The sequence below is a fragment of the Amblyomma maculatum genome, chromosome 9, assembly GCF_055883805.1.
Source record: "Amblyomma maculatum isolate TAMU_Amacu chromosome 9, ASM5588380v1, whole genome shotgun sequence".
In the NCBI taxonomy this organism is placed as follows: Eukaryota; Metazoa; Arthropoda; class Arachnida; order Ixodida; family Ixodidae; genus Amblyomma; species Amblyomma maculatum.
In genome coordinates this window covers 42,979,462-43,051,550 of record NC_139352.1, presented here as the reverse complement: position 1 = coordinate 43,051,550, position 72,089 = coordinate 42,979,462, and the positions used below count along the sequence as shown (strand labels likewise).

Genomic DNA, 72,089 nt, shown 5'->3' with positions numbered 1-72,089 from the left:
TCCTACAATAGTAAGGATTTGGTTGGATTGGTAAAACGTTTATTCGGGGCCTGCAGTAGAACGCGCGCTCGCGCGCGCGCGCTCCGGACGGGGCCTACGTTGTCCTCTGAGCACCGGCCGCGCGGCCTGGGTCCCCGCTAGCCGTGGCCGGCTCGCTGGTTCCCTGCCTGGCCAGCGCCTTGATGACCTGCTGGACGGCCCAGAGTTGTTCCTCTTGATTGTCGCTCCCTGCGGCTGCTTCCAGTCGCGGCGGGATCCTCCCAGACTTAGCTTCTTCCTGGTACTTGCTACAATTCCACAGCATGTGTGCGAAGCCGGCCGTCTCCGTTCGGCAGATTCTGCATTTGTCTGTTGGGTGCGTCTCGGGATACATTCTATGCATCAGCGACGGGCTGGGGAGTGAGCCCGTCTGTAGCTGTCTGAATAAAACGGCTTGCTCTCGACTGAGCCCCGAGCAAGGGGGTGGAAGAGTTCTGCAAGCTAGGCGGAACACCTTGGTTATTTCGTTGTAGTCGGTCTTTCGGTCATTGGTGCTGAACCACAGCGGCCAGTCGACCGAGGCGCGGTCCGTTAGCGCGCGCGCCTCGGCGTGTGCCATCTCGTTGTGGTTGGCGTTGTGGCCTGACGCCTCTCCCGCGTGCGCCGGGAACCACTTGATTCTCACTTGTCTGCTGTCATCGTCGTTCTTGGTTGCCTGCAGTATGCGCACAGCTTCTTTCGCTATCCTGCCTTGGCGTAATTTCTCACTGCCTGCCTCGAGTCGCATAGCACTGTGTGGCAGTCGCGGTCGGCGATGGCCCCCTCCTCCGCTTGCTCTGCCTTGGTGCATCTCGTGCTGACGGTCGTGCGAACGGTGCCGGTCGCGTCGACACGACCTTAGTGAACCCGTGCATCTTGGCGTACTCAGCCGCGTCAACGTAGCGTGCGTGTGTGTCGGCCGCGTGCTGGTCTATCAGCGACTTGGCTCTCGCTGCTCTCCTCCCATTGTTATACTCCGGGTGCATGTTCTTCGGTACCGAGTCCACTCTGATGTTGCGCCTGATCTCATCGGGGACGGGGAGCTGCGTCTGCTCCCGGCCTTGATAACCAATTCCCAGATTGTCCAGGATTTTCCGGCCGGCCTTGGTCGTAGATAGTCTTTCGAGCTGTGCGGCACGTTGGGCCTCCGCTATTTCCTCCAGCGTGTTGTGCACCCCTAGCTGCAGGAGGCGTTTGGTGCTCCTTGTTTCGAACAGTCCCAGTGCCGTCTTGTAGGCTCTGCGGATGAGTACATCTATCTTGTTTCTCTCGCTCTTCTTCCACTTGTGGTAGGCCGCCACGTACGCTACGTGACATATGACGAACGAGTGGATCAGTCTGATCAGGCTCTCTTCCCTCATTCCAGTTTTCCTGTTCGTGACTCGTTTGAGTAGTCTCGTGGCGTTCGCCGCTTTCGAAATGAGCCGGGTGACGGTCTCGCCGTTTCTGCCGTGCGTCTCGATCGTCATCCCCAACACCCTGATCTTGTTGACTCTTGGGATCGCGTTTCCCTCTCTGGTCTTGACTTTGATTGCCTCGTACTCTCTCGGGCTGCTCTTGGGTTTGCGGTGCTTTACGGGCTTGTAGACGAGGAGCTCCGACTTGCTCGGCGAGCATCTGAGCCCCGTTCCGTCGAGTTGGTCTTCGATCGCATCAACGGCCGCCTGTAGGGTGGATTCGATGTGGGCATCGCTGCCCCCTTCCACCCACAGCGTTATGTCGTCCGCGTATATCGTATGTCGGACATCCTTGATGTTCCTGAGCCTTTCAGCCACTCCTATCATCACGAGATTGAAAAGCACCGGCGAGGTGACCGATCCCTGAGGTGTGCCTGTGCTTCCCAGCTTCTTCTCCTGTGCTTGGAGGTCCCCCGCTCTGAGCTCGGCCGTTCTGTCCGTGAGGAAGTCTTTGACGTAATTGTATAATCTCTCTCCCATGTTGAGTTTCAAGACTTGGGATAGGATCGCTGAGTGCTTCACCTTGTCGAAGGCGCTCTGCAGGTCGAGTCCCAGTACTGCTTTGTTGTCGCCAGTGTTGCCGTCGATGATCTGGTGCTTGAGTTGTATCATGGCGTCTTGGGTACTTAGATCCTGCCTGAAGTCAATGATCGTTTCCGGGTAGAGATCTTCTTTTTCGAGGTATTCTTGCCACCTGTTGAGCAGGATGTGCTCTAACACCTTGCCCACGCAAGATGTGAGCGATATGGGTCGGAGGTTATCCGTGTCAGATGGCTTGCCCTGCTTGCGGATCAGGATGATCTTGGCCTTCTTCCACTGCGTCGGCAGCGTTCCCGTTTTCCAGCATTTGTTGTAATAGCTCGTGAGGCTTTCTATGGATTTGTCCTCGAGGTTCTTAAGCGCCTTATTGGTGATGCGGTCCAGCCCGGCCGCCGACCTGCTGTTGAGGTCCTGCAGTGCCGTGCGAACTTCTTCTACGTCTATATCTCTGTCGAGACGGGCGTTGGGCAGCCCCCCGTATGGCCCATGGCACTCCGTGGGTGTAGTCGGCAGGTATCTGTCGCTGATGCGTTTCGTCACCTTATCGGCGCCGTGTTTAGTGACTTCTCGATGGATGAGTTTCGCCAGTGACTTAGTGACTTAGTCTTGGTGTGACTTAGTCTTGGTTTCGTCGAGCAGATGCTTCAGCAAGTTCCGTGTTTTCCCGTTATGCATCTGGCCGTCGGCAGCGTTGCATATCTCGTTCCACTGTTGCGCACATAGCGTGCGACAGTGGTCCTCGATTGCTCTGTTGAGTTCTGCGACTTTCTTTCGTAGCCTACGATTAAGGCATTGTTGTTTCCATCTGTCTAGAATGAACTGCTTGGCCTCGATAAGGTGGGCCATTCGGCTATCCATTCTGTTCGTTTCGAGATCTGTTACTATGTCCTTGGTTGAGTTTCGAACATCTTGGAGGATCTTTTTGGTCCACGCGTTGATGTCGTCGATTTCGGTCTCTTCCGCTTCCTGTTTTCTGTTATCTCTGAAAGTAAGGAAATGTTTTTTTAAAGAGGCATCAGGGTTTTAGTTAAGCCTACAATAATTGGCATGCATTACATGCGAAATATTCGTGGGACGACTACGACACCCGCTAAGACAAAACTTTGCCGCCTCCTTCGAGGTATTTCAAGCTTAACCGGTCCCGCAAGGAACTCGGTGCTAGGCGATGGCGGCGTTTTGCTACTGCAAGCCTTTCATGTTTCGAAAGAAGAAAAACTCAAACAGAGCCGCGTAAAGTGCGTGTTTATCGCCCAGAACCTTTCCACTATCTTCTTTCTTCTTTCTCACTCGTTCCCGACCAGCCCCCACCTCAAACCCAACATAGCTGCACACCGTAATGGGATATATGTGTGGAAATGCAATTGTTGGAGTTTCCGCGCAAAGCGTGGCACCTCAAAACTCCACTTTCAAGCACTTTCGAATGCCAACACTCCCACCATAATCGCCAAACATCAAGAAGTTATATGCCAATGGTTTTTAACAGAACTGTGCCACAGATGCATCTGCGCTAAGAAAACGTGTTAAAACGAGACTAAGAACGGCGTAACTATTCATGCAGAGGAAAGCGATTGGCACACTACTACATGGCAGAAATAGAACAGGAATCTTCAGGGATCATACTTGAGGCAAAGACATCTTTTTAGAAATCAAGAAGATGGAATGGATGGGCAGTGTGCGTCGAACTCAAGATAACTGGTAGGTGATTCGGGCTACACAGTAGACTCAAAGAAACTAGTTGAAGTAAGTACAGACTGAAGGACAAGAAGGTGATTAGATAGGAAAGTTCATGGCCTTAGAGCGGCGGCAACTGGACGCAGGTTGAATGCTAATATATGGCTAAAGGTTGTTCTGCAGTCGATGTACATATGTGAATGATGATAGTTGTAATGAGACCAGTTGTTATAATTGCATGCATTAGTTCTTCGGTACGTTAGGCCCATTGCAAGATTAACGGTTAAATCAGATGATGCACCACCTAATGCAGATAATCATTTGTTATTTTCTAGGCACGTAACGGGGTGTACATATCTCGCTGTGTACATATTCAACCTTAAACACGTTGAATCTTCTTCCAGGTTGTCACGAGGGTTCACAAATGTCCTGTACCTTTAAACGGCGTCGCTTTATTGCAGACAAACCTCAAGATATCATATCTTCTAGTGGTGATGTGCTTTGTCATCGTCTACGAACGCTTGTAAGTTTTCCTACATACAGAGATATACAGTGCCCTGATACTAGTAATACTGCGCGTTTTAGCTTCACGTGTTACCAGTGGAGCAACGACGTCAACGAATACACTTCCAACTGAGTGGTTTCAATATATAAACATTCTAGAAAATGTCGCCCGGTTTGCGGCAATATGTGCATCTTTCAATGGCCAGCGATGTTTCTTTATTTTTATATCGATCACATTTTGCCCTCGCTAGTGAAACGATACATTCGGTCTTCCACTTTCACGTTGAAGGCGGCAGATCTTCAGTCGGAGATATGAAGACGCACCGCAAGATCGTACGAGCTGCAGCGACTGCTGCAGGCATAAAAGCGACGCGACGCGCATATATACTTGCTAGTGCACACTTAGACGGCTTGATATTTTCGAGATATTTGTGAAACAACGCATGCTCTTTATATACACAATAGTTTTATATGTTTATTTTCATGCGTATTTAGTGCGCTGGCGTATCTGGCATGGTCATTCTGATTGAGCTTCATCGATCGGCCCGGCTTCTGTTCAGAAGCGGAAATACTCTGCCCGGTATCAGTTCAAGAAAGGATGGGTTCGTTCGGTTTCTGGTTAACTGATACAGGCTGAACCGATCTGAAACCACGCGTAGCTCTGATTCTGGAAATTCCTGTATGGTCCGTGGCTCTCGTTTCAGAAAACGAAACTGGACGCCAGGCTGGAAAAAGCATGCAGATCTATAGAATAACATGACTACATTTGAAAAAGAAACCAAAACTCCTAAAAGCAATAAAATTAAAACTTTACAAACCGTGATGCGAACTTCGGTCTTCACGATCAACAAGCACAGAATCTAACCACTACACCTCAGGGCTTTTTTTTCTTTATTGCATGATAAAACTTGCGTGAAAAAGAAAAAAATCTCCACTTAAACTTCTTCATGTCTAAAGTTACCGGGCAGCTAATACGAGCCCGCCATATCCCTAACCCAAAAATGCACCATCATCAAAACATCAAAATTCTGGGAGGCAGACACGTGCATCTAGATACGGCATCCAGTTTGGAGGTTCTTCGCGTGCAGCCTATACACTCCTTACCAAAGCACACTGCTCGCGAAACAGATTTGGACGATCTTGGCGGCTCGGCATGCCTGTCCATCATACGGTTTTTCTAAAGACTGAACAGTCACATCAACACAAATAGATCGTAAGGCACGACAGAGTTTTTGTCAGGAGGTATAAAGCTAATACTATATGGTGAAAATTCTATGTGCTTTTTAAGAGTTCTTTGTAGTATGTCCCAAAAGAACATACCATCACGGCACAGAATATATAGCAATGATCAATTGTCTAAGGCACGTTACAGAGACGGCAATTCACCGTCCAGGACCCAAACATCTTCATATCATAAAGAAATGTCTTGACAGGCGACGTCGCTGTGTGTAGTTTGAAAAAAAAAAACGTTTTTGCAGCTGCCTGAAGGACCTAACGCGCTTTAAAACAGTGGTGTCTAAAAATCTCAGATGAGGCTGCTGATACAACGGTGCAAGCAACAAAGACTTAGTGAGAACCTAGGTTATCTGCTTTCTCGAGAAACTATACAGGTAATCTACAAAGAAACGCACAGTGAGAAAATTGAAAGAGTCAGCAGCCTCCTTAAGAAATCCCTATAAAGGCCCCTCACGAGCCTGCCCAGTCGGTGGGAATAAGTCAGGCAAATGAGGACTAAGAAACCTAATAAGCACAGCTACAAGAAACGGCTGGTTTTCCGATTTGAAAAAGAAAAACGGGAAGCAAGTTGATGCACAAACAAGTGAACAAGGTCCACGTCACCAAACTCTAAGGGAAGGAACAAGTTGTCACGCCGCATCGGCTCCCACTGAGAGCGCAGCACAAATGTTGCAAACATTCTGTGTATAACTTATACCTTCCTCCTCGCATAATGCAGGACTTGAAGGATATACGCAGGCTTTGCAAACAAAAATATGTTTGATTTGTGAATCCCACTAGGCGGCGCTTTTGCGAACTTGGTGCAGCGGAACCCATAGGTACTGCCGTGGACTACAGTAGCTTGGTCTTGTGCCCCAATGGCCCGACAAAAAGCCTTCGATTTATCTAAATTAAGAGTCGCGTCTGATACATCGCAGAACTGCTCAGTCAAGTGTAAAGCCTAACGTACACTCTTTTTGTCAGAACAAAAAAGGGCGATATCGCCCGCGTAGGCTAAAATCTTAACTTCACATTAAGCCAGAGAGAAAACACGGATAACTGCACTGTTAATTATACTGAGACAGAGGGGTTCTAGATAAAGGCAAACAACAGTGGAGACAGTGTACATCCTCGACGAACAGATGATTCCGGTGGTATTGGTTTTGTTAGCTCCTGGTTAACAATTAGTCTTGTATACGAGTTCATATAGCACAGCCTTATGACTTTAAGCAAAACCTCACCAATGTTTCCATGCTCCAAGACCGCAAACAAGAAATCGTGCTGAACTTTATCAAACGCCTTCGCCAGATCAATATTAATCTAAGCTACTTGTCCCGTCTCATCTGATACTGTCTCAATTACTGAACGTGTAATATGGATATGTGTTTAAATACAGCGCCCTTTGATACCACATACCCGATGCGAACCTATAAAGTCCATACTGACCAGCTGCAGACGACAACAAAGAACCTCGGCAAAACTTTTGTAATCAACAATACAGAGGAAAATTGGACGATATCATTCAACAGTTGTTAACCGATTGATAGCTTTGCTTTTTAGAATTAATATTGTGTGGCCTGAATAGAAAGTGGGAGGCAGGAAACCCACATCATAAGATGCTTCAAAAACTTCTATCAAAACTGGCGTTAGGCAAAGCGAAAATGTTTTATAGAATTAGCTAGTAACACCATCTGGGCCGGGGCATTTTTTGCTCTGAAGGCCTGAAACGGCTGATTTAATTTTGTACAAAGTGATGGGTCCCTCTACTACAGCACACTTCTCATCACCTATTCGAGGAACGTTCTTGAGTAAGGATATATAATCGGAACCCTGATTTCGATCTTCACAATTGCCGAACAACTTTCTATAATAGTCATAGAAAGCAGAAAGAATACTTGGAGCATCACTGTATGTGCGATCACCATACTGAATTTCCAATAATTTCTTCGTAAGAGCATCCTCTCTTTCATCACTCAAGGCCCGACGTGAAGGTTGCTCGCCAAGAAACTTTCGTGTCCTAGATCTTACCAGGGCCCCTTTGTATCTTTCCGTCGCAAATTGTTGAAGCTCTGCCTTTACGTTATTATTTTCTTCAACATAGGCACCCGGGCACCCATCGGCACGTTGTTTTTTCTTCTACTTTGGTTTAATTACCTTTCCCCTAAATAGATTACATTACTAATTTCTGTGATTATCCAAGTAAACATTAAAAAGAAGACATAAAGTACCATCCCCAACGCTTTCCTTGGCCTCGCCGACTGTAGGCTTCTTTCCTTCATGTATTATAACGAGCACCCTCATTTCCCATTAATTGATCTGCTTGTAGCTTACGGGGGTCTCGGTTCTGGCAGTCTTGAAGCCATAGGTAGCGTAAGAGGGTTCTAGCCCAGCTTTAGCCCTCGCTCTTGATCACGTTCTACGTGACGCTGGCGGTAACAGTGGACGTCCTGAGGGTGGCGCTGGTGAACACTCTCAAGGTTCGTATACAGACAACATAAATACCCAAGAAAGTAGCAGGGGGGACAACGGCCGATGTAGCTCAGTTGGAAGAGCACCGGACGCGTCATTCGGAGGTCGTGGGTTCGGTTCCCACCATCGGTACGTTGTTTTTTCTTCTACTTTCTGTTTAATTATCTTCCCCTAAATAGATTACATTACTAGTTTCTGTGATTATCCAAGCAAACTTTAAAAAAAAGACATAAAGTACCATCCCCAATGCTTTTCTTGGCCTCGCCGACTGTAGGCTTCTTTCCTTCCTCTCTAGCTCATGTAGGTCATGTAGAGTGCGTCCAAGTTCACGAAGGGGGTGTCTCTTCAGGAACGCGATTATTGCACAGGCTTTAATTGCCAAGTTTTTGGTGTCCTGTCCCATTCTTTGAAAAACAGACAGATCATGGCGTGACCATATGTCTTTCAAACAAGTAGGTACAGCACCCTTAAAGATTTCATCTAAGAGCAGACAGTTATTCATGTGCCGACTGTACCTCCCTACCTGAAGAGACACCATACAGTGGTCACTCAAGAAGATGGGTCGCATCCAGTAACCAAAGACATTTGCTAACGTGTCTGCAGAAACATAAATTCTTTCAAGGCGGGCATTAGAGGAAAACTGAAAATGAGTAAAATGAATAATGTCGCCTTTTTCTGCCCGACATCCACAAGATTATATTCACAAGCCAAATTGTTAAGTAATGCAGCACTAGGGTCGTATCTCTTACATAACACTGATCGGTCCTCATCCCTACAAACACAATTATAATCTCCCAACAATATAATTTTGCGATCTGTGCACAGATGGTTAACTAATGAGAAAAAAAGTCTTCTATCTCGCGCCTTTACGGGGGTGTAAACATAATTGATTCGCCACTGCACACCTGAAATTGTGAGGTCACAGCATTTAAGTCGCCCCTCCCCATCTATGCAATAAGACATTGCTGTAATCTCTAGCGTTTAGCCCAGGAATAGCATACACGCTCCGGACAAGCCTCTAGCGTGGATAACAATAATGTTTTATTCCGGCAAAAATGGCTCGAGAGCAGCTTCCATCTCTTCATTGGAGGACGACTTTGTTTCCTGAATTGCTGCTACAGACATGCTCCATTTCTTTAACAGATGCCCTAACTGCTGCTGCCTCCGACAGTTACGCATACCCCTGAGGTTAAGGGTGGTGACTACATATTTTTCGACACTAGCCATTTTGGGTACCAGTCCTACTAAACATGTAAACATCATCCCCTGGAATGTGGAGGGGGCCCTGCCTGAAAATTGGCCCCCTTTCAGGCAGACATCGCCCTCGTCTTTAAAATCACCCTTCCCGTGGCCTCTACGCAGTGTGCCTTCTGGCCAGCACCATCCATACACACCTCATCATCTGCGGGAAGCTTCAAAGGCGCTTTGTTATCCATGTCCTCCTCTGAGACACTCAAGGCTTCGGCAAACAAAAATGGAGCCCATCGCTCGCTGCCCCACTGACAGCCTGCAGAAAACCGGACGCGCCAGAGATCGGCGCCACACACGGCTCACTCTTACCCTCCAACCACGAAGGAGAATCAACGATGAAGGAAGATAGGCGAGCGTCGACTGGCCGTATCTTCTCCACTGGGTCTACAGGAGGCATATTCAAACGTGTTTCAGTGACAGGTATTTCTTGGGCAGCAAGCACAGCCCTCTGAGTGGCACTCACAGGCGGGCCCGGGTCCGGCGCTTTTGGCTCTGGAGAAGCTGTTTCTAGATGGCTAGTCGCTGCAGATTCTTCTGTGTTGATATAAGGTGCAGAAGGTTGCTGGTCCCCATCAATTTGGGATTCACGACGTAGCTCACCGGTCACATTGACGCAGCCTATCTGCATTACTCAAAACACAGTTCTCCACAGTATGGCCAAAGCGCCGGCACTGGGTGCACCAAGGCGTCCTGCACTGACGCCGTACATGTCCAACCCGGCTGCATCACAGTGGAGGTCTCTCTAGGAGAAGAACTAATGAACCCCATAAACATTAAGAGTGTGAGGAAATGTGCTTGCTGAGACTCCGTCCGTGAGTGTGAGGGAGATTTCACGGTTCGCCATTTCCATGTGCTCCATCCCTGGGCACCGCCTCGTTTCACGCTCCACAGATTAACAAATATTCAAGTAGTTTTCTTACCAAATAATAACTACACTGAGAACGAGGGGACCTTAACTATGCAAAGAAATTTTTCAACCGGTAAGGCCATAAAAAAGACCTCAGTAGGCCTTTAAATGCTATTCCTTACAGCGATTGCACTTGCCGGTTAAGTTCTTTCTTCCATTAAATGAGAATAATTTCTAGATTAATACCTCAAAAATTATTTATAAATTTAGAAATTGATATTCTCTTTAAATTGCAACATTAACACACACATTAGTGTTTTAAGGAGCTGTGTTCCCACGGACCATCAATGATTGTAATAACCCCGACAATCAACAATAATGTTGCTTGGCAGAAATCACTGGATTTATTGGAAAACTCTTGAACTTAATTAGTTATAACCTCGTCACGGTAATGTCTTCCTATGTAGACTGCTGTTTAGGTTTTAATGTATCTGTAACATCAATTTTCCCACCTGCTATGATCTTGTACGGTATCTCGAGCATTCATGAATCAAAACGTAATACATAACGTACTTCTTCAGGAGAACGCTGACTGCTCACGTTCATATCCACAGTAACAGCATGCCTTGAGGAAAAAATAATCAGCAGAGACATTACGATCGCCTGCATGCAAGAGTACGAGAGCTGGTAAAAGCAATGCGCTACCGCGACGGCAGCTCCCTACACTTTCTCTGAGGCGTCAACCACCATGTCACCTGTGTCGCCGTGCCATCCGTAAATATTGCATCTCTGATGGCTCCTTTCCCACTCTTCTTCCTGTTGCATAATTCTATATGTTCGGTAACGTGGTATTTTGAGATAAATCTTACGTACAGTTGCAGATGCATATTCTGTGGTTTGAACACCCTTCGGTATCTAGCCTTTACCTTGTCTGGCAGGTATGTACGGAATAAATAGGAACACAAATGCGAATGCTCAACGGAAAGGGTGCTTAAAAGAGGACTATTGACAATTCCACGACTAAAAGGAGGAAGTCTTGAAGCTATGGAATTTAGTGGGGTTTACTAACACTGACGCGATGTTTATGCTTAGCGGCGTTTGCAGGCAATGCCGACAAGATTTACAATTCGAAGATCAACGCCACACGGATCTTTTTGTACTGGGGCTAGTAAGGATTTCCTCTTCAAAGTAAAACGTTTGGAGTTTTAGACTTCTGTTTGCGCTACACTGCTAAACAAGACTGCGCAGATCCTCATCTGCAATCCTTCATAAATGTATGACGTCTGCAATGGTGAGCCCTCCTCACAACTGTGAAATCTCTACAATCTTGTAAGGGAACAATAATGGTCAGCGGCTACATGCAAAACTAGTATTATATACTCCATTGTCCTTTTTTATTCAGTCCTTTTCTCAAGTGCAGGCTTGTCGACTTAAAGTTACTTGGTAAAGCGCTTCTACTTTTTCCGATCATTTGTTTCTCCCTAGTTCGATGTCCTATCGTGCTCCACCAAAAATATGAGCCTAATAGACGACAAATGAGGTTGTGGCGTACCAGCATGAGCTTGAGCATATGTTCAATTTAACAGCCTACCCACTCTCATATGACGATGTGTTCCGTGATCGACCATGGCGGCACCAATTAATCTGCCTATATTCATACTGAAATAACATTATCAGCTAGCTGAAGTCGACGAAAGCAGTACCAATTCCTATTTAAAGCGTTAAATGAATATTAAGCGAAAGCTTGTAAAAAGATCGTATATAAAGAAAGTTTCGTATTTGTAAAAAGAGTGGCAGGATGTAAAGTACTGCTATAATGTTAAGATGTCCCTGCTTTATGGTCAGTTCGGATGAGGGAAGTCTGCTACAGTGCTGTGTATCTTCAAATTTACAGCTCTGCATTAAATGCTAAGTAAGAAAGAATGTAGATCAATTGCACAATGGCTCAAGGAAACTACGAGGTGTTTTTCACACACATGAGAGCAGACACATCAAACATTTCTATATGTTTAAACAATGTGAGGGCAATGTCAGGCAGCCTTCTTATTACCTTAAACAACATTGACTTATGAGAATGCTTTCCTACCCAAGGCGCGAGAGCTGAAACTCGGGAGTTTTTTCGGCGTTCACTGCATGAAGTTTTTAATACGTCGGCAATACTTTTATTCAAACCCAGGACGCAGCGTTAGCACCTATACGCCTTGGAGAGAAAGGCTGTGAGATGAATGGAGGACCATAGCCTCTTGGTCGCGGAAATCTGGGATTGAAGCAGGTTCCTGAGTTAGGCTCATATATCTCTGGGTAGCAGAGGCACCCTTGTGGGCACCGTGGTCTTCTTCCATATGGATCGCACTAAAGACCAAAGAAAAGAAAGCAACACTTTGACTAATACGTGTTTAGAGCACTCTGGATTACCACAACATGAGCGCTTTCGTCCCACAGTCAAAGTTTATACACGTTTTAGCATAAGCATCATCATTTTTGGAATCATTTAGTAAGCCCCAGTGACCAATGAGGACAAGTAAACAATGTTAAGAGTCCAATGATGCTATAGAAAAGTTTTGTTCTTTGTGCAAGTGACTAGTGCGAATTAATTATAATATTTCGTTACTGCACTGAGGATCTTGGTGAACTCACAATATGCAATTGTTCCGGTGAATTGGTTGCTGTAGCGTCCCCACTAAGGCACCATTTAGGCCATTTTAATATGTAGCAATGATGTTAACAGCTGCTAGCGCACACATCTCGCCCACTGAACATGCAAACGGCATTCCAAAATTGCTTGCCAGAGAATAGGGTATTTGTTCTCTGACAAGCATTTTGATACACTACTTTAGCACCTGTAAAGAAAAATCTTCTTTGCTTAGCGAGCTACCTCGTAAAGAAGTGAAATAAAATCTGCTTTACGTAAATGCCAGCTTGATGCAAATTTATGACTGCGTTGCTTTTGAGGACTATATATAGCATTTGGATTGATATTTTTGTTCAAGATAAAACTCAGTAGTTACCCTAATAGTTAGGTAATAAGTTATTTTTACTTTACAGAAAGCCACTGGGCGCATATTTAAATTCTGCTTTAAGGTCATGAGGCGACAGCGGAAAGGCTTTCGTATGCGCCTCCTCTCGGGGATTATCGCTAGTGTATCAAGATTTTGCTATTCATGTAATTACTGTTGCAAGTGCATTGTATATATCTTATCTACGCACAATTATAATATTGCAAAAATCGGTAGCTTGGAGATTATGTGAGAGAGCACATGAGCATTATGGGACGGAGGACGTGTGCCATGTGGTATGAACATTCCTCCACAGACTAGGCACGGTTTCAGTGCCCCAAAAAGCTCGATTACAACCTCAACTTCCCATTTCAAAGGAGCATCCAGAATTGGAACCTGCTGCCAAGTAGAACCTGTGCAGTAGTATCGTGGCATGACACAGTCCGCCTACCAGTGAGTGCCCAGTCCATGTCAGCTCCCTACAAACAAGAAAGCCGCAGTCGCCCAAGGCCCAAATCTGGAGATGGCGCCATTGAGTTGACGTGATTATGAGTTGATCACGAACCTCCTCTGTGCAGGTGTATCTTGATTTCATTGGGCTAGGGTAAGGCGTTTGCTCTAAGGGGTTGGGTACATCAAATCGAATCATATATACCAAAACAAACGTTATTTTAGAGGGAAACGGCCACTTGGATTTCTTGTTATACTTTGGTGGAAGCAGAGTAAACCCCCTACGAGCAGACTGCCCTGACATCCATGGGTCTCTTTTATAGAGCTGTCTTGACCCCAAAATAAATAAAGGCATCCGTGCTGGTTACACTGCTGCGTAAGCTATATTGTGGACAGGGAAGACCTTTTCAGCCGCTAGCATAAGCTTTCCAAAAGAGATGTAGCAGTAGTTTAGGTTTGGTTTGGTTTTTAGGGTTTCACGTCCCAAAGCGACTCAGGCTTTTAGAGACGCCGTAGTGGAGGACTCCGGAAATTTCGACCACCTGGTATGGAACATATATCTTCTCTGATCACTTCGATCAAGGCTTAAATGTTGTGCACAAGGCTTCAAACACTACAAATTTACGTTGTAGTGTAATAAAATAAAAAGGTTCATATTGTATGCAGCAGATAATGTGTGCAGTTTCGCTTTTTTCGAACCGCTAGAGGCTTCCAAAACGCTACTGGCAACGAGAAGAACATCGGCCTCGCGCAGCTGATAGTGTGAAAGCGTGTGCGGTGTGTAGCTAGGGCGGCGGCGAAGAAAGGCTGCCTTCTTCACGGCAACATACCCGGCGTCGTCGGCTTTGTCGACGGCCCATCGGACATCCACGATAAGCCTTGTGCTGTCTCAGTTTTCAAATATGACATGCCCACATAATTTAGGCCATGAACCTCCTTTCCTGGGATTTTGCCAAGATGATTTTTTCTAGCGGCATTCTCGGCTGCTCATTGGTCAAGGCAGGCCTGTTGCGAGACGTCAAATTCACAAGAATGAGACGCGCGGCTCTTTGGCAGTTAGGTTACAGTTGGCTTCACACGCCTCACGTGTATTGCCGTTCTTGTGCTTTTATAACAGCTAAAACATACGACACGTACTACATTGTTGAAATGCTTACGTAAGCAACAAAGATGGGAAAGCGTGTGTTTGATGCCTGTATTGAGTAGCAACGGGGAATCATTTATACTGATATGAAGTGCAAGGATGTCCTTACAGCAGTGTTGCTGAAACGTCCAATCATGCATTGTCTGGACGCCCATGAACGTCATTGCCAGCACATCCTTGCAATGAACTATTTAATGTGGCTTTTGAATTTATCAGCAAAGTGTATCAGTAAAGGTAAAGTTTATGAGCCTGTTGAAGTCGTCAACGAGGAAGAATGTGCTTAACAGAGGGCCATTTTCGGTTATGTTCGTGAGGGGGCACTTGTTGGAAACGTGGCTGCTAGTAACATGGAATCCCAGTCCGGCCTCTTCAGAAGGGTTATACGGCAATGCATACACCTCCACAAGGTTACTGATTGATGACAGCATCGGCGTGCTGAAAAGCAGCTTCCAGTGCTTGCAAAAATACCAAACGCTCCTCCACCAGCCAGAGCGTATAGCATGGGCCGTGTTGAATAACTTTGGATGTCTTCTTCCCTGCGAACGAGGAGGGTGGTGCTGGCATGGACAAGAAAGGGTCGCATCTGTGTATCAGCTACTTCGATGTAATTTCACTGGGTACATGTACACCTCCATGGCAAAGCCATACAGAATTATGTTGTGAGCCTGTTCCAGAGCACCAGACACCAGAGGCTGGCACAGCTGCACATGGTGCGGCAACAGCTTCGGCGCCAATCCCAGCAGAGCAGCCGGCCCTGATATACCACACGCAACGGACCAACTCATCACACGCAGCCAAGTGCCCGCTTCTTCTCGTTTCATGTCGGTGTTAAGAAACCTCTTTTAGGAAAGATGCATCTTCTCGAGTCATGCGTTGAATTGCATCTTCTGTCAAGTCAAATTGGCCATCGTACACCCCCCTTCACTGTTGCTGCCAACCGTGCACGTTGGTGTGTGTGTGTGTGTGTGTGTGTGTGTGTGTGTGTGTGTGTGTGTGTGTGTGTGTGTGTGTGTGTGTGTGTGTGTGTGTGTGTGTGTGTGTGTGTGTGTGTGTGTGTGTGTGTGTGTGTGTGTGTGTGTGTGTGTGTGTGTGTGTGTGTGTGTGTGTGTGTGTGTGTGTGTGTGTGTGTGTGTGTGTGTGTGTGTGTGTGTGTGTGTGTGTGTGTGTGTGTGTGTGTGTGTGTGTGTGTGTGTGTGTGTGTGTGTGTGTGTGTGTGTGTGTGTGTGTGTGTGTGTGTGTGTGTGTGTGTGTGTGTGTGTGTGTGTGTGTGTGTGTGTGTGTGTGTGTGTGTGTGTGTGTGTGTGTGTGTGTGTGTGTGTGTGTGTGTGTGTGTGTGTGTGTGTGTGTGTGTGTGTGTGTGTGTGTGTGTGTGTGTGTGTGTGTGTGTGTGTGTGTGTGTGTGTGTGTGTGTGTGTGTGTGTGTGTGTGTGTGTGTGTGTGTGTGTGTGTGTGTGTGTGTGTGTGTGTGTGTGTGTGTGTGTGTGTGTGTGTGTGTGTGTGTGTGTGTGTGTGTGTGTGTGTGTGTGTGTGTGTGTGTGTGTGTGTGTAAACTGTTTCACAAGGCAGCAGTTGTAATGCGTATCGTAATGGGAAAGTCTCAAAGAACTTTTGAGAAGCACGTGTATTTTGCTGCTGTATTTCACACGTTTAATATGCACCAGCGAAACCAACTGCCTGCAATAGCATCCGCAGTTATTAACACGTAATGTACTGTTGTGCTACGCAGAGGGGACACACAAGAATAATTTTTTTAGAGACTGTAAGCTGACGCAGCACTCGTCGCAGGTCTGGCACACTTCAGAAGCAAGAAATGAAAGTATTGTGCATACAACTGTGCGATATAGAGGCAAGAGACAAAACAATTGCTTAATTATTGCAGGCTTGTGCCGTAGTTGTCTATGTTTGGCTCATTTCAAAAGCAGGAAACAAAGTATGCCACCTAACAGCGCACAAACACGGCAGCAGTTGTGCTATGGACAATGTTTGCACAAGGCAGTCTCCATTGTGAGCCTTTCAATACGCATGAAGCATGCTTAATGCTAAACAGTGTAGCATATCAAGGGTAGAGCTGACAAATTGAATGCATAATATGTATTGCAGTTTTAGTGCTCTCAGTAATTGTAGCGTAATTATAAACTCCCACAGGCACACAAACTGGTGCAAAAACATCACAGAGCCCCAAGCCAATGGTGTGTGGGTTGAAGGTATCACTCAAAAGCAAAGCAACCCAGTCATGGAGAAGGCTGAAAACACTACCGCGCACGCTACATTGAACGCTACATTGAAAGCTCTGTCACCGTGGCCCTGCAATGAATGAAGGATTCATTTCAGTCCCGGTAGGGGTGGAAGCATTGCCATGGTCCCGTTCTTTCCAAGCTACCTAGCTACATATACACAGGTGATCATGGAGGTACAGAACTTCATTTTCGCCTACACTACATGCTTCACGGTCGTCTTGTATTTCGTAAAGAGAAGCAAATAGAACCAGAGATCACATGCCTTCACGTTGAACTTTGAGCCCTTCTTCATACTAGTAAACACCGACAGAAATCACCTCCGCAAGTTGTTTTTGTCCAGTTCCATGTAAAGCGCTTAATGAAAATTTATCGCTGCAGGCCCTGAGCTTCCACTACCTTTTGTTAGATTTTCAGCATGCTTACGGCACCTTCACAGTACCTAAAATTCAGACGACGCTAAAAAAAAAAACAGCACCTTATCGGGAATCAGCTGTTTGCTTGCAGGCCGCCATGTGCACGCCTTGACGTCTCCGGCGCATACTCACTGCGAGTAAAGTTACCTAACAGCAAGTATAATTACAAAACTAGGAACGTTTCTCACTTACGCCTAATGTTATTCAATGTTAAAAACAGTACCTTACCAAAGTAAACCTAACTTTGTTTTATTTATTGCATACTTATTACGCCGTGTTACAAAAAGCTAGGAGACGATCTCTTGTCGGCTTTGTGCCACAGTTGTGGTAACAACGTTTGCCCTGGATTCGGAACTACCGGGGCGGAGCCATGCTACAAACACTGGTAACTGGACGATTTCATACTTCGTCAGGATTGATGTCTCAAAGTTGCGCCACGGGCCTGTCATTATGACGTCACGCTCACAAAATTATGAGCAGAGTCCGTAATTCGGCCCCAATTGTGCGCTCGTGCCTCTAGCAAGGCAACCGGATAGAAGCAGCAGATGTGGCATGCGTTTTGCCATTACCAGGGCCGCGGCCCTGCTCCGCCGCCGCCGCCGCGCCTGACTTCTCGCGAATGAGAAGTCGTGCGCATGATCCGGTACCCTAATAACCAGACAGGCCTCACAGGCCGGCAGGGTACTTCGCCGCCGCCTTGCCGCACGCCGCTCTATCACCCGAACCACGAGTCGCGTGCGCGGCATTGCGTATAAAAGGCGGATATGAAATAGAGGTGCATACGAATGATGTGGTTGCGACCTGTATACGAGCCTACGATATGGTTTTAGAGTTGTGTTATTTCGGGGGATTTCAACAGGAAAGAGGACTCTCATAACTTGTGCATAAATGAAAAGTGTCACTTTATCTTCGGAACCTCACGTCCAGACTACACAATGGGGAACTACTACAGACCTTGCATGCCAAAGAGACTATCAAAGTGAAAAGCTGTATAGACAAATTTGAGACCGCTGCATGCTACTTGACAGATCATCGGGCAGGCTTCACATCTGTAAAGCAAAATGGATAAATGATATATATACTCAATGTCTCTCATTGCTAAATTTAGTGACAACAAGCTCAGCCAGGGAAACATACAGTCGTTAGCAAAAGTGGTATACAACACTCAGTCGGTGGCGGAGCTCGAGAAAACTGCATCCCAAATTTATTTTGTAACAGCTATCTAAGATCGCTACAATAGAGGGTCTCATTTTATCCACATGCGTGTGCTGATGTCGTTGTCCCTTACGCTGTCGCTAGATGGCATTTCGATGCAGTTTTCCCGAGCTTTGTCACTGGCTGAGTGTTGTATACCACTTTTGCTTACAACTGTACCTCTCGATACGTATATCCTGGCATAGCAGAGCTGACCCACTGGCAATTTCTGCATTCCTGTAAAGAGGAATCCTCTAAGCTGGCTAACAGAATTGCACATTTCAGACGTCGACTTAATAATAATAATGATAATGCTGCACAGCTGTGGATATAAATGGACAACGAACATTACGCATAATACATGGCATAGGGTACCAAAACTATTTATGTGAGTCATTCTGAAGGGAAGCGATGGATAGCTAGTTAGGCTGAGAACCTCAGTCGCTGTTTAGGTGAAAAATAACATCAAACAGCTCCGTCTTATTGAAACCACAAAAAAAGAATCATTTCGAAGAATTGGTAACTGCTTAGCGATAAGCACCAACTTGTAAATCTAATAGGTTGGCAGGCCGTCTATTCTGCATACTAACGTAAATGTCACTGCATTTAGAGTAGGTACAGCCTTCCACTGAACGTCTTTACCTACCGTGCGCGAGGCCGGATTTCAGTCAGCTTTAGATTCTGATCGATGTTTTGACAGCTCTTGCAGCACGTGCATGACGTTGCTTATTGGAAAAAAGAATATTTACCCTTTGCGGATACGAAAAGAGGAAGATACCACATGTACTGGCTTCTAAGGTATTAATATTAACCAGCCTAAAGTTTCAGTAGCCACTTTTTTTTTCATATTTATCTAATGATTTGCCAAGAGGCTAGTTAAGAATTGCTAATTATATAACAAAAAGGTCTCCGCCGTATGAAATGGGTGAAAAATATTTTCTTACCACTCGTAAGCAAAGTTTGTGAAATTTCTCTAATTGTTTAGGATTTAGTCCCCTGCAAAAAGAGTGCAACAATATTGAGAATAAGTGCATCACGTCCAAAATATTTCTCACCAATTGCGTTACTTTGTTTCATTCCTGCTAAATGAAAGTTGTCAAGTTTGTCAAAATCTGCGTGAAGTAACTGCTCCTTCGTATTGAGTGGGTACGAGGCTCTAAAGCGTAGATGTTAGAAAACCGTTCTTCTGAGAGGCAGAAATAAAGAGTGTAAAAGCGCAAAAGCACACAGATAACATATATGAAATGTTATCTGTGTGTCATAATCCGAAAACAGCACATCTCCAAATAAATAAAGGCTGAAGAAAACGTAGTAAAAAAAAAGGGAGTCGAATGTACATTTTTAATGCGTAAATGAGGGTCTGTTGCGTAACAAATATCTCTTCTGTCGGCACAACGGCCTCATATGCTCTTTTCGACAAGGATGTACTTGTTGAGAAAGTGTTATATATGTTGAAGGTAAAACTCTGTCTGCATCTACAGGAAACTCAACTTACACAAACCAAAAAAGGTCCAGTCAGACCACATTGTAAATTAGTTTGCGCGATATTTCAATATTTCTGCACCTTTTCTCTTGACAGTGTGCCTCTAGAGTACCCGGATTTCTGCTTTAATTTTGTAATAACGAAGAAAGAAATAGCCTCTAGTAAGGTCGCATTTTTTAAGATAGCTGACTACTCCCATGAAACACATCTGACAGTTAAACATTTGCAAATGTTTATGAACAATGTTTTACGTGTTTAGGATTGGGCAATAGGTTTCATTTCGGGACTAATCTGCAATATATTCTCCGCACTGGAGCAATCACCAAGACTACAAACCCCTAGCATATTTGCGAGAAATTGAGAAAGGATTCCACTGATCGTTTTGAGCTAACCAAACGGGATTTTTTTCCCAAGGGATAGTTTGTTACAGCATACTAAATTGGTAACAGTTCCGTTTACCTCAGTGGGCAAATCATTCTTTAGATCACCGTAACCAATATATAAAAATATAGAGTAAATTTCACGCGACGCTTCTGCGGTTAACCCCTGAGGGGTAGCATAACGCAGAAGACGGCGCAGTTTGCAAGCGTATTCAAAATGAGATGTTGACTTAAACACCTTAAATAAAAATAGATATCAAGTCACGTTTTTACAGTATAAATAATTAACACGATGAGCCGATTACACTTGTCGCACTGGTCTATGCGCCCGCTCTGCTTACGCTACCAGGAGAGCTTGTATATCCTAACTTATTACAGGTTTAAAAGGGGGAGCAGGAACAACGTATCTCCTTTATCTAAAGCAAGCATAGCTGAGTGAATATCATGATATTTCTAGCTACGTCACAATTTTTTGTATTGCATTTACTGCGGTGCAGGTTCAAAATAATTTTTAAAACAAACATCAAGTAATAGAACAAAGGGGACAGACAGGCGCAACTAACACTGGCCTAACAAAAGAAAGCTATTCATAGAAAAACCCTGCTCAGCAACACAAGATGCATATTCACAGCACCACTAAAGATTTGTCAATGATAGACCAATGACGAGATTATAATATTAAGAATAATGAATTAAAAAAACATTCATTCTCCAAACAAGTAGACCGACATTGTACAGACGTCGTCATTTCTACTTCTTTTTTATATTAATCTTCAACCTTTTCAAAGCACTCATGCTTGATTCTAGCACTGACAAGAAAGAGCATTGCTGAACAACGGGTAGCGGTTATAATCTTGAATCTTGCGATATAAGTTTGCTGTATCGACAGAATCCAGGGCAACAATTGTGTTCCCGCAGTCTATTATAAAAACATGAGAATATTTTGCAGAAATAAATCCTTTTTGCAACAGGAACTTTAATTACAAAATATGTGTCATATATCTTTTAATCGTTTTCATTCTGCCTTACAGACTGCCGCTTTTTCAATTTTTTCTTGATAACAATACCTACGCGTCTGAGAGCGTCCAAGAAGCCCCCAAAACATACCTATGACGTTTTTGAATGTTTAGGTTTTTCTATTGACGGCTACCCTCTCATGATAAGGCATTAACTCCTGTATTTTCTTCACTCTACTCCTTCAGTGCCAATATCAGTCATGATTTCTATATTATTTAGCAGCGATTCCTCACCGAAATGTAAATGGCCCTAGGGAACCATGCAGCCCGCAAATGTTTGATGTTGACATTGGTAAAATAGGGTTGTTACACTAAAGTTGTTTCTCTCGAGGGGTACTCATATGATGCCAGTTACAGTCTTGGAGTACTTTGCAAATGCTCTGTATTCGGATGTACTTGCAGTCTCTTCCTAATAGTTATAACATTTGTTCTCCAGCCCTCAGTTCCTAGCGGGAGCGCAGCAATTGACAGAGGCAGCGGTCCAAATTCCGGCGCATTGGAGTGTGTTAAAAATGGCCGACTTCGAAAAGAATCACTGTTAAAAACAATAATATTCACAAAGGCAGCATAATAAAATGAAGTTTCTAATGAGAAGTAATTCAGCGACGTAAGTGAGTCTCACTGAGAATTTTAGTTACTCTTTGCAGTTGTGTCAAAAGGCCATTTCATCAACGTTAGAGCGAAAACAATTTGATGCTTGAAGAAAAATTTGGACCGGACAACGTTTTAAGATATCGTACTCACTGTGAAATGCCAGAGAAGACCAGTAAAAAGAAGACACTATATGCAGCCCCTTTCATTTTGTATAGAGAGAATTGCCTGAAGCTCAATAGTCCTCTGATACGTGTTATGAAAGCTATTTATAACGAATAACATGCTCTCGCAAAAACGTCACTACCATCAAAGTGATTCTGAACGTCACTGGAACCCCAATTTGGGAGCAATAATTTTAAAACCTCTTCACTCACATTTCCTATCCGCAGCCACGAGATAGTGGCAATCATGTTGATATTTAAGCGATCTGCAAAATGACGGAGTGGATATTCCAAGAATACACTGTTCATTTTTCGCAAACGGCAATATTTCAACTGTCCAAGGTAGCAACAATCCCAACGGCGTCACTTTTACTTGCTTTAAACTGTTTTTAAATTGCTAATGGTGTTCCTACGTTAAAGTGACTCCCAAAGCAGCTGTTCTTCCGTTTACAGATAGATGTCTTCACGCTCTACATATTTCCCCCTGTTGTCATGCATTTATTATGCATGCCACTTCGGACGTGACTACCTTATTACAGGCAGTTTTTGTCTTCTTACAGGAGGAGAATGAGGAGGAGGAAAAACCTTTATTGCGTATTTTTCTTGTCTTCCTTAGTGCAGTCCTCATTCCAGGACTCTATTTGCCGCCGCTATCCGGAGGCCAACCTGAGCAGCTGTCGCTGACCTTGGGGTTTTAAGCTGTTGAGAACATTCTTAGCAAAAAAATATAAGAAGTCTCAGTCCAAGGTGCTGTTCACCCCCCCCCCCCCCCCCTATCTCCTCTGCCCAGTCGACCAGCCAGCGCTGGTTGGTCTGTTTCATATGGTCAATGGCATCTTTGCAACATCAGGACTGGGGAGAATTATGGCTAGCATGCCATCGGGTGGTGTTGTGCAGGCCCCAACTCAACGTTATAGCGCAGATCGTGTCCTTGAGAGCTGACACTTATCTCTTAGTAGTGGGTGTGGAAGATTAAGTACTTGTACTGTGGGTTAGGTTGCATGGGAGATTTGATTTGGTGTCATGCCACAGCTTCAGTCTTTGTGAGGTTTGGGTGAGGCGGTGGCATAGTACTTCGAGTACGCAATGTTGAGTGAAAGGGTTTAAGTTTACAAAGCCGCGCAGGCGTCCCCAGTGCCGGCTTCCTTCTCCGCCTCGTTCGAAAGCGCTTGCACGACTGCAGCTCGGGAGAGCACGTGCACGCTCTCACTGCCAGGAGCAGAGGCGCACCCAAACATCCAAACGATGCTGACGTTGGGAACATATCTGGATACATTGGTGACAGCCCGCTCGCTGCCTGTAAAAGTAACTTATTATTTACGAATGCGCAGTACAGAAATTGTTCTTGTGTGGTTAGTATGCATGTTGGGCTGGCATGGTGTTTGACATGTGTATCCATGTTGTATATGAAAGCAAGTTCTACAAGTATGCATGTATCCTCACCGTCGGGCTAGAGCTCATGCACCGAGCGAGGATTGTAGTCTTCACTAAGACGTTGGCCTTCGTAACCGCTGCCCCAGAGAGTTAATACCGGACTAATATTCACGTCAAAATATAGGACGTTTTTCTTAGAGGTGCATTGATACATGACACTCGCCGTCCTAAGACCAGTGTGCAGGTCGATGTGCATGTTCTTGACAAGCGGCGTGACTTACCTTAGCTGTCAGCTTGAGCGGGACGGGGTGGTACCACTGCTACAACACAGCGTCGACTCCGCTTCGGCCAGTAAACGCAGAACAGCCGACTCTCGTTGCTCGAAGGCAAGTCACCTGGCCGGCTTTTTGCCTTCCATCAGCTCTTATATTGTGTTGGACATGCCCAGCAAGAGATGGTTTACGTGAAGGTGTACGCAAGCAGCACGAATGCTGTCTTGACCACCAGTCTCAATGTGACATTCAGGATATTTATCGAGCTTCGATTTACCTATTCATATGATTTGTGAAATTTTCTACAAGTAATTAGCAGAGCTTCCAAAATTCGCAAGGTGTGACGTACCTTGAGCCTCTGGCGTCTGTTGGAAACGCGGGAGATTAAGTGTGCCTCTTGCGAAAATTCCTTTTTTTTTTGGAATGGCTGCACAGTGTATGTTGCTCGGCCGGTAGATTGCGGATACAAGCCAGGCAACTTTAGTCTGTTCGCTCTAGAGGTATTAGTACCTTTTTTTCGAGGTTGATTTTAGAATTGCAAACTTGGGCCCTCGCACACGCACAATTGACAAGCAGTTCTGACTTCCCAGGTGCGCATGTAAGCCCTCTCTCACTTTCGTACTATTGTATGACTTCTATAGCTTCCTCAAGGATTGGATGTGGCCATTTGAACTCTCGTCATCCATTCAATATTTCATTAGCGTAGAGAGCAAGGTGCATGTTAGGATTTCTAGAGAGCAGCGGAGGAAGTCCAGCCATCGTCATGTTGAACAAAGTAGACGAGAGCACCGAGCCGTGTAGAGTGCCCTATCGTGCAATACGGAATGCGCTGAGAGTGCACATCTTTGATGCCAGACGTGCAGCTCGCTAGCAGAGGCAGGTCTTCACATCATCATAATTGGGTTGACCATAACGTGGCTTTGCTACGCCGGACAATATGGCATTGCGCAATGCGTAAACAGTGAAACCCCTCGAAGTTTTATTTCAGCAAAGCAAGGGCCTACACCATTCTGGGATGGTCAGTCGCCATCTCTTTGAGCTGAATGTGTGTCCTGGGTAGGAAGAAGAGGGTGAAAGCTGAACATGGCATCAGGGAAAATGTTGTTTTCCAAGTGCGGGTGGACCGACAGAGCTCATATTCCTTCAGTTTCCAATGCACGAAGTCAAGAATATCGTATAAATATTCGGAAGGCAAGCGGCTTGGCTGGTTTATACTTTTTCAACACGACGCCATTCTTGCGGAAGTGGGTCGGCCCTTCATACTTCATTACAGTAATCAGAGTAGTTTTGAGCAATGGTCAAGTGTCTGAAGCATCTTGTACATATTATGATCTGACCTATGTGCTGTGTGACGTCTTCGGCTCCAGAGCTCCGCTCGAAATTGTGATGACTTGCTATCTCTGTCCAGAGAACATTCGTTGTGAAGGGGTAGACGCTGTACTGCGGTCAAGAACCGGTCAATATGTAGCGCGCCGGCAGTCCATGCAGCACTAAGGTGGTGTATGTTATTTATTTATTTACAAACACTCTTATTCTCCGTCGGAATTTTTACAGACCAGGAACAAAACTGATAAAAAGTCAATATTTCAAATCATGTTTAACGGCCCCTAAAGAAACCTCCGCTTATAAATAAACGAAGATACAAATAGCTAAATTTACAATAATGTTGTCATTATCCAACAAGCAGAAAACGTGCGTGTAGACGTTGCAAGGACGTACAGAGAAGTACAGGCTGACCCACAAAGCGTTCTGCAAATCTTCAAGCCAGGTCCAGCCCCAAGCACTCTCCACGCGCCATCAACCACTTCGTCGTCGTTGCGGCCCAGCATGGAGGCCTCATCGTGCTAGGGATGCGAAATGGTTTCGCCACGCAAAATTAACCATTTTTCTCTATGCGAAAACAGGTATGTACAAGCAGAAAAATACCCACACAGTGGCTTCACCAAGAGCATTCCAGAGTCAGGGCAAGATAGGGAACGGAGAAATAGTGTTAACACAGCGTCGATGACGCTCAGTCATGCGGAAAGTGAGGCTTGAGCGGCACCACGTCCACTTCGGGCCGCTGACGTCGACGATCCCCATTCGCAGTTCCGTCAGGCAGCACTTCGTAATTAACATTGCTCATGCGGCGGAGGACTTTCTACGGGCCAAAATACAGATGCAAAAGCTTTTCAGCCAGGCCATTGCGGTGCACGAGGGTCCACTCCATACCTGGCCACACGATTTATAGTGCACGTCCCTGGGGCGAAGGTTGGAATGTCGGGAATCAGCAGCTTGGTTACCCTTCATGTGGAAGCGGGCTACCTGACGTGATTGTTCCGCTTGTGGAACAAATTGGCCAGCGTCTTATGTGATATCTTCATAACCGCGTGGTTGCATGGGTATAGCACCATGCGCTCCTCCCTGCCATACACGAGACGGAAGAGGGTATATTGGGTTATTTCCTGCCTCCATGTAATATAAGCGAAGGTGATGTAAGGCAGGATTTTGTCCCCTGTCCTGTGCTCAACATTCATGTACAGGGTCGTCCACTTCTAGCTAGAACACGGTCACTGCTTTTAAAGCAACATTGTATCTGACGCAGGCAGATATCGATGCAAAGCGATGCAAGCACACAGAGACACGGATGTGCTGCTTCACATGGCCAGCCACTTTAGATTACTGCGTGGCCGGGTCGGATGCAATGACACCTTGAAAGCAGTGACCGTGTTCTAGCTAGAAGTGGACGAGGCTGTACATTCATATGATGTCTGCCAAGGTCTTTTTAGCAGTTCTGCGAGGCCATTCGGCTGCGCAAGCTGTGGACAGTGATAACTTTGCCGGGCTGTGGAGCGATAGCGCATCAAAGATGGCGGGACGTCGATTCCTCATAATATAAAAGGAAGACTTTATCTTGTTTATTTTTTTTTATTTAAGCATACTGTAAGCCTTGCTAGGCTCTTACAAAAGTGGGTGAACTGATGGGATCGTTATACAAAATGAAAACGTCAGAAACACACAAAAAATGAAAAACATACGCACTGCAACACTTTAACGGGCATTCAATTTGTTGCATATGAAGCACTGTAAAGAACCGCGAAGCGACACAATAATAGAACACGTTAGACAGTAGGTACTAATAAGATAAAATCCTAAACTAAACACTCGCAGTGAATAACGAAACACATTTTAGGAACGATTTTTGTTTACACCATTTGCTTCTCAAAATATGACTCAACGTTTTTAAGAAAAATATCAGGGCAGATACCGCCCATAAATTTATGTGGCAGCCTATTCCATTCTTCAATAGCTGAAGGAAAAAATGAAAATTTGTATGCATCGCATCGAGCTGGGATGGGTCTGATGCCCTTCCCATGATTTAGCCTCTTCGAACGATGATATGATGCCTTGATGTACTGATCTGTATCAATTTTGATTCCACCGTTATAAAGAAGGTATAGAAATTTCGTGGAAGCTACTCGTCGCCGACAAGAAAGGGTAGGAATACCCGCTTTAGTTCGCATGGATGATACACTATCGTGGCGTGAGTAGCTGGAGAAAATAAAACGAAGCGCCTTATTTTGAATTTTTTCTAAATTTTGGCTGAGGTATGATTGATGAGGGCTCCAAATAATGCTACCGTACTCAAGAATGGGCCTTATGAGGGTACTATAGGCTGTTAGCTTTACATGAGAAGGAGCTGCTGACAGTTTTCTACGAAGAAATCCAAGTTGTTTGAATGCTTTTGCACACGTGTTATTTATATCAGTGTCCCAGCTTAGTTTATGGGTAAATGTGATGCCTAAGTATTTCACCGTATCAACCCTCGTTATGTTACATTCTGATAAACTGTAAGAATATACAAGAGGCCCTTTTTTACTGTAATTGTGATGGAAGAAGTTGTGTCGATATTAATTTCCATTCCCCATGATTTACACCATTTGGCAATACTATTTACAGAAGAATTTAAATTTAATTGGTCATCCCGTGTACGTACCGCAGTGTCGAGAACGCAATCGTCAGCGAAGAGCCTTATTGTCACCCCAGGTTCGGCACAAGCATGAATATCATTAATGGTACCATAAAAGCTACGGTCTTGAACTGCAGTAGAATGATTTTTGTAAAGGACGTAAGTCCGGAGGCAGAAGGGTGAAAGCCCACGAGCTAGATGCCGGGGAATGACCATGGTGCCCTCCTATGAGATGATCAATGTGCAGTCGCAACTCGGGGTGTGGACGCATGCTGGAAATGAGGTCGGACGTGCTAACTGCTCCAAGGAAGCTATCGGCATTCGCGGCCTCTTTCGGGTGGGGTTTGGGGGCTGCGCGTGACAGGGTATCAGCGTCTGTATTCTCCTGACCAGACTTTCAGGTGATGACCAAATCGAAATTTGAAGTCATAATGCCCAACGAGCTAAGCCGCCGCAACGGTCTTTTATATTCTTCAGCCAACACAAGGAGTGGTGATTGGTGACGACACGGAATGGTATTCCATACAGGTACAGGCGAAACTTAGCGGCAGCCCGCACTACCACCATTCTTTTTTTAGAAGTAGAGTAATTGGAACCAACACGCGAAAGGGGGCGGCTTGCATAGGCGATTACCCTGTCGACACCGCCCTCTCTGCTGAACAAAGAAAGCACCAAGACCGACGTTGCTTGCATCTGTGTGCACCTCTTTGTCGGTATTGTCCTCAAAATGTGCAACTATCGGGAGAACTTAGGAAACGGCACCATACCTCTTTTGAAAGCTGTCTGCCGTTCGCTGCCCCAGAAAAATTTTGCATCATCTCGAGTTAAGAGCGAAGTTTTTGATGAAACGACGATCATCATCATCATCATCCTTAGCCTGACTATACCCATAGCAGGGCGAAGGTCTCTCCCATAATCCTCCGATTAACCTGGTCCTGTGCTAGCTGCATCCACTTAACCCCTGTGAACTTCTTAACCTTACCCGCCCACCTAAATGTCTATCGCACTATGCTATGCTTTGGTTCGTTTGGAATGCAGTTTGTTACTCTAAGCGACCATCGGTAGTCCTCTCTATGTATTATATCTTTGCCCATGCCCAGTTATTCATCTTGATTTCTATTAGAATGTCATAGCTCGTGTTATTTATCTGACGCACTCTGTACTCTTCCTATATCTTAACGAAATACGTAGAATTTTTCGTTCTATAGCCCTCTGCGTGTCCTCAACGTAAGGAGGACTACCTTCGTTAGCCTCCACGTTTCAGCCCCATAGGTGAGTACCGGTAAGATGCGACTGTTGTATACTTTCCTCTTGATCGATACCGGTAAGCTGCTAGTCGTAATCTGCGAGTGCTTGCCAAATGCGCTCCATCCCAATACTATTCTCCTATTAGTTTCCTTTAACGGCCATGATCTGCGGTTACTACCCGGCCTAAGAAGATATATTCGCCTACAACTTCCAATGCTTCGCTACCTAACGTAAACTGCTGTTCCTTCCCGAGGATGTCGAACATTATATCAATCTTATGCATATTGATATTCAAGCCTGCCTTTCTACGTTTTCTATCTAGGTCATCAGTCATTCTTTGCATTTAACCCCTGAATTACTTCAAAAGGTGACGTCATCAGCAAATAACAGATTACTGAGGTATTCTCCGCTTACCCTTAACCCTAACTGCTCCCATTTCAAGTCTGAATAATTCATCTAAGGAAGCAGTGAGTGGTACTGGAAAGATAATGTCTCATTGCCTAATACCGTTCATTACAGGAGTTTTGTTTCTTTATGCAGAACTAAGGTTGCTGTGCAGCCAATATATCTTCCACCATTTGCACGTCTACACCTTGATTTCGCCATGCCGTATGACCGACAAGGTTTCTACAGAGTCAAATTCTTTTTCGTTATTAAAGAATGCTTGTATAAAGGCTTGTTATATTCTGATAATTTTTCTATCACCTGGTTAATGGTATGGATATGATCGATAGTAAAGTACCCTTTCTGAAAACCTGCATGACCTTATGCTTGTGTGCAGTCTACGATTGTCCTGATTCTATTAGTTATTACCTTAGTTAACACCTTATACGTAACAAACAGTAAGCTGAAAGGTCTGTAATTTTTCAGAATCTTTAGCATCCCCTTTCTTATAAATTAAGATAATGTTTGCGTTCTTTCCGTGTTTCGGGACCATTGATGAAACCAGGCATTACGATACAGGATGAGCAGTGTTTCTCTTCAAATATCCAAGTTCGACAAGTCTCTCAAGCCATGGAACATCCTCTCTCCTACGCCGGTGATTCATGTGAACACTAAGGTGCCAGGGAGCCATAGCGGGAGAACGTTTGAAGATGTGGAAGACTGGCTCGACCAGTTTGAACGGATGGAAAAGATCAATCAGTTTACTGCCGACAGAAGCTTTGCAATGTTTATTTGCCCTTGCCAATTAAACATTGCTTTCTACAAAGAATGACATATTATGCTAGAAGATGGCTTGAAACCAAGAGGCCAGCAGGTCCACATAAAATGACTTTCGTCGCCAGCTGGTGTACACTATTGCGAGAACTGATAGAGGAGACAATGCCCTGCGCCTGCTTGACGTGCGCGTCCAGAAGCCGAATGAAAGCGTACCTATGTTTGCGGAAGACATGACTCGCCTTTTTCACCGAACCGACCCTACATCATTGAGCCAAGTATGCTACGGCCTCTCAGGCATGGTGTCAATTTTCCAGCTTGGCGCACAATCCACCTAAAAACATGCGTAAGTTCGTCCAGAACGCTACAGCTATAGAGCGAGCCCCCCAGGACCGATGCAGTCAGTACAAACGACCCGTCAACTTTGCTCCAACGACTGTGGCGGCGCTTACTGCAACCGATAGTATCATTCTTCGAGACCTCATTCGAGAAATTGTCCCTCAGGAGCTACAGCGAATTACGGCTGCGCAGACTCAGTCACCAAAGGCCTTCGCAGAAGCTGTGTGGAAGGAATTTGGGTACGACCTATCCACCGTCTGCGCCATACCACGAGTCTCACCGCGTTGACCACGCGGCTGCCATTTCCGAACCAAACCACGCGCCACAACCGGTCGCCTACACGATCGTCATTCCTACACCTAACCACGAGCCAGAACCCGCGAGCTATGCAGCAGTCCTTCGTCACCCGCCGCCAGGAGAGAAGGAAGGGGTGGGGGGGGGAGAACGGGGGGGCGACGTCTTAACCGCAGTACGTCTCTCCTTTCACTAGGCGCGCGCCGCAACCACCCCTGCCCCCATTCCGACCTTTTTACTGTTTTTTATTTCTTTTCTAACCACACTCCTTCTTACCCTGATCGTCGGGGGTGCGAGGAGAATTTCGGAACGCCAGCGAGGACCTTGCCGGGTGAAACTGCCCATTAGGGTGACATCTGTGGGTATTGCAATACCCGCTGCCTTTTCTTAACAAACTCTTTTTCGTGGCAGTACATTTTGAGGACGAGCTCCGATTCTGAAAATATAGCATAGCCCTTCACTGATAACTTAAAAGTTCAATAAGCCATTTAAATAATTGGCAAATTGAAGCCTTCTGCGCCTTACCTTATGTCCGCTGTAGCCCCCAATATCGACGCAAGGCTAAAATCCATCTAATGCCTGTTACCCTTCTTTTAAAGTTTCTACATTATGAAACACACAGGCTATACATTAGATAGCATATATCAAGTACAGTTACACCGCACCAATAGTAGTGTTATATTTTTATCATTTATTTGTTAACTGTGGTTAAATCCCAACATTGTTCTACACGTTTCACTAAAAATATTCTTGAATAGCTTATGTCGAGTATGTTTTGATTTTACAAATTGTAGTAGTTCATTATTTCTTACTGGTTTGTTAGTTCGGATCAAATAGCACACATTATGTTACATCCTAAAGACATATTATGGCAGACCTAGTTTGCTAATATAATTTGAATAAATCTATTGCAGGTTTTATTGTTATCGGAAATTGGTAAGTTAAATTGAATACTGAGCACTGTGCTGCAGATTTAGGTCATATATCATTAGCCTGTGCTAGATAATCTGCACTGAGTGGAGTGCAGTCATATGCAATTGTGATGTATGTGCGGTCACGTCTGTGAAGGCGCCAGCGTGTCGTCATTGCCAGGAGCACTTGAGGAAGCAGATATCAACCTGGACATAGCAACAGGCCTGCCTCGACGACGGCGGTCAAGGCCCTGCGCGAAGCAACAAGCGCACGTTTCATCGGATACCTAGGTGTGGCGAACGCTCCGGGAGTCTGCCCTTGAAATTACGCTCTTTCCAAAGGCAGCGGTGGAAGAAAGAGGCATGCATCGCCGACCCGGCATTGTGCGTCAAGAAACAGGTCTACCCGTGGGAAGCTGGTGACGTATTCGCCCACGTGCCGTGGCCTACGTGAAGGAATTCGGAAGGCGTGTCTTCATGGTGCTGTGTGCAAAAATGCCAAGTGGTGCTCTTCGATTGGCCAGCACTCAAGGACAAAGGATTCCCTATCTAGGTGCCTAGGGGCAAGACAGTGTAGAAAAACCGGGGCATTTCTAGGGACATTGACAGATTTTCTCTAAAATCTCTACCATCATGTAAATAAATTTGCACTGCTCCTCGCTTCCGTGGTGCCTCGTCGTCTCGCCTCGCTGGCGTTCGCTACCTTCGGCTCTGGCCCTACCGGCGTCGCAACACGATGTAAGCTGCGCAGTGTAATATGACTTGATGCTATATGAAAAAGTTCAATAAGTTTCACAAGTAAAAATTGTCACAATAAATTACATTATAAATTTCGCATCGGTACGTGCGCAGCTTAATGACGGCTATTTCCGTGCGTCATTATAACAAGAAAACCATCAAATGTTTTTTTCTTATATATGTAGTTTTACATATTCCTGCCAACATTTTTGTGGGTAAAGAACAAACAGACGCCATCAGCCAACACGCTCTCGCCTAAAAAAAGAGTGAACCATAATTTATTGAAAGAGAAATTCCCGAGGAGACAAAGGTTGACAATGTTTTATTTGTAAGGAGCATTCTGGCTTGGGTTTCTGACTCTATGTCGCCGAGACGGCCCACTTGGCTTGATTGGCGGCATTCCAAGCGGTCCAAGGTACTCCAATTCGAAGCCAGGAGGCAATGGGCCGTACGGAGTGAAGCACATTGCCAGCCATGGAGTATTCAGCTTTCTAAAGCAGCCACAACACTTCGGGCAATCACGTTCGCGTTTAAAGGGATAACACTGCATCGGAAAGAAAAACAAAGGCCACGCTGTGCACCCGCAAACTCCATAGCAATTCTATGTGACGTCTCACATTATTAACGCTACGTTAAGGCGTCATGAGTGCAATGCATACTACCTCTCAAACACAAAACTAGATGTTTGTCACGTGCAGCATAATAGCCTTAGCTTTTGTTAAATATCAACGAAATGAATGTTGTAACTGCGTTTTTATACTGCCACAGCAAAGCCATATTTCAGTCCGATCTCTATTTTTGTACTGAAACTGATTTCACAAAGAAACATATATCTGCCTCTGTACAGCGCTGAAATTCAGCGCAGTCAGTACGTTTATTTTGGCACAAAGCGCAAATGAATATACGCTGACCTCTTCGGCCTTTTAGCACATTGTTGTTTTAAATAAGAAAGGTACAAGAATGCAGCTTAGTTTCTCAGAGAAAAAATATTTAAAATGGCAACCATTGGGGTGGCTACGCCGTCCTAGAATATAAAAACATTGTTAACTATTGGAATCAAGCTCCTTTTCAACAACGCCTTGAATAATCGACCAATCAGTGCTTATGACAACCAATCATCATTGCAACCTGTTTTGCGTGACGGCAATAAGTCGGCATTGCCGAGGAAACGGGAACAATATAGTTGATGCCAAACAGCAAATCATGATATATTCAAAAATAAATTTCTAGGGCGATTGGGATCCAGGTAGAACGAGAAGAAGGAGATGGCTACATGGTATGAAAGAGATTGAACAAGGGTCGCAGGGAGAGCCAACATTTCGACAAGTGGATTGTCTTCATAACGTTGCCTCAACCTGGGAACTGCGGCTTCCCCCCTCTACCCTGCTTTAGCTTCTTTCATACTAGGATAATTGGGAGCGACACATTACTGGACAAATGCGAAGCCTTGGCCAGATTAGTGCACCATAATAAATTTAAACCAGTGCAGAACACCAGAAGAAAAATGAACGCAACTGCTAAACGCAGAATATAGCAAATACTTCTATTCCTCCAGAATCCATATATGAAACCAGAAAAGGAAAGAAAGCAAAAGCAGAAAAGATTGAAGATAGCCGGATACGGATAGTCAGGAGAAGAGCTAGATTAATTTTTCCACTACTTTATTAGATAGTTTGTTGGCCCAGCTTTGCCCTGCTGCTGAATCATCAGTGCCTAGAGGATCTTCCGCTCTTTCTTTGTTTCATATTTCTTAATGAAGCTCATGTGGGTTAGGAAACGAGTGCAGGTATGAAGGACAGTTTTTATAGCGAAAGCCTTTAATGGCTCCTACTGTCTGTGTTCCTCTGGGCACACTATAGCTGTTAATGAAATGATGCCATCATTCGAACCCCCCCCCCTACCGATACTAACCATACTAATAACTTTCCTTCTTCAACGTGAGGAAGATGGTTACAAATAAATAAATCCAGTCTCCACTGGGTATTGCAGTTCTATACACTGATTCCGCAGCTGTATGCTTCAACTAACTGCTCCACGCCCAGAATATTGACATGCACTTCGCCTTGTCTTCCATAAGAAAGAGTTACAAATAAATAAATAAATTCTGTCTCCACTTGGAATGGAACTATCATACCTTGAATACCCGTCCGAGTGCTTTATCCAACTGCGCTATGACCGGCATTTTTTATCTCATGGAAATACTTCAAGCTCAATTTAACAAGGTCGCATCCCGCAGCCTGTTATACATAGTCGTACCAGCATCGAACTGTCACTCTGGTCACGCATGAAAGTTCTGGGAGACATATATATGCATCGAGTAGAGGTAACCAAGCAGGAGGTCGATCATGCATCGCGTAAATACCCCGGTCCATAGCACACTGTTCTCTGAACAGAGACTTCGATGAACTTGGTGGCTCTCCGTGGCGATCTGTTATGCGGCTCTTCCACAGGATAAACAGTCCCATGAGAACAAAACGATCACGTCGCACCTCAGAAGCTTCCATTGCAGGCAATCTTATATTATAGGACGCAATATCAATGTCTTTGTTGATAGTTCGTTGAAGAGTGTTCCAAAAAACACTGAATCACGACAATACACAAAGGAGCGATGTATAGTTTCTGGCTGCTGACACAAGGGACAATCCAGTGACCATGGCAGAAAAGTCTCCATTGTACGAAGTCACGTTTTGACATTTAAATTTGAGATGTGAAGTTTGAAAAGAAAGTCTTTGCGGCTGATTGTATTGATTCCGTTATACCAGCTTTAATACATTATTGTCTAGAATGGCGAGGTAAGGTTGCCAATACATTGGTACTGGAAATAATGTCTCCATTAGAACTTTTCTCACCACTCTTTTGGATTGCAACTGCATAGGTAATCAAAGGGAAACCGCACTGTAATGAATTGAAATGTGTCGGCAACTTTCTTAAGAAAACCCCTAAGTTAACCTCACTCTCATTAAGTAGGCATAACCAAATTAGGCAAATGCGCACCTAATCTCATAATAAACACAGCTGGCAGGAAGAGATATGGCTTGCGGTTTTAAAAAAGGAATACCTTGAAACAAGATGATGAAAACACAAGTGCTGAAGACCAGCTCTCCCCAGCCTCGAGAGGAAGAAACAAATTGTCTCGCCACACAGGCCCCCATTGAGAGCGCGACATAAGAGTACAGAAAATTCTATGCATGGAATGTACTTCATTTCTTGTACAATGCAACACTTGCATTCAATGTCAAGAAGACATTGCTAACATATGTGGTCGTGCAAATAGACCGCTCCCTAACCACCTAAGCAAACAACGTAAAAGATGCGTACAAACACTCCTTTGACGTCGGTTGTGATGAGCACAATTTGCGAGATCCGAAAGCGAAAATAATGATTCGAATAATTACGTTATTATGGTTGGCTGGGGGGTTTCATCACATTGCTGCTACTTTAGTGTGCATGAACAACGCTGCTAAGGATACATATATCTCACGTGGCATCCCTTGTAAGGCTAACATGAAAGAAAACCTTGCAACAGTTATATGGCAAACCCATGTGACAACTGTCATCTATGGCAGGGAGCATGGAATGTGGGGTCCCAATTGGCCCCATGTATACAACTGGGTATGGGGCAGCCATCAAATACCGGCATCGGTCCCCTATTGGGCAAACGTGTGCTTCGTCGTTGCCCATTACAGTGTCCCATATTGGCGTTGCTCGGGATAACGAGGATCAGATTCCTGCATCTACACCACAAGGTTTCTTTGTCGGATATTTGAACGCATATCAAGCCTAAACGTGGTCGCTATGCGATAAAGCCCTGGTAGATAATACATGGGGCCAAATATATTAAATCGTAGTGGCTATTTGGCCGAAATGGAACAAAAATCAGGTGTGCCCACATGCTGCCGCACTCGGTTCCCTGTTGGTTATTAGAGAGCAGGTGGATATGTCCTAAACATATATGTATATGTCCACGTATATGTATATGTCCACGTATATGTCCTACATTGGCCGTACTGAAGCTGGAAGGCGGGCGTGCGCTTAGGCTATCAGAGCGGTTCCTCGCAGGCAATTTGAGGGCACATACTACAGAAAGTGGGTTTAGGTGCCAAAGCCAACATCCAGCCAAACTGCGCCTGCGCACACAAAACCTCTTTACGTCACGCATCAGCGCTGGCGGGCATGAAAACGCGCTTCCGCGCGTTAGCGTCTTTCGTCAGAATCGTTAGGAGCGAGGTACGACGTAACCTAAATGCGGTCTCTTTTTAGGCATAACGCGAAAATTGAGCGTAGACCGTAACGGGACTGAGCACACAGCAGTGCCTGTGTACCACTGCGTACGCACTGTTTCCACCCTATATTTGTATTAGACGTTGCCCTCAATTACTTCTAAGAATATATATATAGCAACTGTAAGCGTAGTTGTGTTGGTTAGAAAAATCTCGGCTTTTATTGTCATGCTGATGTAAACTGGACTAGAATGACTTCATTATATACACGCGTAACTATTCCTGCCTAAGTGGTTCACTTAACAGTCTGCAAATAACCTGACATTACCTCTCAGAATACGACACTGAACCATGTGGATCATGACGTTATGGAATCTACATTCATCATATAAAAGTATTGTGAAATTTTCTGTAGTAGCTGCTTAGAAAGGACAGATATATATATATATATATATATATATATATATATATATATATATATAATAATCGTGAAATAGGGCTCGTGAAATATGTGTCGAGGAACTTTGACTTCGGCTTCCCGATAATCTACACCAGATCCCTATGGGAATATTGTGGGCAACCACAACTTTATTTTGCTCCTGTAGAACCCGTACGGCCCCATCTCATTTAAGGGAGAGGCTGATCAACATCAGAAGTATACTTTCATTACTGAGAGGCTGCCGGAATCTGTCAGATGCAGGACCATCGAGGGAAGTTGGCAGGACATGCATACTTGGCAATGGGGGTCGATTTAGAGCAGCCAATAAGGGCTGCCTAAAACGATTCCAACTGGGACCTATCGGGGCGTTTGTCGGCAGCCCACTCCAAGCCTACAGCGGTCTCCGTTGCAGCACCCGCATTGAATCCACCACAGCTGCATAAGCGGAAAACAAGCAGTCGGGGAAAGCCCACGACGGCTGCATAAGCGGAAAACAAGGACACAAATTAATTATGGTAACGCACATAGTCTACAGCGAAAGGTTTACGGAATTTAAAACGTAGGAAACACTTTCTGCTTCAAAAAAGCGAATAATAATTTGTCATACCTCTTTAAGGCACATCGCCTGAGACCGGTAAAGAAGGGGCCTGGGTAGAGCTCTGAAAGTTTGCCAGGTAAAACGGAACAATTACACTGACGCCCGTAAAACTAAGAGGTTGAATCAAGGTGTAGTATTTATATAAACATGTGAGACAAATGATGGGCTGAGTAGAAGATAAGCACCCAATACAAAGGATATATCGTAATCGTATTCCTTTGTCCTACGACAACGAATGTTAAGAAAACATTATGATATATGCATACTTCAGAATCTTGATGACTGACCCGGCCAAATAATTAATTTATCAATAAGCAATAAAAAGCAAGTGTAACCAATAGGGGCTTTTAGCGGCACTTCATCATATACAACAGAACAATTTGCGATATATTCAATCCCGATTACATCGATTCCGTAACGACCTCGTAATATTATATGTATATACTTCGGTATAAAGTATGCCAACAGGTGAGCCCGTCTTCAATCTAGAAGGGGGAATGCAGTGCACCCATGCCTTCGGCACACTTCCTGTAGCTATGGGCCGCCTGCCAGTGTACATAGTCGGCTACACTTGTCTAGAGCACACTTTCGCAGTGAAATGCGCTAAAAATAAAGCGATGTTCTAAAGCACCCACTGGCTCTCACTTACAATAGTTGCACTCGAGCGGAGTTGAATTGTCCTGAGAACAGCACAGACACAAATTGTTGGCCAAGTGCAAAGAATACAAGAAAATATTGCACTTCATTTGCTACGACGAAGACTGCTCGAGCGCTGTACCCGAGTAGGATCGGCTCTGTACCACCGGACCACCCGCGATGCGCACACACTCTTCAGGCGTCCAAACAAGGGTTACTGAACGCACCCCTATGTGCCGCTTGGCGAACGCGAGCACGGCCTCTAAATATTTGGTAGGCACAGACCTGTGCGGTGGATATCACGCTGACTCTCACCTGGCAGTTGTATCTCACGCTATGTGGAACCTGTCCCGTTGACTTTAAGCCTCACATAAACGTTCCTACGGACGTAGCCTTGGGGAATGCAATCTAAACTGGGGCACTATAGGTGCAGATATAACTAAAATCGGGAACATTTATTTTTTTATGTCCTTCGGGAGCGAAGGAGTCCTCACGAGAGCTGCCTCAGGCCATTTGTCAGCACGGCTGGCAGCACCGCATAATACTCAGTGCACCCAACAACTGCTTTCTCACATTACAGCAGAGTAGGATTGGAAAACACTCACGGTCAAGACCACAATCAATAGACTCAGCGTTGCCTAGCAGAGCGGTTTTAGTGTGTTAGTATTGCCAGTAGGTATCCAAGACTGTGCAGCCAACCCGGCTAATCTTGAGAAGAATGATCCTGTGGGTGTCATTAGGAAAACAACGGCTTACAGGGGAGCGGTTTGCACTTCGATATATCTAATGCTCCGTTCAACGAGAGTTCAATGTAGGCGAACACTGGTCGAATAATTTTGCACGGAATTTTCAAGCGCATAATCTGAGAGCTCAATATAATAAAGTTCGATATATCCGAGATCAACGGTACTTCTCTACATCAATGCAGCCTTACTGGCCTGGATTCATCCCATCAAGTAAATGCTCAACAGGCCGCCCTAATAGCTGTTTAGCTGTCATATGATACAAAATACGTAACAGATTTACATTTAGAAATGTAGAAATTTGGCACATTTGGTGTAATCCTTTGAAAGGCGCCAGCTTTAATGGCCTTCAAAGCTCTAACACCTGCCTGATCTTTTCGCTGCAGTAATTAAGAGCTGCCCAGTCATGAGGCAGAACCGTGGGCGAGACCCGCGCTTAGAGCTATATACCGTATTGTTTTGGAAAAAAACAACAGCAAAACTTCTTGAGCCCCTTAAGACCTCCTTAAAGCTATAACAGGAAATCCTTTGGGGCCAGTTCTAGTGTAGGAGGGAGTGCGGCTTCTTTGATGCTGGTCTCAAAGGGAGCAGCTCCACGCGGCACCGATGATACGCGCTCTTCACGACGCTTGGTTTTCATAGCTTGCGGCAGATGACATGCACCAGGCTCCCTGGAGACGGGGGTGAAGCCTTGTCGTTGTGCTTCCAAGTTTGGCAAGACGGCAGCGGCACTAGACAATTAGTACATTTTTGACCCAGCCCGGCGTGGCGCAGATGGTTAGCGTGCTTTGCTTGTAATCAGAGAGGTAGGACCTCGATTCCTGCTTGAATAAGATTTATTTTCTTTTCAGTGAGGTGTTTGCAGCGGACAGATCGCACACTCGTGAGGAAAGAAAGTCTTTAACCTTGAAATTCGAGTCTGATTAGACTTCAGCAAATGAGCCAGGGATGCGACCTAATGCGGCTGACGACAGCCGCATCGCATTCGTGTGGTAGAATAGTCTTTTGCAACCCTGCTATAAAACGTCACCGGTATTTCCTTGACGAACGTATCAGTTTAATCTGCTTACTGTTACATGGGGCTTTCAGATATCACGTCAATGAAGAACAGTTCTTACATTGTGTTTGAAAATATCACACCACCTCTAACAGTTGAAGCAAGGTGGTCAAAAGTAGCAAGCTTAGAGTCGGCCTAGAGGCCAAGATTGCAGCTGAAATCGTCAGCAGGTTATGGCAAAAATGGAGGCGTCGTTTAACAAGAACAAGAACAAGAACAGGATTTTCCATAATCCGCAGTCATAAGCTGTTTGGACACTGGGACCGCATCATCGTTCACTCCTTGATTTCATTGCATCAGCCAACCTTTTTTCATTTATTTGAGCACACCCTTCATCCATCATAACATTCCTTTTATGCCCTGAGGCAATAAACTTCGCAAAAAAAAAAAAGAACAGGATTTTACACTGAATTTCTGAATACCGGCCAGGGAAGTAGGACAGAGAAAAAGAGACATGTTCACAGAGCAGTTGTCTCGATGGGGACATTCCTTCGGCTGGAGTAACCACCGGTTCAATGCAGTCAGAAGTCCAGAGAAAAAACAGTTCCGATGAGCGCACATGTCGTCCCAGCCATCAGTTCTTGGTTTTCATCCCCTATGAAAGCACTCCGGCCCTTAAAATTGTCCTGGTCCTATCCGAGGGCGATGATTCTCTGCTTCAAGTGCTGCACTTGCAAAGCGCTCTTATTTTCTTTAGGTCATTTTGACAAAATACACAAGACATAAACGGCGTCAGCAACACTTGCGCTGACACGGCACATTACGCGTTTTCACATCCATCAGTTCGTCAAGAATGTTTATGCAGTTTGGTTTATCATACAGCGCCGGCTTTAACTTCCCTCAAACACGCCTCCAAGTGAGGTGCTTGCACACAGGTCTGACAGCGACATCAGACTTTTTTTTTTAATTCTGTCCGTGTTTTCAATAAGCTATTGCGGCCAAGAAGGGTGTCAAAATAAAATTCCTGCTTCCCGCCTTGCAAAAACTGTGTGTCATACGGATGTATTGGTAGGTCTTTCTTTAATGTCTCTTTAAGCGCAACCCAAGAAAACATTGCTGCCCAGAAGTCTAAACTGTGTGAGCTATGCTTTCAGGCTGCTTACATAAAAGGCAGTTTGTCGACCAATGGACAATCAGGCCTTTGCCATGCAACCATGGTTGAATTCACAGTGTACGTGTGTGAAATTTAAAGAAGATTGTTTTTGTTAATCGTTGTATTGACATTATTCTAACTTTTTTGAACACATCTGCTTCTTGGTCTCCACAGCCTGACAAACAGCAAATGGTTATAGGGTTTCGACTAGATATTTATGCAGGTTCTTCCCAGTGACATTGGTTAGATACTGAACAGAACTTCACACCTGCAACGTCCAGTATGCCAGCACAACCTAACGCAAATAACCTGTCACGGTACCAATACCATTTCATCTATCGAAGAAACAATAAATACTGGAGGCAATCACTTTAAGTGAAGTTGCATAACTGTCCAAAGAAAACCATCGTCTGATTGAGGCGAAACAAAAGCCGTGCCAATTTTGGTTCGCACAGAGACACGCACACAGGAAAGCACGAAGAAAAAGGGACGCGGTTGAGGAGCTTCACGAAAAAAGCGCTGGGGGCGGTCAGCACAGCATTGCAATAGCCTAAAATGATCACCGCCCAGCAGGATGACCTTGAATCCGCTGCAGCTGCGTCGGCGACCCACACGACTGTAGCTAAATGTACCGCCACCTGCTGTTATGCTTTCTTTGCTTCTGCTGTAAATCAAGTGAATATACTTAACCAAAAATAATTATCGTGCCTCGCGATTCCATGCACCAGTAATTCCGTTTGTACTTTTTTTTTATCGTCAGCAAAGCAAAGCACAAAAAAAGACAAAGGAAGAGGTGAGGACAGCACAAGAGCGACTAGATCTTTTTATTTCGGCTGGAAAATTAAGTAAAGGAACCTAAGACCGCTTATGTGTGAGCATACGGAATAATCAACCAGGCCACGATTCCAGTGCATATGTTTCTAAACTCAATAATGTTCTTCACTACTAGACAGCTTTATTATACTGTGTACTTTCTTTCCAGTTGTGATGTATGGATGCGAGAGTTGGACTGTGAAAAAGGCTGACCGCCGAAGAATTGACGCGTTTGAATTGTGGTGCTGGCGAAGGCTCTTGAGAGTTCCTTGGACTTCCAGAAGATCAAATCAGTCGATATTGTCGACCATAAACCCTGACTGCTCATTGGAGGGTCAAATTCTAAAGTTAAAGCTCAGCTACTTTGGTCATATGATGAGAAGAGAGGAGTCGCTGGAGAAAGATTTGATGTTGGGAAAGGTTGAGGGTCGCCGGAGAAGGGGTAGGCAGCGAGCGCGATGGTTAGATGACATCCTCGAGGCACTGCAGATGCAGTTATGTGATGTTAGGAAGATAGTGAGAGACCGGAAAGCGTGGCGTGACATGGTCCATAGGGTCACGAAGAGTCGGACACGACTGAACGACTGAACTGAACTGAACTGAACTGTATTACGCTTTGCGTGGCCTTGTTATTGGGAAATTGGATGGATTATAAGAGAGCATCTCCTCTGAAACTGGGAATAAAACGAAGGAGCTGGCTGTGTCCACCATGCTCTGCTTTTTATTTTCATTCTGATACTATGAATGTTAAAATAAACCCGTCAAATATTTCGCCATTTTAAAACTTTATTTTTACCCATCTACTCTCATGTCCTCTTTCGGCGTTTCAGCCACCAATGTTCCAATTGGTGTTGCTGACTTGCTCCGCACCTTCATTCGACCAATGGTGTCTCTAAAGCCTTGGGATCCAGGCAGAGTGGTGTGTCTGCATCAACATTTCTGTGGGTACCTTACTATTCGAGTGTCAGATGTTTAATTGTTTCTGCCAATTTCCCGCACCATGCACATGCGTCATCTTTCCGAATAAATTTTTTTGTAGCTTTGTAGCTGCGTGTTCTAAGGTGCACTAGCTAGCTCTTCCTGCCTTCCTGCCTATTGAGTTATCAAAGGAAGGTTGCTTTCTGATAAGCAATTTGCAGTTCCGATATATTTCTAAGCTTGCTTCTTTTCAACACGATGTGTCCAATGTTTACGTTCTGTGGTTTTTACCTGTTGTTCAAGCTATTTGTTACTCCGTTTCTTTGTCCTGGAGTACTGCGTGCCTATTTCTTAGGATCCTATTTTTTTGCTCCATTCTGGGTCAACGCTTCTTATATAATAGGGACCTAAATACTTTACCCGCCTTTTAAGGTCCGTTTTCCTCAGGACTTCATCTATAATATTTACTCTGAGCTTCACGTGCATACAAACGTGTCCAGCAAATGTCACCATTTATCGACTCGTTTGTCATTTTGTCATGGGTACCTAGGGCTAATCATCCAACAGCACTCTGGTTTATAGTTAATTTCGACGAAGCCCAGAACTGCATTTCCGAAAGTAGCCCTGTCGCCATACGTAGTTTCCAAATACCCCAAAGGAACTCATAAGATTTGTACCCCCTTAATGTTTTACGTTTTACTATCACGGCTTTTTACCCATTATTTTATTATACTGTTCATGCTCTTTTCCAATTATGTTCGCCCTTCTATTACCCATACCGATAGATATTTATACTGACCTTGTTTGCAAGCACCTGAGCGGATGAATCATTTAAAATTTAAAAACTGATGCCCAACGTGCCCGCTTCATCTTCAAAAAAGTTTAACTACAATTTTAAAGTCTTCTTGACTGTCTGTTACCCGTACAATAGCGTCCGGATATATTGAGCCCTGTAGCCACTGCTTCCAAAATTTTCACCTAATCAATACCACCGATTGAACCAAGATCGCCCTTTTGTAACCTTATTTTCGTATCTTTCATATCTTTCTATATGATATCATCCATCTATCAAGCATAAGCAGGAGCGGTGGTAGCAGTCAACCGGGCCGCAATCATTTGAATACCTTGACTTTTTCAGTACTTATCACTTCCTATGTAGTTTGTAATGTATTCCGTTATACTTCCTTCACATCTGTTAACTCATTACCTGTACCTCGATCTTTTTGATGTTCCTTGTAGCCGTACGGCTGCACTTAGATTGACGCCATTGAGAAACTACTCTCGTATTAAAAAACGATGTCACATTTTATACGCAGAATGCTACTTCAAATATCAGCAAGCCAGTTTGAATTCTTGGATATAATAATTAAGGTAATACATATATCTGAAATTGTAAGTGAAGCTTTTTGATATTGAGTAATCTATATTAAAACACGTACAGGTGATTAAAAAGCTGTCACTTGATGTACTTACCCCAGCAGAGGAACCGAGATGAACACAAAAAGTGTTGAAAGCCGAGCACACTTCATCATTTGCATTAGCACTGAAGTTCTCAATGTTGGATGACAAACTGGAATGCCCGAATTTATGTATAAGGCAATTTTGTACAGCGTAGAAGTTGGAGAAAGGTGCGTGTAACAAAATATATTATGTTCCAAAGTGGCAGTATAGCCCTATTATTACTATTTCTAAAGAAGAAGCTCACCTGCAAGAAAATGTAGAAGCCTGGCAATCGCCAATTTTTAAATTGTGATCTAATTCCTCATCCTTGAAATGCGGCAATTATTCTGCTGGGTTCAAAATAAAGACGTTTTCGTATGCCAGGGCATATCAACTGATTATACAAACTCAATACATAAGCTTTTACATAGATCATTGTTAAAGATAGCAGTAAACAATTGAAGAAAAGATATACAACAAAGATATTTCGCATACCAAAAAACATTTGATGCCATGAGAGCGTGCTAAACATGCATTAATTTGGTTAGATCGAACATAATAAGCCACAATTAAGAGTTATTTCTTTTATTCCAAATTTCTTGAGCGCCGGCTCTAAAATTATATTACTTACAGCTGCAAACGTGCATCGTCAGCATCAGTTAATATTTCGTCTAAGTCTCTTAAAAGCACCTCTATTTATTTTGCAGTAGGTTGTGCCAAACTCGGCACGTACGCAGGAAACTTCAAGAAACGTATTTACTGCCGCAACAGTCACTGGTTGCTGCGCTGGTTATTGATAACAATGTTCGTCGCTCGCACACACACACACACACAAACACACACACATACGTATATTATGTATATTTGGAATGAGGCAAACTGCGTCTTTCTATCTTGAGCGCGAGGGGTATGCCGGTGAAATAGACATTTTAAAAAATGATCATAGGCCGCGTAAGCTTGCGACACCCGCCGTAATACCGTAGTATTACAATGATCATACGAAACACAATGCGGCGTTCAGCATTGTGGTACATAACAATCATTGATTTATCTACAGGTGAGTGACGTCATTAGGCTAAGTGGAAAGCATGGTGGCGCCCTTGGTACCACATGGGATCTAGGTTGATTGAATATAATCAAAGCTGAGTGTCTCTATCTTAATTACACGTCACCGCCAATAAAGCGATGAGCGCGACCAACACAACATGCTCCCGAAGATTTAGTTACAGGCACTTCTAGCGTCAGTTTACGCGACGATGATCAATGGCAGGAGAGACAGAGCATCAGGGTGCTTAAGATTTTATCTTTTCTAATTGTCAACATTTGGTATCCATATATTTCTTTTACGGTTTTGCAGGCGCGGGTTTTTTCCAAGGCATATTACTACGGCTGCTTATTCTTCGAGGTTCTCTGATATCAAACAAGATTTACCGAATGCAAGCGATTCATTATATTGAAATCCGGTGACCTGTGTTGTATGTACAGTAAAGTTTTGCAGTGCGCCTAAGTTTCGCTGATATGGACTAGTAGACTACAGTGAACATTTTACGTATATCCCTTAACTCTCAAGTGCACATGAGAACATTGTCGATGGTCCTGACGAGCGAACTGTCTCAAAATTTGACATGAATACCTCAACCAGCAGTAAACCAAAGCACACCTGTGTCGGCTTCCTTATTGCTTCTGTTAAACACTACGTACCGTCGTGAGCAAAAGTGGTATACAACACTCAGTCAGTGACAATGCTCGGGAACACTGCATCAAAATGCTACCTAGTGACAGCGATAGGGATACTGACAGCAACACATGCATGGGCACTTCCACTATTGTCTAAATACCCAATAACTGTTTCTAGATGGAGTTGCAATGCCGTTTTACAGAGCTCGACCTCAGGTTTAGTGTTGTTTACCACTTTTGCTCATGACTGTACACCGCCGGGGTAATAACATCGCAGGCCCAATTTTTTCCTTCCTTCAGCGAGAAACCAACAATACAGGTATGTCAACTCCCGATTCTCACTTCTTGAATTGGTACAGCATAGTTTGGTTTGCAGGATTTAACGTACTGAAGCGACTCAGGCAATGAAAGACGATGTAGTAGAAAGCTCGTGAAATTTTGTCCCTCTGGAGTTCTCTGGCGCATACTAAAACTGCACAACAAATGGGCGTCTTTCCTTTTACCTCCGTTGAGAAACTACCGCCGCATCATTGATTCGATCCGGCAAGTTCTGTATTCAACAGCCGAGCACCCTACGTACGGGTCACCGTGGCGGGCTTTCGCTAATTATAGCTAAACCATGGACGCATACCCTTCCAATAAAGTGTTTAGGAACACAACTTTTTGTCAAGTAAACCCTTGACAGCAGGTATATGTCATTTGCCGGCAGACCTGTTACAGCAATTGTGTCGGTAGACGTCTCAGCAAAAATGCATAAAATTTATCGGAAGTCATGACTATACCACCTATGCCACAACACAAAATGGTATAGATTACTATAAGAATCATAATTCAGTATAAAAATTTTCATTGACTCAGATTAGGTAGAATTCAAATTCACTAGAGATAAGCCTCGAATAATATATATTAAATGATAACGAAGCGGTGAATTAGTCCAAATGGACAATTACAAGCTACCGAGCGTATTAAGACTTTTGCAACCGAGGTGGTGCAATTTACATATGCATACATACTTCTCGCTGCTAAATCGTCTATATGCATGAGCATTTATGTCTGGTATCAATAACACGCACAGAAGTGGTATTTTTGTTTACCAAGTTTGAATATAGTTGTTGATAAAATGCAAAAGCTGCACAGGCTGCACAAAAGCTACTAAATATTTACCTTTCCTTCGCCACTAATACTAACTTATTCAGACTTCAAACGAGAAAACATAAAAAAGCTTGTAAGCCATCCACGCCTCAGCTATCAATATACTAGAAATTGTCTCGATTATGACTGGAATCATTATTCAGTACATACATTTTCTTTTTATTCAGATTAGGAAGAATTCAAATTACAAGAGGGAAGCCTCGAATAATATATCTTAATGACACAGATACGGCGAAGTATGCCAAGTGGACAATTACAAGCTACTGAGCGAAATAAGACGTTCGCAACCATAGTGGTAAAATTAATAGATGCATACATACTTCTCGGTGTTTAATCGTCTATATATCGTCTATGAGCTCTACATGCGTCTGGTATCTGCACCACGCACAGAAGTGGGGGTTTTCTTTACCAAGTTGAGTATAGCTGTAGATAAAATGAAAAAGCTGCACAAGCTGCACAAAAGAAACTGAATATTTACTTCTTCGTCACTGGTACTAACTTCTACAGACGACACAGCGAAAATGCGTAAAAATGCTAGGAAGCCATCCGCACCTCGGCTATCACTATACCTCAGATTTTCTCAATTAAGGCGGGAATCATTACTCAGTAAATGCATTGTCTTTTGGCTCAGATTGGGAAGAATTCGAATTCTTGAGAGGTAAGCCTCGGATAATATATAATAAATGACAAAGACGTGGCGAAGTATGCCAAGTCGACAACTGCAACCTACCCACCGAATAAGACGTTCGCAACCGTAGTGGTGAAATTAATAAGTGCATACCTACTTCTCGGTATTTAATCGTCTATATACATGCGCTCTATGTATGTCTCGTACCAACATCAGGCATAAAAGAGGCGTTTTTATGTAATTATCAAGTTTGAGTACAGCAATTGATGAAATGAAAAAGCTGCAGAGGAAGTACAAAAGCAACAAAGTATTTACCTTTCCTTCGCCACTGGTACTAACTTCTTCAGACGACACAGCGAAAATTCGTAAAAATATTGTGAAGCCATCCACACCTCGGCTATCACTATACCTCAGATTGTCTCGGTTATGACTGGAATCATTATTCAGTAAATGCATTGTCTTTTGACTCAGATTAGGGTGATTTCAAATTCACGAAAAGTAAGCCTCGAATAATACCTCTTAAATGACACCGCAGTGGTGAAGTGTACCAAGTGGACAATTACAAGCTACCGAGCGAATTAATAGGTTTGCAACCGAAGTGGTGAAATTATTAGATGCATACATACTTCTTGGTGTTTAATCGTCTACATACATGCGCTCTATATGTTTCTCGTTCCAACACCAAGCACAAACATGGCTTTTTTTGTTTACCAAGTTTTTTATACCTACTGATGAAATGGGAAATGCTGCAGAGGCTGTACAACAGCAAGAAAATATTTGCCACTCCTTGGCCACTGGTACTAAGTTCTGGGTACAGTTGTTTTCCGATGACTACGCAGATATCTCCTTCTGAGCCACCGCTTCACTCATAGTATAATGCGTGTAGTCTACAATGCGCCGCGCACATGACTACAGGAGGCACCGTCTCCTCGCGAAACTTTGAGGAATAAATCCCGCCGCTAACTATCCGCCTGCGCATTTTTCTCTCTTGCAACATGGGAAACGGTGAAACATTTCATGCTAGTTTGAAGAAAATTCCGTTCATATTTCATGCAGGAGATTTGTTTGGGTAATATAATATGTGAAGAACAATTGGTTTTAACTTGCTTGCAACGGGATTCAGTAAGTCAAAAGAAAAAGAATAGAAAGAAGTCACGTGTGTCACACTTTCTCGACTACGCACGAATCCCAATAATTTGAGTGGATAACACCACTGAAAATGTAGATAAATGAGTGCAATTTAGATGAGTGCCGGCATTGAAGCTCACGTATGGGTACCGCTAGTTCCTTAATCTGAAGGTGTCGCCAGAGTTCGGGGAAATCCCGATTTTTGTCGACCACGATGCATCTGCCATAGCGCTCCTGTATGAACAAAATCGATATTAAAACAAGAGTTGGTAGAAGACTTAAGCAACACAGATTTCAAATGACATTCAACTGAGGCTGTAAAGACTACTTTTGTATTAAACAGAAATCAGACCAGTACGAGTTAGGGTTTCGAGTTGGATTTAGGGCCGCTGCAATTCAAATAAAGTATTTATCTCGATATCTCCCGCAGATGTTGATAGTGTAGTTAGTTGACAGCGAAGCATTTGGAGAGGAGAGAATTCTAAAGCTGGATTGTTGCGTGAAAAGATTGCTGCCTTGGAGAAAACACCCATGTTATCTCAGCAAATATTGCACCTCTCCTGCTACAATCTGGCCATAAAAGTACAGCATATGTATAACACGAAGTTTAAGCAAAAGTGGATATATCCTTCACGCGACCTGGCTGCATGAATCAGCCAGAAGCGAAGGGCGGTCGTATATATGCTTTGCCGTCTGGCCTCAAATAACTGCAAGAACAATGTATTTGAAAAACCAGCTAGTATTTGTAGATACCTGTGTTTAAGTGCATGGCCAATTATGTCAAATTTAAAAATAGCGTTTTTTGGAAAGAGTGCGCTTTGTAGTGCGGTTAGTTAAAGATACGGATAAACATCGGATTGATCATAAGTAATTACTAGTGAGCACTCTACACTATGTCCTGCTTTCAAACGACATTTATTATTTTGGCTGCCAAGAAACTTTTTGCACAACCTGCCTGTCAAAGCTTAATGAAGCAAACTGATTTTTCTTAGCAGAGAAATAGAAATAATACTTTATATGCACATTGAAAATATAATACAAACACCTACGGCATCTTGGAACTGAAATGCTAGCACATCAGGAACTACCAAATGGGAATATCTGCATTCCGCAAAACTTCGTATTGCCATCAGATGGACAATTTTCCAGCTACAAAGCGGTGCAGCATTAAGTTCAATATTTAGCGAAGTATCTTTTGCTGCTGTCGAAATTAAGCATGGTAAAGTGCCCAAATCGCAATATAAATATTGATCGATTTGCTTAATGAAAAAAAACGATCGCTTAAGCACGCTCTTAAATACACGAGTCCGCTCATAACGCACGTGATTGTGTGGTGCCTTAATGATATCATTGAAATCGTCGGTATAAGGTATAAGATCTGATAGCATACCACGACTTGCAATGAGAGAGTTACTGTCGAGGCCACAAACGGTTATAAAGCCGTCCTTCCCATATTGTATCTAGGTGCGTTCTAATGAATCGGGTTGAAAGAATGGACCAGTGTGGTTAAGCTGTTTACCATAAAGATGTTTCTGAATCAAGAACACTTGCCGCTTAGTTGATGAAAGAAAACAGGTTCAAAAAACAACCCCATATGATTTTGACTCATCATCATCATCAGCAGCAGCAGCCTGACTATACCCACTGCAGGGCGAAGGCCTCTCCCATATTTCTCCAATTAACCCGGTTCTGTGCTAGCTGCATCCACTTCACCCCTGCGAACTTCTTAACCTCATCCGCCCACCTACCTTTCTGCCACCTCTTCTACGCTTTCCTTTATTGATTACGAACAGCTAAAGACTCTGGCTGTTAATCTTGAGAACTCCACCAAGAGGTGTTGAAGCGCTATTCAAACTGTAGTATCGCACAATAGTTCATGTTCGATTGCCGTTTCTTAGATTCCACCATAAGCATTGTTGTCGTTTGGCCAACACACTCATTTTGTCTTCCACTGGTGCAATACCAGCATGGTAGGCCAGATGACAACATGCATTTATATATCATATTTTGAATATATAATGTTGTCCAGGATAAATAAAAAAATTCGAATTACCAACCTACCTACCCACTACCCGTTTAGCCCATTTACCCTACTGATCCATTTAAGTCGGTGACATGACTGTGACGTGATGTGATGTAACATGTCTATGATTTGACTGTACTGTCATCACCCACCCTCTCTCACCCACAACTTTTATACCCACTTACCCCTCTCCCCCAGTGTAGGGTAGCAAACCAGTTCCTTTACCAGTTAAACTCCCTGCCTTTCCTCCTCATCTTCCTCCTCCTCCTTGAATCTGTGTTGTGCGATGTCAGTGGAAGTCAAAGGTGCCTAAATGGTCGATATTTCTGAAGCCCTCAACTACAACGTCTCTCACCCTGAGTTGCTTTGGGACGCTAAACCCCACAAACCAAACCAAAAGATTTAGGTCGATATAATACGTAGCTAGCACCCCAATCCCTCACTTCTAAATGTCAGCTTGAAGCAGTGTATTAATAGCAGATATTTTATTTAAGTAAAGGCCACCCTTGAAATGCTCGTGAGCAATCAAACTATACATGATCATCGTAATGAATTTGCAAACCGATGTTTCGCTGCAGAAAAAACATCGCCGCAAATTCAAATACTACGTATCTATACATATATACATCTCGCATAAAGCCGCATGAGTTATACATGTAGCTGCGCTGGCTTAGTGCATTGCGTGTTGGGCTCTAATACCGATATTCTGGGGCCTGAACTCAGACCTCACAGCCGAGAGCTTGCCCAGCACCGATTACTTCAGCAGCGCTCATCATGACAACCGCAGGATCGGTAAGACCCCAGCTAACGATGCTGCGAGCGGGAATCTGAGCCGAATCATGGCCTGTCCCCTCCCCATTTTACCCCTAAACGTGAGAGAAGATTCATTTGCTGAGCCTTCATCGCCCTCGGGTTTCTGTTTCGTGGATGAGAAATTCAATCATGTGTCGGACATTTGAATATCTCCCTGGTAACTTCGGTGCCATGAGCGCGACCAGGGGCCGTGTAAAGGACTCTGCTAACAATTTTGTGGGCGTGAGGTCAAAATGACATGACCGTGACGTACCCTTCAGATGTCAATCGTAGCGAATTAGGAAATCGTCCAAATACCGGTGACTTGAAGCATGAATTCTCACCGGTAGTCCCCCATCTAAGGCAAAGGCGTTGCACACCTTTGGCAAGGAATAGACAAAGGACCGTTCCCTAGTTTTGTTGTAACACGGCGGAATAAATACGCGATATATAAAACAAACAAATGTATGTTCTGGAGAGACAATATCTTCAAAACTTTTTAACATCAAGCGCAAATAGACAAGTTTTAATTTGGAAGTTATATTCGCTGAAAGGCAAGTTTGCTTGCCACGAGGGTTGACGGCGTTAAAGCATGCACATGGCGGTTTGCAAGCAAACAGCTATTCCCTGGCTAGCTGCGCTATTTTCACGTCGTCTGAAATTGAGGTACTGTGCGAGTGCCGTAAGTGTGCTGAAAAATATGGTAGAAGGTAGTGGAAGCTCAGTTTCCACAGCGATAAAATTTCATGGGGCGGTCAACACTGAAGTGGACGAAGACAACTTGTGGAGGAGTTTTCGATCGCCACCTACTATGAAAATAAAAAACCTCAGAGTGCGTATGGGAGATTTGCGACTCGTGGTCCTACTTGGTTATTTTGGAGAATTCCAAGGGGACCGTAGAGCACACAGCGAGGCTACAAATAAACTCATTTGACAGCATAATTATGTCTATTTTGTATGCACAGCCCTGCGCAAAATTGAAGAAAGCAAGCTAATCGCTGCAAATATTTTTCGGTATAGTGCACCTGAATAATTTGGTTGGGCAAGACGCAAGTATATTGTTACGAAGCGGCAAGCCGATGAAGACAGGAGACAGAACATGACCGATGGCGATGGTAGATGACGTTTAATGAATGTTCGCGGGACTAGCGGGAGCGCTCCTGCCCGCTTCTTCTTCCTTGTCCGTAACATGACCCGGGGCCACCGAGCGATCGTCCCGATCGTGGACGAGGAAGTTTAGCGATGTTAATGATTTTATGGCATGATTATGGGCGTGTCTGGATGCTTGAACAAGAAGAGGAAGAAGGAAGAATAGAACGGCTTGCCGGTACGATGTCTGATGCGTGGATGATCCGCCTCCCTTGGAGCTGTCAACCATCCCTCACCAGAGTCCATGGGACCGATGGCTCGAGGTCACGTCGGGCAGCTTGGGCGGGGGTTGCGTGTTCGTGTCCATCGGTTCCTTCGGGTCATTCGGGTCCTTCGGGTCCTTCATCTCGGTTCTGATCGGTATGTCTGTTCTCCTTGTCTTCAGGTCCGGGCTGGGGGCTGGGCGGTGGTAGTTGTTCAGGCCTGGGCTTGAAGGGCAGGGGCGAAGCTGCTCGGCGATGTCCCTGGGCCCTCGGTGATGGTCCCGGCTTGAAGATGGTGTCGAGGCTCCAAGGCGAAGATGGGGATGCCGTACGCCGCACCTCCAACCAAATGTTACGAAGTGGCAAGCCGATGAAGACAGGAGACAGAACATGACCGATGGCGATGGTAGATGACGTTTAATGAATGTTCGCGGGCCTAGCGCGAGCGCTCCTGCCCACGCCACTGCCCGCTTCTTCTTCCTTGTCGTCCGTAACAATATTATTGAGGCTGCCCTGTGCATAACTTTCAAATGACCTCTTCACCATCATAAAAAGCTGTCGCGCAGGTTTGTCAAAACACGTTGTCTGTCAAATTTTGCGAAGGGTGTACCTATGTAGCAGGATAGTTAGGAACGAACACAACCATGTGAAAGAACAAGGATAAGCACCACAGTCAAACACACACTGGAAATACATACTTATTTGGTCCTAACTACAACCTCCTGCGGTGTAACGAATGCCTGTGCATCTTCATGTAGTGCAAATACCATCCGGAACTAAACTTAGCGAAATCAATCCCTCTAAATCCCAGGTAATACAGATGATTCACCGTTGCTTCAGGTATATATTCACGATTGTTCCAGCAGGTGTAAGCTTTGGTAAATTCGGTGCAAGTTAACTTTTTTCTGACCGTTGAAGAAGGCATCATTGGTTCAGAATAAATCATGTGGAACTCGTCGCCTCAGAGCAGCCATCGGAGGCTCACCAGCTTTGCTGCCTTATATGGCCAACCAAAGAGCTATATTGTTAAATTGTGCCTCAAAGCAAAGCATTTGATATTGTGACTGGTAGCTCAGCTGAGGGGTGTGGCGAACTGAAGGACAATCTTAGGCGTTTCTTTTGAGGGAAAATGCATATACAATATTTTGTTCATTTCGCTTGCACGTGTTTTTCTAGCTGAGATGGCTCAACTTCATAAAAAGTGACTCATCGTAAGAGGGACGCCGTAGTGGAGGGCTTCAAAAATCTTGACCGACTGGTATTCTTTGACCTCCACTGACATCGCACGAGAGACAGCTGCCTTGTTTTTTGCCTCCATCGGAAAGCGGCTGCCCCACCAGGATAAGGTGCCGTGCCCATATTATCAGCACTCAATTAGGATAATTGCACAAGAAGTGTATTATTATGCTCTAATTTGGAAAGAAGCGGTGTGAATGTGTGAAAATGCGCATGCACATTTTAAGTCTGTTCTAAGACAAATCAGGATAGGAGTTGGGCGACAGGACACTATGCGTAGGCACGGTATTGTCGAGTTGATTTAGCATGTGTGCCTAATGTATTCCGGCAGTTCTTGCGTCAGCAGAAAAAGTTTGCCGACTACGCTCCTCGATTGTACAGAGGATCATTTGACCAAAGCGCATGTCTGTTGTATGTGCAGAGCTTCTCGGTAGACTGAACGTTCAGTTGAACAACGTGAGCGACGGCTAGCGTTGTCTACCCATATCCCCGTGTCTCCCGTTGTCAAACGATCTGGCTGAACGTCTACTGTCGGCCAGGGTGCAGTTCATGCGCATCCGACCGTTGATAAATTGGCGCAACAGACAGCTTGGCACCAAAGGCCCCAAGCAAACGTGCTGCAAGTCTTCTTTCTAGTATCAGTACCGGATCCAAATGTTGCCACAGCGGCAAGGGATATGGCGATCGATATGATTCTTACCAAGGTTGCGGCAGGAACGGATCTTAGAGCTTTTTGTATCGACAGTATTCAGAACCATTTCATTGACCATTGCACCGTTTTCACTTTGGTTCAATTAACTACATATCAAATATATAAGCAGGTTAGGCACAATTCTACCAAAGTGTTATCCTCTTTTAAAAACGCGGTTGCCTTATAATGAAACCAAATTTTCGCGTCTGCTTTGCTCAAACGTTTACGCAATTTGCAAATTCTGACGAAGTGCCATCATTTCTAGCTTACCATATCCTAACGCTCGATAAGACCGTTCGGCAGCCAATAACAGCTTAAATTTTCAGGCTTCTCTATGCCCTAATTCCCACACGTAACTGAAGGGCACACATATTATATCCATTTAGGTGGTGTTCAGCCAATACACCAAAGCTGTCCCTCACAGGTAACCTGTTAAATAGTTGTCCAAAAGATAGGGCAAAGCTTCAAAACGTGTTAGTGTATCTGCCTTGAAAGAGTATAAAATATGTAACTGTATTGCACACCTAGTCTGTTAATTTAAGACATCCTCACTGATACTACTCCAGCTGCAGTATATTCTGGTTCCTGAGCATCTTGATAAACAAACTCACCTGCGCATTTCTACATTGCATCCCTAATTTTATGTAACGGACAAACTCGTTAACATTTATGAATTTCTTTGCACACTGCAGGCGAAACATCTAATATGGCTATGTAGAGGAGATACAAAAACTTCTTTCGGCGTGGTACTGCAGTGTCATTTTACTGTTGGACATTTTTACTTAACCCCTACACAGTGGATTTAAATCTCGATGAAATATGGTTAGCCTTGACCGCCTAGTAAAGAGCAGAGACATTAGTCTGCCAACCAAGATCCGTATAACTCGTGCTATGGTCTTTCCAGTTGTGATGTATGGATGCGAGAGTTGGACTGTGAAAAAGGCTGACCGCCGAAGAATTGACACATTTGAATTGTGGTGCTGGCGAAGACCCTTGAGAGTTCCTTGGACTGCCAGAAGATCAAATCAGTCGATATTGTCGACCATAAACCCTGACTGCTCATTGGAGGGTCAAATTCTAAAGTTAAAGCTCAGCTACTTTGGTCATCTGATGAGAAGAGAGGAGTCGCTGGAGAAAGATTTGATGTTGGGAAAGGTTGAGGGTCGCCGGAGAAGGGGTAGGCAGCGAACGCGATGGTTGGATGGCATCCTCGAGGCACTGCAGATGAATTTATGTGATGTTAGGAAGATGGTGAAAGACCGGAAAGCGTGGCGTGACATGGTCCATAGGGTCACGAAGAGTCGGACACGACTGAACGACTGAACTGAACTGAACTGGCAAAGCCGTACCAGATTTCGAATGGTAATAGGGACTACCGCAGTATGATATTTTAATTGGGCAACACTCCAGGAATGGTTGTAATGAAGAAAATCGTAGACACAAAAAACGGTATTGCGATTGGTGAATTCTACAAAATGAATGAATTAGTTGCACGACACTTATATCAGTGTTGCCGCTTTTACACGAGCACGTAAGTAACTTATGCTTTACTGCAAGATTTTAAATCATAAACCCGGCAGGCTTCGCACACTTGCGCGGGAACACACACACTCTTTGTGAAATTCTGGCCAGATTGCGAACTGCCGCTAAAAGTCCCTGGACTCTGACCTGAAGCTCCGGCTTCCACCTGGCCTAACCCGATGCGAAGAAACTTTGCCGTGCCGCCTGTGGGCTGGTGTAGCATTCATAAACTCGTATTCTTTTATGATAGGCATGGCAATCAGCCCTGAATGTACAAACTGTGGATGCGACGAGTCTATAGGCCACGTTTTGTAAGTGCTCTATATACAGTGAGGAAAGACAGTGTCTGTGTCGTACGCTGGAGCATCTAGATGGACGCCCATTGACTGAAATTGAGATTTTAGGTCCCTAGCCACGGCGATCGTCTGCGGTGAAGGCCTCCCAGGCACTGCTCCGTTTTATGAAAAGCACAGGCCTAATCGAAAGAATATGAGTTTGCTGTTATGTTAAGTGATATGACTGTGACGTGATGTGATCTGGCATGTCTGTGAGGTGACTGTAGTACCTTCAACCATCCCTCTCTCACAATTCTTTTATATCCACACACCCCCTCCCCCAGTGCAGGGTAGCAAACTGGTTTCTCTTACGGGTTAATCTCCGTGCCTTTCCTCCTCATCTTCCTCCTCCTCCTCCCTTCAAGCCTAATTTTTTACTGCCTCTGATGATTTTTCCGTAGGGTTCCGCCCTAACCTGCACCTTGTGAACATAGAGGCTTCTATGTTGAGAAAACAAAACAGGCAGTGATGGAATTTTTTTTCAGCCCGTAAGCTCTTGTGCAGTCCTTCAAGTCAGCAGACTTTCAGCTTTTAAATTTCACTGCACGTCCGAGAAGCCTAAGAGATCCTAATGATGAACAGTGTTAGTTTTGGTTTTGGAGAATTACAGAACGGAGCACGAGAACCGGAGAGATAACGTGTCAGCTAATGTTACCAAAAAAGGGTAACAGCGTAAAGTGGTACCAAATTGCAGCGAGAAAATATCAACACAATAGTTTGAAAGTAATTAGGAGCATTTTATTCTGCTGTCAACATAAGCTTTTCTTCCTATCCTATATCTCACTACTATTGCATCCTCGTGCCTTGAAGAATCCCAAAGAAATTTCGCTCCAACACCCCCCACCCCATCCCCCCCCCCCAAAAAAAATGGGTCTTCAGCAGTGAAGCACATTTTGAGCCAATAACTACCTTGTCGTCCGTAGCACCCACAACCATTTTGGCATCCACTGACGTGTTTGTATGGTTTGTACTGACACCAAAAAAGAAAGAGAGCCTAATTTAAATCCAAAAGGTTTACAAAAGAATGCCGCTTTACTATAAACTAAGCATGTTGCTGAAATAAAAGGGGCCGCTGTGCTTTACCGTAGAGTGGAAATCATAGTTTAAATTTCATTGTCAATTGCATTTTCGACATGTCATTTCAACTAAACATGCTTATTTTTTGAGTGGTAACACGATCACGCATGTCGTGAGTTAGGTAGCAGTAGCATTATCAAAAGAACTGAAAGCTCCTTTGGGCTATTCCTGGGCGTAACCTTTATAACGTAGCTTCTGGTTTTTTACGAGATGAAAATTCTGTCAGATGACTTACGGGGCTATGAGTGATGTTTCTTGATTGACACACTACTGCCCAGGTAACCTTTTTAAAGAAAAACAATTCCATATTTTGCCCTTATACTTAAAAGTCGCACAATGTACCATTTGCACTAATAACCTTTGTAAAGGTTATTTGCATTTTGTTTATAAGTTACATCGTTTTGAAGCAGTATAACCTTTACAAAGGTATACAGCCTTCCAATCAACATACGTTACTTGCAGCAGCTCGTGCACCCTTCACACGTTGTAATGGTTGGTATGAAAAATTTACGAAAAATGTACTTTAATATGCTAAAACTTATAAAACATCAACTTATAAACACACACACACATAATTTGCTTTTGTGGGTTCCGAAATGCACAGCTGTGAGGTCTTCAAATGTGCTGTTGTCAAGCAAGTTGCTTTCGAGGGATAGCCACGTAATACATTTCGGCGCAAAAGAAGGCTCTAAGAAGTAGGACACCGAAGGCGCAATAAATTTGCTGGACTTCTTCTGCTTTCTCTAAATTGTAACTCACAGGACGCAAGACTCATGAGTGACACATAGCTCCACATTTACTGGCATGACGCGAAGGCATTAAGGCCTCCTACCCGCAGTAATCCAAGAAGGTAATACAGCGTTTTTTTATGTTTAGACATTTTATGTACTTACAGGGCATATATTATCTTCAGGGTAGCAACATATCACGATACATGCAGGAGCACCTCTCCTAAATTTAAAGTTCACTTCAATTATTTATTTAACAATACTGCCGCTCTCAATCGAGAGCCTAGCAGACGGGCAAAACACATGTTATGTTACAAGCATACAATATAAAAGAAATGAAAGAATTCTAAACAGTTCCAATAAATGCGGACAACAAAGTATACAATTTTTGGGGAAAAACAACCGAACAATACTCGCAACAGTAAGACAGCATTTCATAAAAAACAAACAAACAAAATAAAAAGATACCAATAGTCGGTGTACCCCATATTATTTCTATGAATTGTTAGTAACGTGTAAAGGCAACCGGGAATAAAAGTAAGAAGCATTAATGGTCTCTTGTGATTAACTCTAGTTGGGTTACGAACTGCGACAATGAATTTGTGTTTTTTAGAGATGAGCTTAGCTGATTCCATTCTCTTATCGCGCGAGGAAAGAAAGAGTACCTGAATGCGTCGTTAGAAAAAGAGTATTCCGTTAGCGCATGCTCGTGGTGGTGCCGTGTTATTCTAGACAGTGAATGCGATATGTACGTAGTTGTATCAATTTTGTACTGGCCGTGTAGTAGTTGATAAAGAAATTTTAGTCGGGCTTGTTTTGCTCTAGTCGATAATGTGTTTAAATCTGAACGAGCTAAGAGAAGGGAGGGTGAGTCTGTACGCCTGTATTTGCTGTGAATAAACCTTGCTGCTTTTCTTTGCACGCGTTCGAGTTTAGCTATGTTAGTTGCTGTATAAGGAAACCAAATTGTGTTAGCGTATTCTAAAATTGGTCTGACAAATGTTTTATAGGCCAGAAGCTTAATATTCATAGGTGTGGTCTTAAGGCGTCTTATTAAATAAAATAATTTTTGTAGTGCTGTAGTCGTAATATTATTTATGTGTGCCTCCCAATTCATATTTGATGTCAGTGTTATTCCCAAGTATTTATATTCATCAACCTTTAAAAGTGGTGTACCATTAACGCTGTAGGTGAAGAGAGAGGATTGCTTTTTTCTTGTAATTGTCATGGCTACTGATTTTTTAACATTAATAGACATTTGCCAGAGGGAGCACCACTCGGATACCCTGCTGAGGGATTCGGAAAGGATGTGATGGTCATTGTGGCTTTTAATTTCTTTGTATATAACGCAATCATCCGCGAAGAGTTTAATTTTGCACCCTATATTATTCGTTATGTCATTGATATAGATCAAAAATAGAAGTGGGCCGAGAACTGAGCCTTGTGGAACCCCAGATGTGACAGAGACGGTATCAGATGGCGTATGATCGACTATAACGAACTGTGAACGATTTGTTAAAAAATTTGTTATCCAAGCAGAAACTTCTCCCTTTCCAATAATGTTTTCTAATTTTGCAGTTAACTTGTTATGACTCACGCAGTCAAAAGCTTTAGATAAATCAAGTAGAATCATGTCAACTTGTGAACGGTTGTTAATGCAAAGGGTAAGGTCATGAACTACTTCTGTTAGTTGTGTGATGGTTGATAACCCAGCCCGAAAACCATGTTGGTGAGGAGATAGTATGTTTTCACGTTCTAGAAATGTGGTTATATGTTTGAAAATGATATGCTCTAGTATTTTACATGAAGTGCTTGTCAATGATATTGGTCTGAAGTTAGCAACATTCATTTTGTCTCCTGTCTTGTGAATCGGTATTATTTTAGCCATTTTCCAGTCATGCGGTACGTTACCAGTTGACAGCGACTTACGAAAGATCTGTCCCAGGTATTTGCAACACCATTCAGCATATCTTTTAAGGAATTCGTTCGAAATTCCATCAGGGCCGTTGGATTTTTTAGGGTTAATGTTGAGAAGAAGATTGAGGATTCCGGCATCTGTTATTATTAATGGATCAAGTACCGAGGTATTAGGTGATGGGAGAGGAGGAAGTGTACCGTTGTCTTTCGTAAAGACTGACTGAAAAAATGTATTGTATCTATTAGCCATTGTAGCTCTCTCTTCTTTTGTTAAGTTTGTTGTAGGCTGGGTATTGCGTAGATGTTTCCAGAATCTTTGTGGGCTATTTTTGAGGAAGTTGGGAAATTTTACACTGTAGTAATGTTGTTTTGAGTGTTTTAGTTTTTCCTTGAATTCTTGTAATGCAGATTTCAACTTGGAAGTCGTAGAGGGTGTCGGGTTGTTTTTGTTGGCCTTGCGAAGCCGTTTTACACGTCGCTTAGCATGGATAACTTCGCGCGTGATCCAGGGATTTTTCAGGTGTTGTTTACTCCGTTTCATTGGAATGTAATTATTTACACAGTTTAGCACAATGTTCTTAAAATGAAGCCACAATGAATTCACATCGCTGTATACATGAGTGGCTTTTTCTTGGAAGGATGGAAATTCATGAGCTAGATAGTTTAGTATGCTTACGTCATCTGCTTTATTAAAATTAATGAAACTTTGAACTGTAGGAGGGCTAGTAATGGAGTCACTGAGTGGGAATGTGCACATAGGTATACTGTGGTCAGATATACCTTCGAGAATGTCCAATTCTATTTGGTTGAATTGAAAATGGTTGCTGAGAAGTATGAGGTCGAGGATGTTTTTCGTTGTACCTTGAGTGCGAGTGGGATGAGAAACCACTTGATGTAGGTTAAAATTTAGCATCACGTCTATTAGCGCATCTGAAGCTTCTGATGCGTGATGCATTGTGTCCCAGTCAATGTCGGCAAGGTTAAAATGTGAATTTTGTGAATTCGTCGCTGCGGTTTATGAGCAGCATGTCTGACCTGAGATCTCAGGATACCGATAGCTTAGATTGCAATTACATCCAACAAACCTTATGAAGCTGCCTGCTTCGGAAGCTCCTGCGAACTCACCCTCATGTGGTCTTGGTACACCACACAAAATGGCGGCCTCTTATTGGTTGTCTTTGCGAATCGAACAACCACTTGCCAGAGTCATGCTCGCTGTTTCTTCGCTTAGGGCGTCGACACTAACACTGCCGCCTTTTATTAAAGAGGCTTTGTATTTTTTACAACGATACAACCTCTCAGAGCACTAGGGAAGCTGTCACAAAGGCCTATAATAAAGTTTTTGGGGCCTGCTTACCGTTCTTCACAACTGTGCCATAGAGTACTAGTTTTAACGTGAGTGTTATGTCTAAGGCGATTTTGACATGGAATACACTTCGAAATACTGGCACGTAAATTATTGGGGGCAGAGACAGGTCGAAAGCTTATATAGGCTAGTAAGTATTTTATTACATATCACCGCATGGTCTAACCGACATCTACAGTATTATATATGTGCAGTGTCTAAGACTTTCAAAACTAGGTTTTTTATCTGCGAGGTGAAAATGTGAGGAAAATTCTTGCGCAGGTATTTGTCTCCCATATGATTGAAAAGAGATTGACATCACACAATGATCCATTACCATGGTATAGCCAGCTACGCAGAAGTTGCAGTTGCTGGCTTCCATCGTATGAGCGCCTAAACGAAGTATTTTATAGGGTGAAAACGTACCGAGAAAACCTTTGTCATTTTCAAAATGCCAATATCTCGGCATAATTTCTGCAATTTACATGAGATGAACATTTTCCAATTGAAATAATTTAATAGCAATGCCAACCAGAAACGCAAGCAACATAGGACAAAAAAGAATTTTCTTTTCGTGAGCATGCACTGGCAGCCGTGCGCAGCAGACAGTGCACGTCAAAAAGGTTACTGACTGAAAGTTGTCGCTACATAACCAACGGTGTTATCCTCATGTATCCTGATGTTCAAATATAGGCTCATGATTTATGTCATCAAAGTTCTTTATAAATTAATGTACGACAGGCAGTCGAATTAAGCAGCACTGCATGGATGCCTTATCTTACGCTCAAAGGAAAAAACGAGGGAAATTCGCCAAAATATCACACCTCATGCGATTTCGTTCCTAAAAAGCAGAACACCTCTTTCTTAAAAAATTATTCTGTTCACTTGCGCACTTAATTTTATTCTATATTTTAGCAACGACGACGTGTAAACAAAACGCTTTTAATATGCTTGCAATAGCGCTGCATTGCTGTTTTTTCTACGCTCATTAGAAGTTTCAGGTTTCGTAAAAACTTCGTATTTAGCACTTAGACTGAAATATTTTACAACACCACACTACTAGAGGTTACAATTATGACGGAGAGAATTACGTCAAGAATCAGCAACGTACCCATGCAAACAAAACCGACTTGCGATATATGTGCCGCGCCGATAAATTGGTAACTTTTCGCTGCAGATTATGGTTTTGGCAGTTGCACTTTTTGCATGATTTTTTGAAGCTCAATAGTAAACAGCATGAGACACGCCTATGTTGGGTCGGTACATTGATATTAGTCAAAGTATTTATTACTCATATGATACTGAAAACGAAGCAAAGGTCATTGCGTGAAAGAAAACAGACAGTTCCAACCGAAAGGTAGTCAGTAGCTGCCCATTAAGGCTTGAGTTCTCTCGAGTAATGTGTGCCTAAATTTCATCATGAGCTTCATTACATTAGGAAACAATTTTTTACAGCTGCTTCCGTAACTTGTAGCCCAGCAACGGTTTCAGGACGCGCGTACGTCATAAGAACGACGGTATCCTTATTGTCAAGATAGTTGCCCTTTTTCTCGGAGCAGTTGAAAACTGAAAATTAACTAACTTTTTTTTTAACGAGAAATCTTATTACACAATAATTCACTGCGAAATCAGCAGCAAATATAGGACTGAGTAGGGTTCAACTCGCCAAAAATGGTTTTCATTAGCAGGAAAGTTTAGCCAAACGATAGGCGCTCGTTTTAAGCGTAGAGAGGCTTGTCTTTAAGCGTAGAGAGCTTAAAGACAAGCCATCAGTAAGAAACCAGTGCTCTAACATTTAAAGGACAGACTTTGAATCTTTTAGGATCACAACTGGTTGAGCAGGACAAAAGCCTAGCTTCCGTAACGACGCCTCAATAGTAACACTTTCGACTATTGTAGAGGATACGACTTCAGTAAAGTGTGCAGACCACGTATAGTCCATAGAAGAAACGTAAAAAGCCGTTGAGCTAGATTTTATGACCTTGTCAATAAAACCATCAGCAAAAATGTGAAGATGGTTGGCATACTCTCTTTCCAAATATTCAAGTACGAGCGAACGCGTTGCCGCTAAAGGAGGATTGCGTTTTGCGCTCACATGGGGCATCGTTACCTTACAGTCAAGGGTCGGAAATGACCCGGGTGGTTTCAACTCTTTCCTCTGCCTTCAATCACTAATACCTAGAGAAGTAAGAGTATTAAGCGCCAAGTAGGCTTTAGACTCAGATCTCTTGCGGATCCGCTGAAGAAACGAGTGCCCAGCTACAGTCACTATGAGGCGGCCAGGATGCATTAGTAGTCTCTATGAAACGGCCGGCAATGCTAAGAGGTTACGATAGTGACTCATGAAGTACTGCATTGTTCGCTGCCGCCTCAGGAACTCCAATGGCTCTTCTTAGGCCCATTCTATGGAAAATTTTGAGACGTTCAAGCTGTGATGCCGAGGGGGAAATTAAAAGTAATTGGTACATTATGCGACTGATCACCAGCACTTCATGAAGTTTGATCATTGAAGACGTATGGTATTCCTAATGCTCACTTGCAATTCTACGGACCACACTCAGCCGCGAAAATAAAGATGAGACAGTCGGGTTGACAGCGTTTCGTCACTCTTCACGGGAGTCAATATTGGCCCCCAAGAAACGCATGTTATTGAATTGGCGAATGGAAGATTGACCAAAGGTCTATCTATACCCGCGCATGACGTCTTCCTACACCTGGAAATAGAAGAAAGCCGGATTATTCCACTGATAGAGAGATTTCATTGCGAAAATATTACAGGCTTGTGCGTCTGTCAATACATGCTGACGAGATTTGTATTTGTATTACTGGCTACGAACTCAAGCGACTAGCCCTGATAGCTCGGCGGGCTTTACTTTCGGTACAAGCTTACCTTCAAGGTCCCTTATTACAAATCTACACCACCTTGGGAGGTTTGCCTAAATATCCGACCAAGAGCTTCTCGCGTAGCTTGAATAACTGTCGTTGTACTCAGTCTGCTTACTAATAACATTGGATCAATAAGTAGAGCCTTGAAATATTCCGAAAGCACTACTCAAACACCTATTCAAGCAAACGAAAAAGAATTGCCCACAGTAGCAGAGGCGGCACTGATGTTCTCTTTTACCTTAGATAAGGCACAGATGAAGTCGGCGTCCATGAACGCGCCTTGTTTGAGAACTCCGGAACATTGCTTGCCTGTGATCATAATGGCTGACACATATTGGCGGAGGGTTCTCATGTTCAGCACGATTTTAAAAAGCAATGGCTAGCAGCATACGAAGGAAGTCTACAAATGAGATCACGAAATCAGGTAGTGACATTTGAGATTCAGCGCCGTAAGGAAAGAAATTGGGCTTCAAAAAGCCTGCCTTTATTTCTAGCACTGTAAATATTTGTGATGAGCGCAAACGCACTTACCGCCATTTTTAAACTTGCTGCCGTTCGCCGCCGACAATAAAGACGAAGTCACACAACCACACACTTCACAACGCCAAGGTCGCCGATGCATTCTTGCCAGCAGAAACGCACTCTTCGGCGGCGCCATGAGGCGATGTTATCACCAACGCAAAGCGCATAATCACGATTTCTACCTTCGCAGGCAGACAGCTACAGTAAATTCTGCTAGAGCAAAACAAAGCACCACTGCTAGCATACAGCTAGCTGTAATCTGATACCACTGCTACACGGGCATGTCGAAGGCTCAGCCTGCACTGCTACACGACGTGTTTCTAAAGCATCCGACTGAAATGTTATTCCAGTCCAATGAGCTCCGCGAAGACGCTCGAGATTTTGGAATGCCTTCGAAACGCGAACACAGCAAGCGCCGACCAATAGCAGGTCGCCGTTTCTCTAGTTCGCCCACAGCCGGACCGCGCGTACGGCGGGCAGATGTCGCGGTCGCTTCGGTTCTGTAGTTGGTGATCTCAATATCTGCGGCTCGCTTTCTTGTGCTGCTTTGTTCTTGAATAGCTTGTGTACTTGTACTTAAATTTCACTGCAAACTTCTGAAGCCTAAGAGATCGCAGTCATAATAAAGTGTCTTTGTCTTGGAGAATCCCATCAACAGAGCACGAGTAGCGCAGAAATATGCGTGTCGGCTAATGTTAACAACAAAGAATAACAGCGTAAAGTGGCACCATACGAAGTGAGAAAATATCAAAACAATAGTTTACAGGCAATTAGAAGCATTTTATTCTGCAGCCAACAAAAGCTTTCCTCAATAACTCCTATCTCGCTGCTATTACAGCCCCCGTACCTTGAATGGTCCCAAGGAGCCTTCGGTCAAATCCAAATGGAAATGGGCCTCCAGGAGTGAAGCACATTTTGAACCAACGGCTACCTTGTAGTCCGTAGCACCCACAACCATCTGGGCATCCACTCACGTGTCTGTATGGATTGCACTGAGAACAGAAAAGAAAGAGCGCCTAATTTAATTCCAGAAGATTTAAGAAAAGAATGCCGCTTTGCAATGAACTACATGGGTTACTGATATTGAAAGTGGTCGCTGTCATTTAAACCGGAGTGAAAATCAGAGCTTGAATTTCATTGTCAATTGTATTGTTGATACTTCATTTAAACCAAGTATGCTTTTTCTTCAGGCGACCTGATCACGTACGTCGTGAATTACCTGGCGATAGCATGTTCGCAAGAAGTAGAAACATCTTTGGGTTATTCAAAGGCGTGACTTTGTTGAGTAACATTTCGTTTTGCTGAGATTAAAACTCGGTCTGCTTACTTGCAGAGCTTTGAGCGATTGTTCTTGACTTACATAGTATTGGTGTGAAGAACATATGATAATTTGATGCAAGACGAAGAAAGAAAACGACGTTTGGAGAAAGAAGAAGAGGAAAACGGGAAGGTTGGCTCGAGGAACGCGAGGCACGAACAGGGGAGAACAGGCGAGCAGCGGAGCCGATCGGCTGTCCAAGGAGCTCGGAGCGGTGCTTCTTCTGCCAGGCCTGACCCGGGAATCCAGACCTGGGGCCTGCCGGCCGTATCCTGTCCTGTTCTCCTGTCGTCCACGAAACTCGGAATGGTGGTCGGGCCCTGGAGTGCCACAGTGCCAGCTCTTCACTGGCACGAGCGTTCGGCGCCGTGCTGAGCCTAGGCACGTCGGGGAGGCCTGACGCATCGGCCGTGGAAAGGCAATCCGAGGCCTCTTGCCTCTACTGGGCCCCGTCCGGTGGCCTAGCCTTCTGCTGGGCTTACTGAGGCCTTACTGCACCGAACCTGCAAAACTCTGACCACCCGGAGCCTCTGCACCGGCTTCTCCACCCAACGAACTAACTGGTGACTGTAGATAGCTTAGTGTTAAGTTTTTGACCTACTTGCTTGTCATACTCTCGTCCCGTCCATATGTGTACATAAATTATTCGTTGTTAGCTTGATCAGTCTGGTCGTCGATTTAGATTGCTGTCTCTGAATAAGCCACAGAATAAGGTGGCCAGAAGATTTAAAGAAAAGAACCTCACAATTGGAAAGGTAGCCTTGATAATGGTAAACTATTTCACATTTTAGCCCGTATATTTGAAGGTCACACGATGTAACCTTTTAAAGGGTTAGTTTTACTTTATTTATAGGTTACATGTTTTTGAATCAGTTTAACCTATACAAAGATACAGCCTTTAGAACGACATAGGTTACTTGCTACAGCACGTGCACACTTTGCACGTTGTAATGGTGGGTATGAAAGTTTATTTATGAGCAATTTACTTCAATATTACAAAACTTATAAACACAAAACCCGTTGGGTTTATATTTCGATGGCATGAATATCTATTGACAAGGAGTTGGCTGAAAAAAGAAGACAAACGAGAAATATCAGCTAGTATGATAGCGAAAACTTCCATTGACTCCAAGAGTACAACAACACATACAACAATATATTCTTTTGTGTTTGCTACACCAAAGAAAGCTAAGTGATATGAGTGATATAAGCATGTTTGTTAGAAGAGCTAATAAAATTCCTTTCCCAACAAGCATCACAGAAAGCATATATCACAGAGAAGGCGCGCAATAAACTGCAATATGGGACCATAATGTTTCACTGTTTACAAGCGAGACAAAAGTGAAAAAAAGCTCAATAAAACAAGGAGTTCATAATTTATTCATTACAGTGTAAACAAAAATAGGCTCTGATTAACGGTAAAGTCAAAAGAAACAAATACAATCGCTAGAGTATAAAACCAAGTCAGCATCAGTGTTGTAGGAGGAACACGGTGAGCACAAATTACAAGCTATTCAAAGGGGTATAAAAAAGACAACGTGATCACAGATTTTAGCACGCTTATGAAGAGACATAAGGTCACAATAATAAGCAGTAAAGACAAAGTGGCACCTTAAAACATGAAGAATTACAACGCTAAAAAAGAAGACCTTTGTTTTCAACATATTTTTAGGTAGCATATATATACTGCACATATAGCTAGGAGCATTCAGGTCAATATAAAAATATAGAATACAATCAACCTACGTTATGTAAACAAAGGTCTTTCAGAAAAAATTCGATTTTAATATCATGAAAATACCAAATATTTCAAAAAAGGTACATAAAGAGATCAAGAACTTGTAACAACTGCGGACTTCATGGAATGTTTTCATTATTTTGCGGTTCATTGAAAGTTACTTCATCATGCATTACTGTTAAATTTTTACCCGACTACGTTTTCTTTTACTAACCGAGTTTCCGAGATAAATCCTGTTAAATTCATATGCGCACCCCTCTGCTGCATAATCCCTGGCTGGGCGGCGCCGGAACCCCGAAGACGGCCCTGAAACAAACAAAAAAATACAGCACAATAAAAATACAAATACAATAAAAGCAGCGAGGTCTTCAAAGCTGCTGTTGTCAAACAAGTAGCTTTCGATGGATAGCCGCGTAACAAATTGAAGCGCGAAAAACGCTCTAATGAGGAGGACATCAGGAGCGCAATCGTTTTGCTCGATGTATTCAACTTTCTCTAAATTCTCACTCACAGCCCGCAAAGTTCATGGGTGACACATAGCTCCACATTTATGGAATAACGCGTAAGCATTAAAAACTCCTATCCGCAGCTATCCAAGAAGATACTAATGCGTTTTGTTAAAGTTTAGATTTTTGCATGTATTTTTGATGGTATATATTATATATAAGGGAGCGACATAGCACGATACATCCAGGAGCACCTAACCTAAATTTAAAATTCACTTTAATAAATTCTACGAATAGAAAACACAATACAGGCGCACCATACCAACTGTAATATGAAACTGAACACGCAACAAGGCATTTATTGTTCATATTAAGAGGATCTGCCGAATTTTCAAACAAGAGTTATCAAGCCAAGTACGGATTTTTAGAGTGCATTCGGGCTAAAAGTTATGCATTGCACCCTGCGTGGATTGGGGAAAAAAGGTAAAGGAGATACGGCGTCTAGTGACACAGACAATAGAGTTTTTTGGCTACGTAAGGGTTAATTAGAGGTGCTTTGGATGGTCTTGTCTTACTGAGAATATTTCGGAATGTTGACCCACCTGATGAGGAGTGAACGTGAACGTTATATCTGGTAGCCACATATGTGTGTTGGTTTTTTTCTAGTGTGCGTCTTTGTGGTGTAATTTGTGATTGTTGTACTGTGATAGTCAGCACTTTAGCCATCGACATGCACCAGTGCGTTGTGCGACGAAGACAAAGAAGAAGTACCCTGGGCTCGCCGTTGCAAGGTCCTCTCCTCACAGTTCTCCATCTGAGCGTCAATAAACGCCCTATTACAATTGGTGGAGGTGCCGGAAACGATCCCATCCAAACTGGAACTGCGAAGCCGTACACTGCCCTCTACGACCGCCATGCAAGGCGAGTCCACTTCGACGCTGCCGGCCGTTCCACCCACGATCATGTGTTGTGGCGTCGTGCACCAGCGTGACCCTTGCCTGTTCAGCGGCACGGCCGACCAAGATGTCGACGACTGGTTGTCATCGTATGAAAGAGTAAGCAGCTACAACAAGTGGGATGACTCTTACAAGCTCAGTAACGTCATATTCTATCTGACGGACGGGGCGAACATCCGGTTTCGCAACCATGAGGCTGACCTGTCATCTTGGTCGGAATTTAAAAAGAATTTCGCGGAAGTGTTCGGCCGCCCGGAAGTGCGTAAGCTTCGTGCCGAACAACGTTTACACGATCGTGTTCAGCGCGCTGATGAGACCTGTACCAGCTACATAGAAGACATCGTTGATCTCTGCAAACGAGTAGACCCGGCCATGCCGGAAGCGAACAAAATCCGCTACATCCTCGAGGGCATTACTGAGGACGCCTTCCAGATGCTGGTAGCGAAAAATCCCACCAGCGTTAGTGAAATCGTGAAGCTTTGCCAGAGCTACGACGAGCTCCGCAAGCGGCGCGCTTCTAGGCGCCGCTCCAGTGTGATCCGCATTAGCCCTGGGTGGTTCACCAACTTCTGAAGGGAGCCCGCTGAATCAACAGATCAAAGATTTTATTCGTGAAGAGGTCGCACGTCAACTCTCACTCCTTCCCCATTTTCAAGACTCGGGCGGCCTCGTTCCTGAACTGGCTCCATCTTTGGCCCCTACTATACGCCGTGTCGTGCAAGAACACGTCGCTGATGTCTTGCCGTCCAACCCCGTGCTGCCGCCTGTGACGGCACCTCTCACGTATGCCCAAGTAACGGCTAGGCCACCACCACCTTCGCCCACGTCTGGCTCCTATGTGCAGGTCCCTGCCTATCGTTCACCGCCGCATGCTGAACCTTCGTTCCAAGCCCCACCCTCAAGGTTCCGCCCACATCCTATGAAACCTTGGCGTACTACGGACAACCTTCCGATTTGCTATGCCTGCGGTCGGCCGGGCCATGTTGCACGCCTTTGTCGCCAGCGCCTCCAACCTTCACAGCCTGACATTCGACTTTACCCGTACGATACCGACTCACGCTCGCAAATGATTCCGCCCGGTTCTCAATTTGTCTCACAAGATCGCCAAACCTATGCCACTCGTCGATCACATTCTCCTCGGCGCTGATCGCTTTCTCCAATGCTGCGACGTCCTACCAGCACCGTTGAGGGAAACTAACAGTCGCAGTTCCGGGGGCAAGAACTGCGTTTGTTTCGAATTCCTCAAGTCCTCCGTGTCGTCCCGCTAATGTTATCAAAGTTTCTGTAGAAGTCGCCACAGTTCTCGCTCTCGTCGATACCGGTGCAGCCGTCTCCGTCATCAGTGAAGCGCTCTGCCGTCGAATTCGCAAAGTGACCACTCCGATTTCCGACTTTTCGCTCCACACCGCCTCATCACAGCACATTCACCCCTCCGCATCTTGCACAGCCCGTGTGCTCATTCAAGACGTCTTGTACCCCATCGAGTTTATTGTTCTGCCGAACTGCTCGCATGATATCATCCTCGGATACATTATTAATATAAACAGCGCCAACACGAAGACAAGGGACAAGAAACAAGAAGCCACAGTACATGCGCTGACTCACAACTAAGCCTAAGCCGTTTACTCCAAGACCCAGAAAAACAAACATGAAGAAAACGAAACAGACACGTGAAAAAAACCCCTGGGTTCACCTGCTGCATCAAAAATTACTTTAAAAAATCACTTAAAAAAAGACACCTCTTTGCTTGAAAGAGCAAGGAGACTCTGCCGTATAATGGTGTCTGAGATGTGGAGGCAAGCCCGCCATTTCAAGGATTGTCTACGACTCGTGTGTGAGTGCATGTATAGCAAGCAGCGTGCGTGTCGCAAGTACACAGAGTGGAGTGCCCTGAGTGAAAGATTGACGGAATTCTTTTGGAAGGTGGTTCTGCCTCTGCTTCCACGGAAAAAGAAGATGAACAAAGATCAGCAAGGCAAGGTATTGAATTTCGCAGATGAAGATATATCTCTAGATATTGATAAGATGCTGAGGCTGGGTCCTAAGCATGCTTTTGAGCCTAGAGTTGATGAGGCTGAACAGGTGACCATGTCACGCTGTATTGCAAATAGAGTTGAAGATTCTGATAGGTCGCGGTGCATCCATGAGTGCTTGGAAGTGCTAGAGCACACAAAAGAAGGATTAAAGGGGAAACGGTGCCCTATTAACTATATTGCTAAATGGATGGCCTCAAGAGACCTCAGAGTAATACTATCAGATAAGGAAGGGTATTTTACTATTTTTTCTGAGAATCAGTTTCAAGAAAAAGCCGAGGCATGCTGTTGAGAAGAATTTCAAAAGG

General features: G+C 44.1%; 2 long non-coding RNA genes across 6 annotated transcripts; both read right to left on the bottom strand.

Annotated features, from left to right (window-relative positions):
• Positions 1-12,118: 12,118 nt before the first annotated feature.
• Positions 12,119-22,475, bottom strand: LOC146178944 (uncharacterized). 5 transcript variants are annotated; one of them, XR_014700896.1, is made up of 4 exons: positions 22,254-22,475; positions 19,351-19,402; positions 18,167-18,261; positions 12,119-12,324 (listed from the first exon to the last, which is right to left on the bottom strand). It is a non-coding gene; the product is annotated as an uncharacterized LOC146178944 (long non-coding RNA). The 5 variants fall into 5 exon arrangements; XR_014700898.1 differs by lacking the exon at positions 18,167-18,261; XR_014700894.1 differs by lacking the exons at positions 18,167-18,261; positions 22,254-22,475 and adding an exon at positions 22,030-22,247.
• A 10,108-nt stretch (positions 22,476-32,583) lies between these two features.
• On the bottom strand, positions 32,584-48,172 carry LOC146178943 (uncharacterized). The gene is made up of 3 exons (XR_014700893.1): positions 48,053-48,172; positions 44,314-44,410; positions 32,584-32,867 (listed from the first exon to the last, which is right to left on the bottom strand). It is a non-coding gene; the product is annotated as an uncharacterized LOC146178943 (long non-coding RNA).
• Positions 48,173-72,089: the final 23,917 nt, after the last annotated feature.